The sequence below is a fragment of the Nycticebus coucang genome, chromosome 20 (genome assembly GCF_027406575.1).
Source record: "Nycticebus coucang isolate mNycCou1 chromosome 20, mNycCou1.pri, whole genome shotgun sequence".
In the NCBI taxonomy this organism is placed as follows: Eukaryota; Metazoa; Chordata; class Mammalia; order Primates; family Lorisidae; genus Nycticebus; species Nycticebus coucang.
Genome location: NC_069799.1, coordinates 42,178,092 through 42,250,180, shown reverse-complemented (window position 1 = coordinate 42,250,180; position 72,089 = coordinate 42,178,092). Strand labels below are relative to the sequence as shown.

At 41.0% G+C, this 72,089-nt stretch overlaps 2 pseudogenes across 1 annotated transcript; both read left to right on the top strand.

The window, feature by feature from the left end:
* The first annotated feature begins 33,510 nt into the window (after positions 1 to 33,510).
* On the top strand, positions 33,511 to 35,926 carry LOC128573014 (heat shock protein HSP 90-beta-like; annotated as a pseudogene). Its single transcript, XR_008376296.1, has one exon. The product of XR_008376296.1 is annotated as a heat shock protein HSP 90-beta-like (transcript).
* Positions 35,927 to 68,427: 32,501 nt separating this feature from the next.
* LOC128572616 (uncharacterized) overlaps positions 68,428 to 72,089 on the top strand; it is a 19,928-nt pseudogene continuing 16,266 nt past the window's right edge.

Genomic DNA, 72,089 nt, shown 5'->3' with positions numbered 1-72,089 from the left:
GCCCCTGGTTCAGCTGAAGCCACAGGCCGAGCTGTGTGGGGACCTGCTCAAAGCACAGAAACCCAGGAAGTTCCATCCTCTCTCTCTTTTCCTCTCTCTCTCTCTTTGTCTCCCCTCAGAGTCACAGCTTTGAGGTTCTCAGAAGCCTCGGTAATGGTGACAATACATGGTGGGTAAAAATGGACCTGACCCTACCGAAATCCCAAGGCCCCACGATCCCTGAAGTCTGATTAGGTGGTTCATTGCAAGACTAACATCAAGCGATGGAACATAGGAACAAATGTCACAAATAGCACTTGAAATTGATTTGAGGGTCACAGCAACCTGAACTTCTGACCCTGACTTTTAACCTCCTCACATCTTGCTTTCCATCTCTGCTGTTATGATGATTTTGCACACCCTGAGCAGAAAAGACGGCTCCACTTTGTGCGTACCCAGGCAGAATACTACAGCGGGACCGTTGCTGGGCAACCGCTGCTAGAACAATTTGTTTGGGGAGCATTTGAGAATGATTACACTTGCAGGGTTGGGTTGTTTTTTTTTTCTCCCCCCCCCCCACTTTCCTATGGTACCTATTCCTGGATGTTGTAAATATTCATTTGGGTTTTGCATATATGACGGGGAAAATGCTATTTAAATGAATTTGGGAGGGTAATTTGCTCGGGTGCATCACTACCCTCCTTGACGTTTTTTTTGCAGGCAGCCTGCTGCAGGCGGAGAGACAGAGAGTGCTTTTGTGACCGTTGTTGACTTCCATGACAATGCTATGCTGGCTTGTTTCAGTTACATAGAACAATAGGAGCTAGAAAAGATGCAGTTTAGCAAAGGCATTGAGTAAATTGTTGGTAAATGAAGACGATACAAAAGCTTGAGCTAAGTCTCTGGGCACATTACCTTGCTAATGTGGCTGTCCCTTCCCCGCCCCCACCTCCCCCCGACTCCCCCACCCCACCCCCACCCCCCGGCCTGCTCCAACCTCACACTCAGAGACGAACATTTCCTGTTCCTCCTGTTAAGTGGTACCAACATACAGAAATACAGCTCTTGGCTAAACTCTGGAGAGCTGACTTTGAAAGGTAAAGGGAAGAAACATTTCCTTTCAAAAGGAATCTGGCAGCCTTGAAAGATTTGCAGCACACCCATTTCACATGAGTCAGGGTACAGTAAGAATTACAAAGACTTAGAGAGAAAATCACTGGTGTCGATATGGCCCTCACCCCTGGAAGATTAATATATTCCCACACCCACACACCCCACCCCACCCCCGAGAATGTGTTTATTTCACAATTCACAAATGGTAAAGAGACCTTTTCTGAATTTTTTCTTTGGGACTTGGAGAGCCAGTATTAGAATTGCAATTCTTCCAAATGTTTTCCCATATGCCTTAAATGCCCCATTAAAGCTCGTCTTCTCAATCCACACGTGTTTTCTGTGTCTTAGTAACCCCCTTCCTGCCTCACTCCAGAGAACTTTTTCTTGAGACTGCTGTGTCCTCTCTTGGTCATGACTGGGTTAGGAGCCTCGGCACCATAGGGCCAAATACAGGGCTCTATCACCACCCAAACAGAGCAGTTGTTCACAGGGACAAAATCAGTTAGGGACTCAATTCCTTCACCCTCAGGGAGATGACTGTGGATATAAAATGTGCCTCTGGGCCATCTGACAATATGGGCCCCAAAGCTTCTGAGCTTTCTGTCCAAACTGCATTTGAACAGCTATTTCATCTAATGGATTCTCATCCCTGATTCATAATCCCAGGTCCCCTGGCTAATTTTACGGGCTCTTTTTGCACACAAGGCTACCTTTAGCATAGGATTCAATAAAACTCCTAGTACCAGGTTTTACTCAGGGATGTGAGTTAACTGTATTTTGCTGTGTACAATGCACACGTTTTTTGCCCAAATTTTTGAGGGAAAATAAGGATGTGCATTGCTACATATACATGGGTACAACTAATTCAGGAGCACATTATACACAGCAAAATGCAGCAGTTATGCAGTTTCCTTTTGGGGAGAGACCACTTAAATATCCAGGATTAAAACTGGGGGAGAAGGCTTGGCACCCACAGCACAGTGGTTATGGCACTAGCCACATACACCAAAGGTGGCAGGTTCGAACCCAGTCTGGGCCAGCTAAACAACAATGATAACTACAAAAAAAAAATAGGTGGGCATTGCGGCAGGTGCCTGTAGTCCCAGCTATTTGGGAAACTGAGGCAAGAGAATCTCTTAAGCCCAAGAGTTGGAGGTTGCTGTGAGCTGTGACACCAGGGAACTTTACCAAGGGCGACGTAAAAAAAAAAAAAAACGGGGGAGAAGGTAAAGTAGGGAGGGTGGAAGTAGGCAGAGGAAGGAAGTCAGAGGTGAACTTATTCTTTGCATTTCATTATGGGAGCTGGGGCTGGATTGGAGCAACAGGCTGCTCGGAAGTTGAACAACACTCATGCCTCTCACATTTTCTTCAAACCACTCTCTATTATTGAGAGCCAGTTACGTGTAAGATGTTCTCATTGGGTTTGCATAGCTAGACAGGATAAAATGCAGACTCTTACCTTAAGATTGCAGCATACAACACTTCTCTTGGGTTGAAAGAGAGAAAGTTGGTGCCAAGGGATTATACTCGCATGCACCCAAATGGTGCACCAGAAACACCCCAGCTTCCATGAGGAAGAAAGTCACTTCAACACACAAAAACTATCTGGATCCACGGAAAACACTCAGCCCCATTAGGTTTTTTTTTTTTTTTTTTTGAAAAATGCCCTGTGTCTTTTGATTCAAAGTTTACATCCAGGAATAACCCCTTTCTTTTGCTACACCTCTAGGCAAGGAACATATGTCAGAAATGCCACAGCCATATTTAGACACTGTCTGCTGTTCAGCTTCACTGAGCCTGCCACCAAGTTACCTTTTACGTGGCAATTACTCATGAAATCTGAACACCCCAGCAAATTAGTGTTAGGCTGTTTTCATTTCCCAATTAACTGCCCACCTGCTATTATATTCGAGTTAGTCATAGTAAGCCGTTTCCCCTTCAGCCTTTAAGGAGAAGAAGAAAAAAAAAAAGTACCCAACTTCTTTATGCAGAAAATAATTAATGTGTGAAAGGGTCTACGAAAGGCAACAACAATGAAACGTGCAACTGTGAGTATATTCAAAGACGAGCTAGACAAGGAGGAAAAAAAAAATTCCATGATACCAACATTAGACAGACAGGTGGATGGGCTTGGATAGACCATATGGCCTCCTTCTGTCTTGAAATGTACTGTGAGATTCTATTTTGCAAAACCCCCTTTAAGAACCAAGTCGATTTCTAAACAGTTAAATTATGGCAAAGCAAATGCTTAGGATGCCTTCTCTGGGTCCATTATTTCAATACCAATTTGGGGTCCATTATTTCAATTCCAATTTTGTATTTCCGGGGATATTTGTTCAAGACCCAACTCACACTTTCGTCATACAAGAAAATGAGACGGCAGAGGGTGAGAAGAAAGACAGGGAAGAAGAATTTCGTCTTGTTCTCTTTCCTCAAGAGACACGGATCTGTACTCTGCAAACTTGTCAAAAGAGGAGAATGCCGGTGCCCCACCACAGAATGTGGAAGCAACCTCTGGGATGGGAATCCAATGTACTGAGCTGAACGACAGACGTGAAATGCACCAGATAATGAAAAACAGTGTCATTTCTGGAAAACATTAAAGAATATTTTCTTTCCCCTCAGGAAGGCAGAGCATATGATTCCCATTCTCACTTCGTGACAGGAACGCTGCGTGCTCTGTATGAGGAGGACTGCCGCCTGAAATTCTCTGAGACCATGCGCGGCAGGGACCTACGAACAAGCTTCTTCAAGCCCAGTTTAACTGACACCATGGGTGACAAGATAACACAGTTTTGACAGCAACTCCACACTAAAAGAGTTTCTCTTCGAATTTTCAAAAAGCAATTCTTGCTTTTAGCTTGGGAGAGATAAGAAATCCACAGACTTTCTGAGCAACTTTTTTTTTTAAGTATTTTTTCTGTTTTATTGTCAAATTTTTATTTGTTTATTTATAGACACAGGATATAGACACAATCACAGCTCAATAATAGCTCACTGTAATTTTGAACTCCTGGGCTCAAGCGATCCTCCCACCTGAGCTTCCACGGTATCTGGGACTACGGACATGCACCTCTATACCAGCCAATTTTTAATTTTTTCTTTTTTTTTTGAGACAGTCTCCCTGTGTCACCCTTGGTAGAATGCTGGGCATCACAGTTCACAGCAACTTCAAACTCTTGGGCTTAATGATTCTCCTGCCTCAGCCTTCCAAGTAGCTGGGACTACAGGTGCTTGCCACAAGGCCTGGCTATTTTTTGTTGCAGTTGTGGTCATTGTTGTTTAGCTGGCCCAGGCTGGGCTCAAACCCATCACCCTTGGTGTATGTGGCTGGAGCTGCAACCACTGTGCTACAGGTGCCAACCCTAATTTTTTAATTTTTCTCGTCACCCTACTGCCTTAACCTCCCTGGGTGCTGGAATTATAAGAGCACGGTGCTCTGCACCTGCCCCTAAGGGCAACTTTAAAACACAGCCCACGTTCTGTGACACCACATCAGCATGGGAACAACAATAGGGACACTCAGATTGTGACAAAATGATATCCCCTGTCTCTACTCTTCTCTGTCCACTCATAAATGCAGAATGGTCAGTCCGTATGTCCCTTTCTGGAGAAAATCAAAGGTTATTTCTGTGGTGCTTGAGCTCTCTAAGTTGCTATGTGGTATGTGCCATTGTCCCGTTTCATTTTTTTGCCAAAATGTCATTGGTAGCTACAGGCACAAAAGCTACCAGGCAATGGTGATGCCTGCCAGTGGGACTGTTCCCTCCATCAGTACCTAAGACACTGCTGCCATCCTGATGCTTCTGAGATGGAACAAAAGGCTGCAATGGTCCATGGACACCTTCCTCCAAGAGCTTCAGTGCATACTTAGGCTGAGCCCTTGCACCTGCCTGTCATTCAACCAGATGCCTACCAGAGTCCCTGCAGGAGCTCTCGGGGTCTGGTCACCTGCAGGGCCCATCTGGGATTCCATGTCACAGCTGTAAGAATCAAATAAAAGAGTACTTCTACATTCCCTTGAATTTCACTTTTATGTCAGCCAATATTAAACATCCAGTGAGAACGATTACAAGGTGTTTAGATGATCATATTGCAAGCAGAAAAAGAATTCAGGAATCCATAAAGTGGGATTATTAGACTCTTTCCTGTGTTTTCATCATGTTATAGATGAGATTATAGGAGAGTTGGGAGGTAACTCATTCCTCCTGAGCTTGGGAAAAATTACATTGCCCTCAAAAGAGAGAAAAGCGAGTAAAGTAATAATAAAAATAGAAAAAACAAAGAGACAATCAGATCGTCTTTTTGATCTTTTGTCTAATCTTCCTCTTAAAGCTAATTTGGACTACAGCTACCAAACAGCATGACAACGAGTTGGCTAGAAAAAATTAGGCCATTTTAACCAATCATTTTAGCTGTAATAAGGCCAAACAATTGGGTTGACCCACTTTTTTTCCCCCATACTAAAGTGACTGATTCATAGATTTGCTTGGTTGGTTGGCATTTGAGAAACACACACTAACAGTAGACTCCAGAAGGAAGTCATCCCCAGTCGATTTAAAAATATTGTCTTTTCTTTTTTAATGCACCATATACAATAAAAATAATTTTGTAGATACCATTATATGTTTTCCCAGTTTATTTGATCATGAATTCCATATGACCCAAGAAATAGGAATGATGTTTATAACCTTTCAATGAAAATGATATTCTTCTAAGCTTATAAAGCTGAAATGAGTTAAAAATCTGGGTGAAATACAATGCTTTTGAACTATTTTCCATTATGAAAATGCAAACAGTAGAAACCTTATTTTGTTTTATGGCTTAGAGTTACTGAAGCTACCCAAGATGATTGTAGTCGATACTTGTTAGAACACCAACATAAGAAAGCCATCTTTCAGACCCTGAATATTGAAAATAGGTGCTGTGCCCCATCCCTAAAAAAATAAAAATAAAAATAAAACTCTAAATATTATGCAGTAGGATGCATCTTAAGACTGGAATCTGCCCGTTTCGGAGAGAAATAAGCACCTTCTATGAAGTATTTATAGACTCTTCAACATTTCTATGTATCACTTTACAAAGCAAATACGATCAACTAATATACTCCCAGAAAAAATTTCAGTCTATTGCTTTCTTAGTTTCTTGTAAATTCTAAGCCATTAAAGATATAATTAAAACACTTCCATGGGAAAAAAAAAAAAAGCCCAAACTGAGGCAGCTTCAATTCACAGCAGCCTGTTTCCTCAAAACCTATAATTACTCTGTTTAGCTCAGTACATTAAATAACAATCACCAGTTATTTGGGGACCATACTGTTTGGTGTATGTACAAAGCAGCACCTGTGTTAAACAATACCCAGCTTTATGGAGTGGCAGCTCTTCCTACATCCCCCCAAAATGACAAATCCGCACGTCACCACCCTGACGATGTCTCAGGATGGGAGGATTCCAACGGTTGCAACACAGAAAACTCACACATTTTTATAAACTGTCTTGAGAGGTAACAATAATTTTAATTCTCTTGATCTTCTAGCTCATGGGTCTAAAATATAGACTCACTTTTGGAAGACAGGGAGAGCTGAAAATAGAGTGTGGCAAATCCCAAAAGATTGGGAATTCCTATAATAATTTATTCATCAAAAAGTAATAGCTTTGTTTGGGGACCCTACCCCCAAATAGTGGCTTCTCAAATTTTCCATTTTTAATCATTTACCCGATAGTTGGGCTACAGTGGATCAGGGAACCCCACTTTGACTGTCTTTGCCTGATGTCTAATGAAGAGCAAAGGTTTTGAGGCTGGAATTCAAAGTGAGAAATTTCTGTGTGCCTCCTGATAAGGCAAGGGGTAGGGAAAGAAGAAAAAATATATATACCAAAAATACAAGGATTCACATCCATCCACTTCCCTTAAAACTTGTAGTCCCCAACCCCAGGCCACAGATCAATACCAGTGAGTGGCTTGTTATGAATCAGGCTGCACAGCTAGGGAGGGGCAGGGAAGGGAGGGAAGCTTCGTCTGTGTTTACAGCCGCTCCCCAGAGCTTGCATCATCTCCTAAGTGCCACCTCCTGATAGCAGCCCCTGTTCACCTGAACAGCCATCTCGTGCAGGGCACAGCTGATCAGGCCCTGACAAGGCCAGATGAGCTTACATGTAGACATCAGGAGATTGTTTATTTACTTCCAAGACCTACTGTCATAGATAAGTTGGGAAATTGGACTTTATGGTACTCATCAAGGACCCAGGGAAGCTATAAATTGAGTCTAACTAAAAATCCTTAAAAGATATAGCCATCTTGAAAGCAAGACATACTTTGTTCTTATAACCTATAAGGGAGGGGGATTTGTTTAATGTATACTATGCTGATTAATAACACTGCTGATGTATGCTTTTACTAGGAAGGTATAAAAATAACAAAAAGAAACAAGAGAACAGAACAGCTCTTGGAGCAGATATCTTTGCTATTCTCTGGAATTGCTGGCCTTTCTGTAAATAAAAGTGGAACTCTCATCCGCTTCTCTGTTGATTGGCTTGGGTGACAGGCAGAGTCCTTGGTCTGACAACAACAGCATTAGATTCTTGTAGGAGCACAAACCCTACTGTAAACTGGGCGTGTGAGGGATCTAGGTCATGTGTTTCTTATGAGAACATAATGCCTGATGATCTCAGGTAAAGTTGATGCTATAAGCAGCCACATCGGGTGTCACTGTCTCTCCCATCACTCCCAGATGAGACCGTCTAGTTGCTGGAAAACAAGCTCAGAAATCCCACTGATTCTGGATAATGGTGAGTTGTATAATTATTTCATTGTGTATTATAATGTGGCAATAATAGAAATAAAGAAATAATAATAATAGAAATAATACTTACTAGAATCATCCCCAAACCTTTTCCACCCCCCACCTCCAGTCTGAAAAAAAATTGTCCTCCATTAGACCAGTCCCTGGTACCAAAAAGGTTGGGGGACTACTGCCTTAAAACATTCAAAGTATCAACCAGAGCGTTCTCTTCTTGCTAGCAACTGTGATAGACACTTGAGATGAAAAGCCTTCAAATATGCATTACAACCGCGGGGCTGGCACGTATCCATGATTGGTTGAGTCTTTCCATTTCTCAGCTACTCTCTGATGCCTAAGTGTGAAAAAGTCAGTATGCCTGCGTTGAATTTTTAGATCACTTTACGTCAAGGCACATTTGTTTGTTTTCAAAATCAACAACAAATGCAACACTAAATACTGTTGGCTGTTGGGTTGAGCAGCCTTGCCTACTACCGTCTTGCGCTGTATCACAGTTCGGTCCCTTGTGCTCAGGCAGGATGCACAGTAATGCACAGTAATGATGCACATAGATTTATCATCCAATGTCTGGATGCACAGTAGATGCACAGTAATGATGCACATAGATTTATCATTAGATGAAGTGAATTCAGCGATAGGACATACCTGCCTGCTGTTGACTCCTTTTCTCCATGGAAAGAAGCACCCATGTTCGTACATGCGAAGTGTCTGTACACACATAGGTCTGAAACAGTGAGAGAGTCACAAAGGAGGCTGAGACAGAGGCAGTACACCCAGTTTCTTCTTGAGTGGCCAGATGGTGTTGGAACCCAAGGTTTAGTTGTGATTTTGAAGGGAGGTTGCAGTTTGTACTGTCCACAACTGGAAACGATTCTAACCCCATGTGCACAGCGACCATGTGGGAGAAGGCTCACTGGGTTAAGTAGCAGAGATTTTTGTTTCCAATTAGTTCCACAAATCCCATAGATACAGCCCAGACAAGAAACAAAACAAAACAAAAAACAAACTAGAAATATGCAAATGTGTAAAAATAAGTCCATAACTTAATGAACATAAAATCCTTCATACTGGGCAGCGTCTGTGGCTCAGTGAGTAGGGGCGCCGGCCCCATATACAGAGGGTAGTGGGTTCAAACCCAGCCCTGGCTGAACTGCAACCAAAAAATAGCTGGGCGTTGTGGCCGGCGCCTGTAGTCCCAGCTGCTCTGGAGGCTGAGGCAAGAGAATCGCTTAAGCCCAGGAGTTGGAGGTTGCTGTGAGCTGTATGATGCCATGGCACTCTACCAAGGGCCATAAAGTGAAACTCTGTCTCTACAAAAAAAAAAAAAAAAAAATCCTTCATACTTTCTGAGAAGGATGCCTTCCTATCCTAGCAGCGTAGGAAGCAGCAGCTGTTGTCACACTGAGTAAGAGAGAGCGGGTCTTCCACTTGGGACCCTTGACAGCACCACCCTGCAAGGCAACTTCTCTTCCTGCTCTGTTGCCCTGGGGAGGAGGGCAGGCTGAGAAGCTTCAGCAAATTGATTTAGCTTTTTAAAGGCTTTCATTTATTCACTTCCTTATTCATTCAACTAGATATCTCATTCCCTTCTTCCCTTCCTTCATTCTTTTCTCCCTTTCTCCCTCCCTCCCTCCCGCTATGCTTCTTTCTATCTCTTTCTTTTCTTTTTTCCCTTCCCTTCCCTTCCCTTCTTTTCCCTCCCTTCCCTTTCCTTTTGACAAGAGTATCACTTTGTTGTCCAGCCTGGACTGCAGAGGGGGTGATTGTAGCTCACTTTAACCTCCAATTCCTGGGCTCAAGTGATCCTCCTGCCTCAGCCTCCTGAGTAGCTGTGACTACGGGTGTGCGCCTCCATATTTGGTTGATTTTTCTAAAGCCTTTTATAGAGTTAGAGTCTCACCATGCTGCCCAGGGTGGATATGAACTCCACAACTTCTTCATCAGCCTCCCGAAGTGTTGAGACTACAGGCATGAGCCTACCACACCTGGTCAGTTCTTTCTTCCCATACATGATTATAGATGCCTCCTAGCACCACCAATGTAAGGGAGGAAATACTTAAGAAACTCCAAAATCAAGCTGTGAGCAGAAATGATTTCTTCTGGAGCCACTAGAGGGAAAATCTCTTCCATGCCTTTCTTCCAGCTTCTCATGGCTGCCAGTAATCTGTAGCATCCTTCAGTTTATAGCTCTAATGTCTGACTCTGGAGTCGTCTGGCTTCTTGCCTCTGAGAGAGCATCTCTGTGTCTCTTCTGCTTTCCTTACAAGGACACCAGCCATCTTGGAGTAACGGCCCTCCCTACTAAAGTATGGTCTAATCTTAACTAGTTACATCTTCAAAGACCCTGCTTCCAAATAAGGAATTAGGACTTGAACATATCTTTTTGGAGGACATAATTCAATCCACAACAGGTGGCGAAGCAGATTGCCGTCAAAGATCTCTGTACACTTAAATAAGGTATAGGCACATCTCAGTTTATTGTGGTTTGCCTTACTGCACCTTTCAGATAATGTATAATTTACAAATTAAATGTTTGCAGCAACAGTGCATAAAGCAAGTCTGTCAGTTCCATTTTTCCAACAGGGTGTTCTCACTTTATATCTTGGGTAACATGTTGAAAATTCTTGCACTATTTCAAACTTTGTCATTATTATTATATCTGTTATGGTGATCTGTCTTCTCTTATGTTACTATTGTAATTGTTTGGGGGCACCACAAGCTCCACCCAGGTAAGGCAACAATTGATTAATGTTGTGTATTTCTCACTGTTTCACAACTGTCTGTAACCTTGTCTCTCTCCCTCTTCTTTTTGAGGAGAACAAGACTCCCTAGTCTTTGAGACACAACAATATTGACATTTGGCCAATTAATAACCCTACAATGGCCTCTAAGTGTTCGGATGAAAGAGTCACACATCTCTCATTTTATATCAAAAGTGCTAGAAATGATTAAACTTAGAAAGGAAGGACTGGCAAAAGGTGACATAGGACAAAAATTAAGCCTCTTGAAATAGTTCACCAAGCTATGAATACAAAGGAAAACTTCTTGAAAAAAAATTCAAAGGGCTACTCCATTCAGGAACACATGAATGATAAGAAGGGGAAATAGCCTAATTGCTGATAGGGAGAAAGTTTGAGTGGTCTGGATAGAAGATCAAATCAGTCACAACATGGCCTTAAACCAAAGTCTAATCCAGAACAAGTTCTTAACTCTTTTCAATTCTGTAAAGACTGAGAGATGAGGAAGCTACAGAAGAAAAGTTAGAAGTTAGCAGAGATTTGTTTATGAGCTTTTAAGAAGGAAGCTGTCTGTATAACATAAAACTACAAGGTGCTGATGGAGAAGCAGCAGAAAAATTTCCAAATCTCACTGAGATAACTGATGAAAGTAGCTGCAGTAACATCATATTTTCAACACAGATGAAACAGTCTTCTCCTGGGAGGTGCCATGTAGGACTTTCATAGTTAGAGAGGAAAAGTTAATGCCTGGCTTCAAAGTTTCAATGGGCAGGCTGACTTTCTTGTTATGGGCAAGTGCAGATGATGACTTTAAGTTGAAGCCAATGCTTATGTACCATTCTGAAAATCAAGGGCTCTTAAAAATTATGTTAAGCCTACTCTGCATGTGCTCTAGAAATAGAACTACAGAGCCTGGATGGCAGCACATCTTTTTTACAGGATGGTTTACTGAATTTTTTAAGCCCACTGTTGAGACCTACTGCTCAGAAAAAAAGAGGCTTTTTCAAAATATTACCGTTCTTTGACAATGAACCTGCTTACCCAAGACCTCTGATGGAGATGTACAAGGAGATGAATGTTTTTTTCATGGTTGCTAACACAACATCCATTCTGTAACCCATGGATCAAGGAGTCAGTTTGACTTTTCAGCATATTATTTAAGAAATAGCTGTCATAGACAGTGATTCCTCTGACAGATCTGGAAAAAATACATTTAAAACCTCCTGAAAAGGATCACCATTCTAGATCCCATAAAGAACATTTGTAATTCATGGAAGGAGGTCAAAATATCAACAATAAGAGGAGTCTGGAAGAAGCTGATTTCAAAAGTCATGGATGACTTTGAGGGGTTCAAGACTTCAGAGGAGGAAGTAACTGTGGATGTGGTGGAAATAGCAAGAGAACTAGAATTAAAAGTGGAGCCTGAAAATGTCCTTGAATTGCTGCAATCTCATAATTAAGCTTGAATTAAGGAAAAGTTGCTTCTTATGGAATGAGCTAAACAAGCACGATGTGATCTCTTGGTGAAGATGTTGTGAACATAGTTGAAATGAAAATGAAGAATTTAGGATATTCTATAATATAATTAGTTAATAAAGCAGCAGTCAAATTTAAGAGGACTGACTTCAATTTTGGAAGAATTTCTACTGTGGGTAAAATGTTATCAACAAGTATCACATGTTATATAGAAATCTTTCATGAAAGGAAGAGTCCATCAATGTGGTCAACTTCATTGTTGTCTTATTTTAAGAAATCCATCCCAGCTCTACTCCTGCTGGTATACTCTGCAGACATTCCATTCAGAGCCAACTGCAGTGGTCTGGACCTCACCAGCTTGTGCAGAAAGTTTGGACATTCTCAACTCTCCTTTCACCAGAAGTCCAAGACATGTCAAACTTACCATCAGCTACATGTTTATAATATAGTACCTTAAAAGAAATAGAAAAATAATAGAAATATTTTCAACCAATAAGGGGAGAAATCTGACCCAATAAATAATTCCAGGGTCCTAAAAAACAGTTGGGAGAAATCCTCACAGTTCAGAGGACTCTGACTTGGGAAGAGGTGGGGTTGTGATTCTCAAGGGTACCTTGGGATGTAGGAAGATTTGGCAGTGAGACAGGGGCTGATCCTAGAGGGGAATCTCTCCCTTTGGACTTGAAGGAACAGTTACCCTGGCAGGTCCCAGTCTGGAGGTGGCCTTGGCTCTCACAGAAGGAAAAAGGAGAGAGATTGTCCCACGAGGGCACTGGGAAAATTGGAGCTCCCACTGCAGAGTTCTGGACTTGCAGCTGCTAGAGACATCAGGGTGCTGGAAGTAGGTCTCTGGCAGGTCTGAGGCAGACAGGTCAGAACAGCAAATGTTTTATTCTCAAAGACTCCTGTCTCCTGTGTTCTTCTTGGGGACTGCATTCTATTATAGTCAGCATACGCTTTTCATCAATTTGTGTGGATGGAAACTGCCTAAGAAAGACATTTTTAAATGTCAGGAAATTACCCAAGAAGGGAAAAATTCTAGAACTTGGCACTGGCTGTCCTTGCAGCATCCCTGCTGGGGTCCAACTAGTGTGGATGGGGGTTGAGCCCAACATCGTTATTTGAACCAAACAGGGCCAAATAGTGACACTGAAGATGGGGACACCTTCCTTTCTCCATGAATGATTCCCAGTAGATTTCCTTGTTGCTTACCTGGCTTTTCCCCATCCACTGGAGATTTTATTCTGTGATTCTATTTATCTCTTGTCATAAAGCTCATCGATTTTTTTCTAATTGTGCTAAATTTGACTCAGATAATGGAATTCTACATGTAGCTGACTGGTGACTGAAGTAAGATGGCAATTTTCATGTGTTAAAAAGAACTTGGATCGACAGTTAACATGACCCGCTGTGAACATTTTGCTTCCCCAGAGTGGGTAAGTAAGTATGTTTGGCTTGTGTTGTCAAGTCTCTAAGTTTGCAATGACCTGCAGGGAGCACATTGTCCAGAGTAGAGCGTCTTGACAGCTCATGTTCAGTATGAACACTTTTTCCGTGGGTCAATCACATCAAAAAAGAAAAATGAATCTTAATTTTTTCCCCCTAAGCCAACAGGGACCACTCCTGGGTTCTATTGATAAGATGTGGACAGATCCTGTCCATGCGGGCTCACGTTGACCAGGCAGGGAGCTGACGTACACGTTCACCAGCGAGCCCACTGTGATCTCAGAGCTGAGGACTTTATCCCCAGCCAAAGAGGAAGCAGGCAGAATGCAAAGCATGCCTGTCACAGCACTAGCAAGAGGCAGAAGATGCTGACCCTACTCTTTGAACTTTTAAAATGCCCAACAGGAGGGCAAAACCAGCAAAAAGGTAATAATAATCATAAGCATAATCTCAAGCTAAAATCGGAACAATTTCAGCCTGATGCAAGGCAGAAAGTCTGTTATCAAGGATGTAACCCGCCCTGAACGGAGGGCTGAGGGGGAACTGCTCGCCCACGTAACAATTACGCACTTACTGTGCGCTTCGCTCTAGGGAATTCTGCTTTTACCTTCTGAAAACACATTAAGTTATAGATGAATAAATATATAATTCATAAAGAATAAATACTATAATAAAATGATAAAGTAATATGAGAAGTAAATTAGGGGTGATAAATAAATAAATCTTGTAAGTAAGAAATAAATAATAGTCCTCCGGATTTTTAACATTACGAATAAAGTTTAAGTTCTCCTAGAGCACACCCTCACCCGCTGTACCTAATCTCCGTTTTAAAAAGTCCCCAACACAGGTGGCGCCTGTGGCTCAGTGAGTAGGGTGCCGGCCCCATACTGAGGGTGGCGGGTTCAAACCCAGCCCCAGCCAAACTGCAACAAAAAATAGCCAGGCGTTGTGGCGGGCGCCTGTGGTCCCAGCTACTCGGGAGGCTGAAAGTGCACAACACACTAATCAATTTGCTCTGTGCTTTTTATGACTTTTTCTTATACATACCCACACTTGCACATACATACACACACACACACGCATGCACCCACGCACAATACCTATACATACACGCACCCAATCTCATGCACCTGGTGGTATTCTATTTATATATGATAGATGCTACCATATTATAATAGATTCTATACGTACCATTTTCCGTTTGAAAAATATACATATTGGTGGTCTTCCCGTGTTGGTATACATTCATGTATGTTTTACAAAGTATTGTATAATATAAATCTAAATAGTTTATTCAGGGCCGGGCGTGGTGGCTTACATCTGCAATACTAGCACTTTGGGAGGCCAAGGCAGAAGGATCACATGAGGTCAGGAGTTCAAGACCAGACTAAGCAAAAGCAAAACCAGTCTCATTCTGCAAAATATAGAAAAATTAGCTGAACACGGTGGGGGTGGTGTGTACCTGTAGTCCCAGCTACTTAGTATGTTGAGGCAGGAGGATTGCTTGAACTCAGGAATTTGTGGTTGCACTCAGTGATGACGACACCACCACACTCTAGCCTGGGTGGCAGAGTGAAACCCTGTCTCAAAAAATAAAACAAATGAGGGCAGTGCGTGTAGCTCAAAGGAGTAGGGCGCCGGCCCCATATACTGGAGGTGGCAGGTTCAAACCCGACCCCAGCCAAAATCTGTAATAAATAAAATGAATAGTTCATTCAGCTCTTCCTTTATGGCAGATACTTAAGCTGTTTTAAATATTTGCTATTACAGATAATGCTGAAAGTAGTGACTAATACCTGCAGTGTCTTGGACAATGCTTCTCCTCCCATACTTGCTGGATAGTGTCACCGGGCTCTTTAAGAACAATGGAGACAACCTCACCTGTCCTGGGTGACTTTGTTGTTCATTTATTGAAGGGCCAAAGAGAAAAGATTTCTCATGGTCCATAGCCATCTCCTTGATTCAATGATAATGCGTAAGCGGTTTTACAGAAAGATTATCTGGAAGGAGCATTTTTTTTTTCTTGCAGTTTTGGCTGGAGCTGGGTTTGAACCCACCACCCCTGGTATATGGGGCTAGAGCCCTACTCCTTGAGCCACAGGCACCACCCAGGAGCATCCTTTTTATAACTATTATCACTTTAGTTCTGATACACATACCCACTGGAGGGAATAAAACTGCAAATATCCTTCATTTGTAGGATAGTCAAGGGCCTGCTTCATTTGTAGGATAGTCGAATTAGTTGGTGGAGACACCTCTTTCCAGGTTATTTTTCCTGGTACAGATCCAAATGCCATGAGATGCATTTGATATTTTAAGGCCCTTTCCTGTGAATTCACAATCACAGTGTGGGCTAGGCCAAGGACTATACTCTGCAGAGAGAGAGAGAGAGAGAGAAAGGAGACACCAGCTGTCCCCTCAGGGAGTCCATGGCCAAAATCCGTGACCTTCCTTCCAATAAACCACAGAGGGGCACGCCGTGACCGGGTGGGGCCCTTCTTGCTGCACGTCCCATTGCAAGTTTTGAGTGTGGTCATGGTTATTAGATGCCTGAATTTTTTTTACCAGGTACATGACCAACCACTTCACCCACAAACACAGCCTTTTCCTGGTCAGTGGCTCAGGATTTCTGTGTATACCTGGATGGTGCACGAGATACCATTTCAGTGCTGCCCAAGACTGACCGACAGCTGCTGGGGCAGGGGCTCCCTCCCCACCGGACAGAACGTAATAATTGAAAACAGAGAGGCTACATTGACTTGTGTGACCCAGAGGAAAGCAGATGTCTGCACAAAGTGACCAGTGACCCAAGGTCACTGCCCTCCTTTAAACTCTAAACTGGCCTTAAGTAACATAACCATTTTTTGTAACTTTGAAAGTCAAAAGAAAACCACCTCCCCGTGACTGTAAAGATAAATCACAGGCACCAATTTTATAAATGAGCATGTTACCCAAATTGGTACTTAGGTACGGATTCAATTAAATTCACAGGTGCTAAAATCTGGGCGTGCTGTAGACAGAGAAATTTATCTGTAGATGTTCACATTTTGCCAAAAATAGAATAGAGCATCTTCTATGGATACTGTGTTTTTACCTTCTTATTTTTTCGACTAATTGCTTTATCTAGTAGGCATTTGTTATCCTTCCCCCGCCCCACGATCCCCCACCCAGATAAGAAGGACATTTGAGGGGTGAGTAGTTCACTGGAATATTCAGGGGGCAGCTGGTGAACAGCATAAGAGAGACACAGTTGTCTGTATGAAGTTGACATATCCAGCCAGCATCTCAATAGTCACCATTGTTTCTTCTACCCACTAGGAGCTCTTTGTGCTGGATGGGCCTTCCTCCAGGGTCCATAATGAACTCTGGGCAGGTGGAGGTAAAATAAGCCCTGGATGGAACTCATCACTGCCAAACTCACAGAGGCTTCTATCTGCCAACTGGGACGATACCCATCGTAAATTGAAACTGCCATTATGGTGGCCCACCCTTGCCAGAGGGGACTGGCTACAAATCAGCAGCTCCTGGCACAGATGACTTTGAAAAACTGACCTACTGTCCAAAGCTGGATTGTAAAAAATTGCTCATAATCTTTGACCTAGTAATTCTTCCACTAGACACTATTCTAAGAATATGACCTATTTATTAATATCCATCTGCCCACAAACACCTACATGAAATAAAAGGAAATAATTATAATCAGATTGGTTGACGACATAGGAAGAATAGGGAAACCTTACTGAAAATCTGCCAGCCAGAGTGAAAGAATAAATTTCAGTTAAATTTAATAATAATAATAGAAAGGGATTGCTCATGCGGAGTCACTTATAATAAATAAAAATTCTAAATGGCCTACAGTGGAGTAATATTAGTTTTTAACATATGGTAATTAGTTTAGTAATTATTTTTAAAATATAGTAATCCATTCAATCCTCAAAAATCATGTTTGGGATGGGTAGTTAATATTATTGTAAATGCTGAAGACCAAAAAAAATGTTAAGTGGAAAGAGGTGATTGTTTAATTGTATATCTAATATGATACTGATTGTGGTCACTTTAGTAGACAGATGTGTCTTTATATCATTTGCCCCCAAAATACTTATAGGTGCTACAGTATTGTGACTGATTCTCTTAAAATATTCTTCTCTGCATTCCTCTGTATTTTCTACTTCCACAATGAACATATGTGGCAGTTAAAAAATAAATATGTATTGTTAAAATTTTTCTTACAGGTGAAGATAATCTTTCCTCATTTGGCACTTACTCCCCTTGTGTTATTATTACTTTTTTTCTTTGCAGTTTTTGGTCGGGGCTGGGTTTGAACCCGCCACCTCCGGCCTATGGGGCCAGCGCCCTCTCCTTTGAGCCACAGCTGCCACCCGGCCCCTTATGTTATTTTAAAAGGTAGAAATCTCCATTGTCTCAAACTAGCCTAAGCCCTTTATGACTCCATCTAAAGATGCTTCTAGATCTATGAAATTTAAAATTTCAATCTACTAATTCCCTAATACTATTTCCAAAACATTTAGTAGTTTCAGACATTCCTGTTCCCTAGAAAGATGGCAAATACAGGCAGTTTCCCCAAAATTCAGATACTAAGTGTAGAAATCTTGACGGGTAACAGTTTTTAAATGTTTTATTTATGTCCACTTACTTGTATTCCTCATAAAAACACCTGCAAAGCCAGCAAGAGGAACATTTTAAAGCATGAGAAGTTGCTTTAATGTAACACAAAATTTGGGAAAATTCCTCTGCAGATTTCTGCAAATGTACCCATGACACTACCAATTATATTTGCAGCTATTAGCTCCTGCTCGGTTCAATAAATTAATGAATACATTAAAACTGCCTCTTTTCAGGTATGCCAATAATTTAATGAATACATAAAATCCAGGCCAAAAAAGAAAATGTTTAAAAAACATTCTTGCAATTTCTGAAAGGAAAAACAAAGTTTCCAAATATATTACCCAGATAGTCTCTGGTTGATCCTTCCTCCTCCTCCTTCTCCACTTTCTCCTCCCCCATTATATTTACTCCTTACATCTCAATGTTAAGTACAGTACTGGACCTAGGAAACAGCTCCCTGGTCAGGAATAAAACTGGCCTCAATACAGTTAGGAAGGACAACACTTTCCTTCACAGACCTACATCTTTGCTTTCTTTTCTTCTCATTGGTACCTCTGGCCCTGATTCTTTCAGGCTTCTAAGTGTCTTTACACCTCTTTCTCTCAAACCCTATCAAAACTCTGCTTTCAAAAATAAACAAAAACAAGCCAGCCAGTGCAACAGTTCACATCTAAAATCCTGACATTTTGGGAGACCAAGGCAGGAGGAGGGCTCGAGGCCAGGAGTTTGAGACCAGCCAGGGAAACACAGTGCAAACTCCATCTCTGCCAAAAATTAAAAATAAACAAAGAAACACACAAACAAAACCAAAGCAAGAGAAACAGTTTCATTTTAAGTACAGTAGAGAAGAGACACTTAAGTTCAAGAATCAAGCATCAGCTCAAGTCACAATTGCCAAGATGTGGAAGCAACCCAAGTGCCCATCAACCCATGAATGGATTAACAAACTGTGTCATATGTGTACCATGGAGTACAATCCAGCCATAAGAAAAGATGGAGACTGTACATCTTTGGTGTTTACCTGGACAGAGTCGAAACACATCCTTCTTAGTAAAGTATCTCGAGAATGGAAAAAAAATAATTCAATGTACTCAATACTAATATGAAACCAGTATTTAAACAACTACATGCCCACAGGAAAGTTAAACACAAGTATAGTCTAGCCACGGGGAGGGGAGAGGAAGGAGAGGCGAGAGGGAAGGATGGAGGGCAATTGGTGGGATCTCACCTACTGTGCACAATGCGAGGGTGTTCAGCATGCCCCCTGGGTGAAGGGTTCAAGTACAACTTGAACTTTACCTTAGAAACAAAAACAATACAACTTAAACATTTATACCCTCATATTAATCTGAAAATTAAGACAAAAAAAAAAAAAGAATCAACCAATGAGCAGGAAACAGTTCCGGGGGGAGGAGGGTAGGGAATCTGGAATGAAGAGCAGGCTGCCCTAAAACCTCATTGTGTGGGGGCACCCTGGGGTGACCTAAGGCAAGCCTGGCCCCAGCAGCATGGTGAGACTGCAGATACTTAGGTTTCTGTGCCAGAGAGCCCTGATTTAAGTCTCTAGGGACCTTTGAACAGTTCAACGATTTGAGCCTTAGTTTCCTCATCCGTAAAATGGGAAGAATAAGTAGGCTCCTGTCACCAAAGGCCCCAGCCTGGTGCCTGACACATTAACACATGCTCAAAATGGCTAGTATCATCAAGCTAATTAGGGTTATGTTTACCTTTTCAGTAACAAAAGAAATAAGGAAGAATTTTCCCTGTTTTGCTTCCCTAATAGAGAAAGTGAATTCCAAGCCTAAGGCCAGTATTTTGAAGGTTATGAGAAAAATAAATACCTTTGTGTCTACAAATAATCCTTTTTTTTTTGCTCCAAGAAAGCTATTCTCTATTAATCCAATGAAAAGCATGCATATCCATCACTCCTTAAGGGAAGGGCCTGAACTGCCCAAATACCCAAACATTGACACAAAATTAAAATAACCAGCTTATGCCTATTTTTATTTTTTTCCTTTGTTCGATATCTGCCTCTGCTAACTAACCTTAGGTTTTTAGCCACAATCTAATTTCCCATTACCATTTTTTAAAATTCTCCCACGATGTAGCCTTGTCCTCTTCTGAAGATTGACAACTTAGTCTTTGTAATAACAAGGTCACGTGTCTTTGTATTTCTGCTCCTCTTAGTTCTGGATGCTTTTCTCAATAGCATCCTAACCCTCAGTGCCTTACTCCATGGCCTAAATTGTCATTGTTTATGTTCTATGACTCAAACCAGGTTTTGGCCCTCTGAGAATCTTCCATAACCAGAAGGAACTTGGTCCTCAAGAAGAAAGGAAGGAGAGATAAAAGAAGTGATGAAAAGAAAAGAAAAGTGAAGCATGGATATTTGCAATCTAATGTTGTTCCTAGTTGTCAACAGAAAGGACACTAAACTCTGTCAAATAATTTAAAGAGGTTTATTCTAAGCCAACTTTGAGGACCATGGCCTGGAGCCACGCCCAAGTGGACTGGACGTGGTTGGGTTAAAGTTTGGTTTTATGCTTTCAGGGAGACAGAAATTACACATAAAGTTGGAAGGCAATATATGGAGAGTGTATATTGGGTTGGCCCTAAAAGGTAGGACTTTTCATATGGAAGGGAAGTTACAGGTTATAGGTGGGTTCAAAGACTCTTGATTTGTAATTGGTTAAAGAAATGAAGCTTTGTCAAAAGGCTTGGAATGCTTTGAATTAAAATAAGGAATCTGTTAATCAGAGACCTCAAGGTGATCAAAACAGGCTCATTACAGCCAAAAAAAAAATGACATTCTGATCACTCGAGAATGATCCAAGGGTTTTAGAGCCCAGAACAAAGACCAAATATATTTAACACTAAGCCACTCTTTGGAAGCAAAGAAAAGAGGAATATTTCCTGAGAGGACTGGTCTTTTATACAAGCAGAGGGGGTCTCAGCATAAACACTACCTCCCAGAGGTACTGAGGCATCACTGAGGCATGTGGGCATACCTCCACCTCTAGCAAGCTCTTATCCTACCGGCCTCTTCCTCTAGAGTTGATGCAGCTTTTACAGTGACTCAGGACATTCACGATGGCTGGAGGCCTTAGCATAAAGCACTTTGTCATTTTTATTGCCTCTCTTTGAAGAAATATTTGCACAACTTTTTTTATTTTATTAATAGATCTATTTTCCCCGTAGCAAGAAAGGATTATTTGCAGACATTAAAGTATTTCTTTTTCCTGTAACCTTCAAAGGACTGGCCTCAGGTTTGGAATTCACTTTCCCTATCAGGAAAGTGGGATAGAGAAAATTCCTCCAGCGTGACCAATGGAGATTAACACCCCAGTCTGCGAGTTGCTTTTAGCCTTGCTGGTCACGTTAACATTTTTGTCTTGCCAGAGCAAAAAGGGCACATGCCGACCTTCTGCCTGTAACCCTGTCTCATTACCATGCTTCTCTTCAGAAGGAGACCAATGATGCCCACATGCCTGAAGGAGCCGGGGAAATGGCAGAAGATACTGTTATGTAGCTGAAAAAAAATCTCCTGAGTTAATGCAACAAAAAAATTAATAGTAATCATAGCTATAAGGCAAATCCAAAGGAATCAAATGCCAAGCTTGTTACTTTTAAATTGGACTTTTAAATCTGCTATTGCTATCAGAGGAGTTTCAGTGCAATTGTGTCCTTAAATTTGGCAGGGAAGTCATTAATCATGTGATGTTAAATTTATACAGATTGTTGAATAAACAAGCGGCAGTAAAACCATGTGACGGCGAACCAAAGGAAAAAAGAGAAAGATGAGAGAAAGGAGAGAGATGTGAAGGAGAAATGGCCAATCTTTGCAGGCCGCTCAAAATACGAATCCAGGAATTGTGGTTATTTCAAGCCTCAGCTTTTGGATTCTTGCCTGCCTAAAAGGCAAGTAGTTTTAAGAGCCTAAAAAAATCTTGCCAGGCACAAAGATAGAAACTTACTGTAGTATCAAGCAGCTTTTAATAGATGTAAACTTATGGCAGATATGAGTGTTGCATAACTTCAGGCTTACGGTCGTCATTTGATGAGCTGCCAGGTTTCCCTTGTCATCACCGGACACTCGCAAGCACAGACCAGATGCGGAACAGCATTCAGAGGAGATGATGCTCCAGCTTTCATGGGGCTTCATGAGCATGACTTTACAATTTTCAATCCATGTGGTTCCCAGGTGAGATGGTTTCCCTCCTGCCTCCAACCAGATTTAGACACGTTGAGCTCTGCTTTTTCTTGAACAGTAGAGCTAGAGAAAGCCAGCGACCCAGATACAGCCAACCAGATCAAGAGAGCCCCAGAAATAGAAATCTATCAGAGAAGAACCTTCCTTTTAGAACATGGCTGGTGTACATATCTTTTATTATCTGGCCATCTACCATCATGACACTGTCATCTGTGTAAACCTTCAACACAAAAACCTTGATCTCAGCCATCTTAGTAGTAGACTTGCTTTGCCTAAAGATTCTATCATTCCTAATTGTATATAAAATCAGCACATTGTACCCCATAAAGGCATCAATGTATACATGATCTATGTATTTATGACTTAATAAAAAACAAAAAGATTCTGTCATTCAAATGTTCCCACCTTAGTCAATTATCCACCAAATTTATGAATGAATGTCTAAGCACTCAGGACAAGACACTGTAAAAAATATTCTGGGGAACACAGAAATGAATGAGATGTGGTGTCCACCATCAAGGACCCAAATTTAATGTGTGTTTTCCAGTAGGAATTCCTAAATAACCTCTCCCTCCAGTCAAAGACCACCTGTATTACTTTCTTTGGAAATCTGAGCCTCTTACAGTCATTTCAATTCACCTGAATATTAAGCAATTCCCAATTTCCTTGAAAAACTAGTACCTTCTATAGCCACTTACCACTCACAAGATGTGTTTCTCCCCTCCAGATCTCCAGGCTGTGTCCCCAGCCTGTGCACATCACCTCGGGACTGATGGCCTCTTCACACACACCCCAACCTGGGGGTCCACCAATCATTCATTGGGCAAAATTTCCAATATCATTATATCACCCTTCTGAAAAATTCACTCGAGCTCTTTGCTGCAAATGAAATCAAATCAAGATTCCTCTATGGACACTCAGATCAAGACCCCCATCAAAGGAATAACCAATAAAATTAAGAGATGTGGCATAACTAAGATAATTTAGCCAGTGGTGTTCCCAGCCAGGTTCTGAATGTGTTAAGTGAAGATCACATTTGAACTGGCCTCACCTGCAGTATTTGGGGCTGCATTAATTTTTGTGAGTGGCAGCCCACCTTTGTGCATATAAATTGGGTAATTATACTAGTAAATTGGAATTTTGCATTTAGAATCAGCACCTCCAGTAAATAACAGAAGGACAGAGAAAGGAGGCCAATTGAAACTTTGGCCCTTAATATTTGAAAGCAGTACTTTCTAGACAGCTTGCAGACTGGGATGTGATGAGTCCTAACAGGAAAGGAAAGCAGGCCAGGGAGTTGGGGAGGGGAAGAGTACCTAGCCATTTTGTGCGTACATTATTTTCTATTTAAAGATAATAACGTGGTGGCGAAAAGTTGAAACACGAAAATTATATATTTGGTCATCTCCTCTCAACTTCCAGCAGAGTAACGATTGTCACAAAATTACCACACTTGTGTTGGACAAAATTTGTGAGAAGCTGACAGCCCAAAAGCTCACATCTGCCCTGAGACCTCAAGAGAACTTGTCCTAGAGCAAAGCATGTTCTCTGTTGCTTCTGGGAAGAACATGAATGGCAAACAGACTTTGTGGAGGATTTTCTTTGCCCATCAGTTACGACTTGTAAAATGCTGTCTACTGAGGTGTAGACATATTCATATGTTGACCTGGAGTAAATCACTTAACCTCCTTAGACATCGCTGCTGCTGTGTAGGAACTGATTTGGTGGGAAATGAAACTAACATTGCGAGAATGCCTGCAATGTACTGGGCAATTGACCTATGTTATCTTGTTCCGTCAGAACAGCACTATGCTTTAGATATTATTGTCCCCATTTTACAGATTTGGAAACTAAGAGAAATTAAATAACCTATTCCAACTCCCTTAGCTGATGAGTAGTACAGCCAGTGTTAGGTCTGGTAGAAGATAAGCAGATGGCAAGGAAGTGGCTAAGGGTGGAGAGAGGGAACTGATGGTAGCTGGCAACCAGACTGCAGCTGGGAACTCTTTACAGTTTATAACAAGTTTACAATGCACAGTAAAAAGTTCCTAATGTCCTATAACTGATCTAGAGTGTTACCATCTAATTAAACCTGTGATGTAATCTATTACATAAGCTCAATTTGTCAATCATCCCAAAGGCAAAAAACAACAACCCATCCTGGGCGGTGCCTGTGGCTCAGTGAGTAGGGCGCCGGCCCCATATGCCGAGGGTGGCGGGTTCAAACCCAGCCCCGGCCAAACTGCAACAAAAAAATAGCCGGGTGTTGTGGCAGGCGCCTGTAGTCCCAGCTGCTCGGGAGGCTGAGGCAAGAGAATTGCGGAAGCCCAAGAGTTAGAGGTTGCTGTGAGCCGTGTGACACCACAGCACTCTACCTGAGGGCGGTACAATGAGACTCTGTCTCTTCAAAAAAAAAAAAACCATCTTGCCAAGAGAAAGGCGGGACAAATAGTGAGCTTATAAAAGGTGGTGTGTGCCCAGACTTTGGCGCCTTCCTCCACTTCTGGAGACTGATCCGTCCCTCTTTCTGGGACGTAGTCTCACTTGCTTCATTCTGCGTAGCTTCCTTCTGCATTTTCACTTTGTAGACCTTCTTTCTTTTTCCTGCAATAAACTGTGTGTGTGGGAAAGTGTTGTGTTTGTGGTCACTCTGTCTTTGGCTCAATGGGGTACCAGTACAAATTCTTGACACTGGGAGCCAAGGGGACGGGGGAACATCCAGATGGACCTGTACCTGGAACTTATAACCAGTTGGTCTAGGTAGGTGATTCTTAATTAGAAACAGAGCAGATGGAAGGTGGCCTAGTAGGTCTTCAAACTACTCCCCCAGGCCTGATTTTCGGGGGGAGTGTTGTAGAACAGCACAGCCACTGTTGTTATTAGGAACAATAATGTTCCTAATAACTGATGTTAACACACAGTCTAAGACTGGAAGCCCTGGTCTGACTTCAAAGTTCTGGCAGTATTTCACCTTGTCTCCCAGCCATCTTTAAGGTCTCTTCCAAGCAAGAGAACATTTCAAAATTTGTCATCAATAGCTAAGAGGCTTAAGTCTATCCAGGACCTTTGGACTTGGTATACGCAACGTTTGATCTCTAAGGCTGTTTTCAAAGCCAACCTAGTGTTTGAACCAGTCATAGAGATGTCACGGGGGACTTGAGACATAGTAGAAAGGACTTCCTTGAACAAGTCCCCTACTGATCCTGACACTGCGCCTCTCCGCATTATTTTCCCTTCTATATTAAGGCAACATGGATATTTGCTAAAATGTGAATTAAATCTGGGAGCTTAACAGGTTCAACCATTAGTGTCCTTCAAGACTCTGATACTTGTGCTGTTTTACAAACACACACACACACTGCAGTCCATGGCTACTAGATTTAGTTTACCAGACTATTTCTAGGAGAAGTGCAGAGGGACAGGCTAGAAAGCAAATAGATTTTGATGGGAAGATGAGATCAGGACATAGCCCCTGGGCACTTCTACAGGGTGGGGGCCTTTAGAACAGGCCAGAATGAGAGGAGAGGAGGCTAGAAGGGGTATGGAGGTCCCGACAGGAGAAAGCAAACACTCTCCTTCTCAGCTGATTCTAACCTGCTTCCGTGGTTAGAATCCATTCTCTACATAGCATGTTCTCTGCAAAGACAGAAAGAAATGTGGTCACTGCAGCACCTGTGTGGGTGCTGTGCTGGGACAGGGGGACACAGTCACACTTCTGGTGGCTTGTGACTCAACAGCTCAAGAAAGTTTACTTGGAGCCTCTCCCAGCTCTCCAGAGGCGGCTCCCACTTGAGTCGGGCTGAGCATGTTTATGTAAACATCAAAGTTCCAACTTAGCCACGGTTTATCAGTGAGACACTCGTTAATAACATTAAAGAGGAAAATCTGGCTCTGACGAGGGGACCTTTGACCAACTATTTATTGGAATTGTCAATGTTACAGATTATACAAACGAGCAGCTGTTTGCAGCCTTTGAAATTCTATTTTATTTCAATAGCAAAACTTATGTTCTGCACAACATACGCTTCTGAGGAAGACAAAGGGAGAAAGAGAAAAAGACCAAAAGACATGCCATAAATGTAAATGGGCAGTCAAGTGAGCCACTTACAATGATGACAAAGCAGCCAACTCAACCACGGACTTTCTGCGCAATGGCACTCAATTCAAATCCTCCCAACAACGGTGGGGATTGGGTACTAATATCATATCATCTTCATCTGGATGAAGAAACTCCAGTGCAGAAAGACTAAATCTGTTGTCCAAGGACCCATACTGAATCAGAGGTAGAAGTGAATCAAAACCAGGCAGCTGGCTGCCCATCCTCACCGCCATGGCATCTGGGCTCAGTGGTCTCTGCCATATCCCCACCATTCCATGGGAGAACATCTATTCCATCAGGAGCAGAGGCAGAGACATAAAATTAGAAGCCATTGCAAATGGGCTCACATCTATGTGATTACCTTCCCATAAAAGGTGTGTTGAAATCTTCTGGCAGATTGGATTTTTTAGCTTTTCTTCCACTGGTTTGGCGTTTTATAGCAAGTGCTCTGAAATTGTAGTTTGATGGCAGTTCCATTTTTTCCCAAATAGCCTAAATAAATAACAAGAAGGGACACAAAAAATACAGACCAAAAAAATTATTTTGTTTATTTATTTTTAAACCAATGACTGGTAGTAAGGGTTTTCTCTGAGAACTGAATTTTTATACACTAGAACCTCCATAGTTGACCATCTCCTTACACTGACCCTCTCCTTAAGTTGACGTAATTTTCATAGACTGGACATGCACCACATGTATGTATCAGTCCCATAAGTCTAGTTCCTTATGTTGACCAGTTTGTTACAGTCCCTTGCATGGTCAACTAATGGATGTTCTACTGTATATACAAGATTTCTGTTAGCTCTGGCATATTCTTGCAATAGCCAACGAGAAAGCTCCTTCTCCCCAGAGATCAAGTGAAGCCTGAAATACTAGCTCTCTTGGAGAGGTTTTTTATGAAGGATCCATTTTCCTATAAAAATGAGTTTACCGTCATCTTCAAGAAGTAGTATTCCAATTCCTTAACACCCATGATGGGCTTTCAGAGTTGGGTCAGGTGGGCAGCCTCTCAATATAGGTCTCAACACACGGTATTCATATAGAATTGTGGATAGGGCACAAGCCAGGGAAAGGGAAAAGCTGTTCAAAGGGAAAGGAAGCTGTTCAAAGGAAAAGGCCTGAACAGCATCTGCAAATTTAAAGTAATAAAAATACTATCTTTCTTTATGATCGTGTGATACAGTTCTCTAAAGAGGTTCTGGGAGAATGATCTTATCTTTGCATATATGTGTATTAAAGTTTATGCTCAAAAATGACTGTAACATTTAGTTATTGTGCTACTGCTAAATTGAATCCAGTTTTGATGATATCCATTACCAGGCAGAGTGGCCTTTCCATAAACCATTAACACTGCCCCAGGCTCTGTAGTCTAAAAGGCATCATTTGTTCTTCCAAGTACGGACCCTGTGCCATTTTTTTGCTCTTTAACTTCCACATCCACATGTCTGTCTGGTGATGGGCTCTGTCAGTTCCTTCCCATGGCCTCACATGGATGTGTCCATCCTCTGGCAAGATTTTTTCTGATAGGATCTCAAATGCCCTTCAAGACAGCACATGAAATGAGATTCTGGGGTGTTCCACTTGTCTCCCCTCTCTCTTATCTCTCTACGTGAGCTTTTCAACAATTGCGGGGGAGGGGGGAAGAGCCTGTGTGTGTGCGCATGTGAGCATTTGTATGTGAAAACTGACTCAAGTGTCACCCAGTGACCTTGTATTCCCCAGCCCCCCACTGCCTCAGGGTATGTTTCCTATTAAGGATTTATTTTCCTCTAAGTAGTGATCTTTCTGGCCCCAGAAAAAGGTTCTATTCCCATCTAAAGGCTCTTAGAAGCTCTCTGAGATTGGATGGAGCAGGTGGTCTCTGAATACAGGTTTCAGCACACACCATTCATACAGAACATAAGATCAGGGCAGAGAAATCCAGTTTTTGAGATAGGTGAGGATAAGTTGACATTCTTTTTTTTTTTTTTTAATTAGTTGTTTTATTTATTTATTATTATTATTATTTTTTTTTTTTTGTAGAGACAGAGTCTCACTGTACCGCCCTCGGGTAGAGTGCCGTGGCGTCACATGGCTCACAGCAACCTCTAAGTCTTGGGCTTCCGCGATTCTCTTGCCTCAGCCTCCCAAGCAGCTGGGACTACAGGCGCCCACCACAACGCCCGTCTATTTTTGGTTGCAGTTTGGCCGGGGCCGGGTTTGAACCCGCCACCCTCGGCATATGGGGCCGGCGCCCTACTCACCGAGCCACAGGCGCCACCTAAGTTGACATTCTGCTCCTTCTTGGGTAATTCACTTAACCTGTGCCTTCACCCTCTGAGATAATATTGAGAAAGAGCTCCATCTCCCTTCCTACCTCATTAGAGCATGCTGTGGGCAATTATAAGATGAGTCTGAAGCCCCTCCTAGGGTGCTTTCCTTAGAAATGTAAGAATTATTGGTATTATCATGACTGGATGCTTCCCAATGGCTCTGGGTGAGATCGGGCATTCTCTGGCTGACATGTAAATAATCACTCATCCAATTTTTACAGCTGTATCAAGACACAGCTTGTTGATAAACAACAATCCAGAAGTCACATACAAGCTGGCCTCAAGTGAGACGTGGACCCCAGCCCTATTTTGAGTTAACAGAGTTTTGCTGAGATATGGCACTGAGTGCAATCCTCTTACAAACTTTCTCACCCAGGGTTCAGTCTTGATCACATGTGATAGAGGTAACAGAGTAAGAAGGTTACACTGAGCTGCTGGAAGTTAGAAGAGAAAAGGCGAGCCCATGTGCTGGATCAAGGGACCAAACAAATCTGAAAGTCATTCACTCCCCCTGGGCAGTAATCTATCCAACTGTCTCTCTGGCATTCTCGCCAGGAGGCCTCCACAGCTGCTTCAAGTTAACACAATAAAGCCTGAGCTCCCCCTTCTTTCCACTAAGCACCCCACTTCCCCCTACCGCCACCGCCACCACCACCACCGGGGATGCACTCCGTTTAAGGCAATTATTGACAATTTCACTTTCTTCAGCAAATTGTCTCAATTTGGTTGTTTCATTCTTCCTGCCACAGCCAAGCTCCTGCCTGTTGACTCTGATACGTCTTTCACAGAATCTCATTTTCATCCTTGTCACTGGAGTCCAAATGCCAACATACTGATTACTCTTGCTGTGACAAATACAGTTTCTCTTCAGCAGTCCCTTCAGGTCTTGGTCTCCTGAGAGGGAGCAGGGAAGGAGAAAAGAAGAAAAAAATCCTCCCCCTCTTTCCCAGTCCTTTCATAATATTGCATGCTAAGATCGCCACCATCCCCTTTCAATCCCTTCACGACTCATCCTAGACATTTTTCATGTTAGTTCTGAAATGGCATCTTTGCCTAAGTTTCTACTTCACCTGTTCCCTGCCTGTCTACGGGTCACAGGCAGCCTCAGGTCAGCAGGGGCTGAGGCTTCCTCCCCACCCCCAGAGGCTGTTGCCAAGCTTAATTTTAGCACTCCGCAAATTACAGTAAGTCCTGCTAATCAGATCCAAGCATTCACCCAGCATGCTGGCCAAACTTGGGATGAATCTTCATGGCGTAGCAAACAACCCCGAAAATTTCTTATGAGTCAGCTAAGGAGCATTCAGCCATGCAGAAATCACCAGACAAGTTCACACATTCAGACCTAATGGCTCTGGGCAGCATTCATTTAACATGAAAGGGGTGTTCCTTCTCTCATTGCCACATAGGGCCAGGCCAAAAGACAGAATTCTGCAGAAATGCATATTCAGGGACAGGGGAGAGGAGGGCAGAGTTGTAAAATCCCTTGTGGAGACTGTCACATTGAGGACATCCTAGAGCACACCCATTTGGGCAAATGTGGCCTTTGTATTAGTAAATTTGATGTCAGTTGGATAACAACACTGAAGCCCGGCTTCTCTAACGCTCAGAATGCCTGGCTGGTCCTGACACCTGCTGCAACATGAATTAATGAAGTTTTCCATACTCTTGTGCCTTTCTGTTTTGAATATGCCCGTTAAGCCTTTTAGCAAGGAAATGATTCCTGATCTCTATCATTTCTTTATTGGCCTACTTTATATTAGAGAATGGTTGAGAAGACCTCCTTTGTCACTCCTCAGTGGCATCCGGGAGAAGGGTGTACAGTCAATTCCTATCTGCTTTCTCAGAGCACCTCCGGTATCCCAAGAATTTAAATGTTAGAGATGTTGACAGGAGGGCTGACATTTCCCATCTGAAGTCTGGAAGGAGATCAGTCCTCTGAAATAGACAGGCTGATCTTGAAATAAAGCTCATTGGAATATGATGAAGAAAAACGTGCAGAGGCCAAGTATTTATCAAGTAACAGAGGTCACCGAGAGGCCCAGGAAGGGCAGTTAAAACATCAGACAAGTTGGGTTTTGCTCTTTTTCTCTCATTCCCATTCTTCCTATGAAAATGTGGAGAAAGCAGATCATTTCCTCTTATTACTCCCAGCCTACCCCCTACATACCTTCTTGTACATTAATTTTATTGCAGAAATATTCTAATGCTTCAAATCAGCATTCAATGAAAGGAATAAGCATGTTGAAATATACAAGACTGTAAAGTGCAAAAAGCAAGGACCTCCGAGTTTCCAGCTCTTTATACAATGCTTGGCACATAGCAGGTGCTCACTAAGTATTTGTCTAATAAATGGGATAACAAAGAAATGGACGAAATCTACTTCACAAGCTTGGGTGAAGAATCAAATGAGTTGACCGTTTCTGGCACAGAGAAGGTGTTCAATACTTTCTCCATCCTTTTGCTTCACAAAAATCTCTCTCTGTTTCAGGCTTCTGATCTATTTTCACAGCTAGCAGGTCAAGAATTCTCACTTCATCACCCACCAGTCCTCCAAATATCCAGGTAAGCAAGGAAGGCCAAAAATACTCATGAGAAGAGTACTCATGAGTACTCTTCTCATGAGTATTTTTGGCCTTCTTGCCTTAGCTCAAGAACCTGTTCCCCTGGATATTCTTAGTAAATACTTCCCAGTAGAAAGGATGTCTTCAAAAGAAGTCACCCTCCCTGAATGGAGAGTGGTCAAAGTTAAGCCTTGGTCAGTGGCCCTGACCTTGGCTGTCCTTGGCAGCTCGCACCACCTGCCTCATGTTCCAGAAAGGAGTTTTGAGCAGTGGCTCGGTTTTGGTTAACTTGGTCAGCAACAAAAGGTAAACATAAGAGGGATACTAAATAATTGCAAATTTCACTACACTTTTTATTTATTTATTATTATTATTATTATTATTTGCAGTTTTTGGACAGGGCTGGGTTTGAACCCACCACCTCCGGCATATGGGGCCAGTACCCCACTCCTTTGAGCCACAGGCACTGCTCTACACTTTTTATTTTAAGTGTAAAACAGCATTTTTTTTTTTTTGAGACAGAGTCTTATTTTGTTGCCCGTGGTAGAGCACCTTGTCATCATAGCTCACAGCAACCTCAAACTCTTAGACTCAAGCTATTCTCTTGCCTCAACCTCCCGAGTACCTGGGACTATAGGCACCTACCACAATGCCTGGCTATTTTTAGAGACACAGTCTCACTCTTGCTCAGGCTGGTCTCAAACTCATGAGCTCAAGAAAACAGCATCTTCTTGAGATACTTTGAGCATAATTCTTCCCAAAGACATAGCAACAAACTTCAGGTCTCTTGAGTTCTTTTCATCCCTGGAAATTTTTAAACAGCTTTTAAAAATGCTCACATATTGACTTAAAAGAAAAGAAAAGGAGACACATGTTTAAAAGGGTCTACTTTATTTCTCCAGTGGAAATCTTTCTCATTTAGTAGAACACAAATTTTTATCTGTCATGCATAAATACAGTCTGGCCAAAGGAAACCATGATTGAACAAACTTTTCACATGGAACACTTCAGAAGGATTCTGACCAATCACTCATCATTCTCTTTAAATAAAATGGCAAAAACAAATGTGAGTTTTATGATACTTAAGTAAATATTTAGCAGCTCATTAAAAAGTAAATATGAAGATCATAATTTTCTAAGTAGCTTTGGATCAGTATTTCCACTAAAGAATTTAAAAGGACGAAACTATTATGAAACTATTGTGTAATTTTTTTCAGTTAATGTTTCATTGATGGATTTATGTATAATCCATACTTATATATTTACATGCATGTACATAATTCGTTATATAGACATACATGTGTACATAATTGAAACCTTATCAAATTCAAATATCATTATAAACTATGCATAATATTCCTCCATAACAGCTTATTCTGACACCAAGTGTTGTAGTACAATTTAGTTCTGGCACTAACTACCCTGAGTGAAGTGCAAATCCACAAGTTCAAGGTCATAGTTCATAAGACTGCCCTTCAACTGCCAGCCACTTGGGTCCCCACTTGGGTCCATCTGCCTAGAAATTCAGGGGGTTTCTATGACCCCTTCGTGTTTTATGATCAGTACAACAACTCACAGAATTCAGAGAAGTGCTGTAGTTATGGTCAGTCTTATTATAAAGGATGTAAGTCAGAATGAGCCAACGGAGGAGACATGGGACAAAGTTTAAGAGCCTCCATATCTTCTTTCCGCAAAATCAGGGGTATCACTTTCATGTCACATTGATGTATTCACCAACCAGGAAACGCTATGCATTTCAGTGGTGTCCAGAGTTTTTACTGGGGTTTCATTGCACTGGCATGACTGATAACACAATCTCCAGTTCTCCTTTCTTGCTGAAGTTCAGGCTGCCCCAAAGCCCCAACCCTTTAATTACAGGGTTTGTCTTTGTAGTAACCAACCCAGACCCTGAGCCCTCTCACTGGCATAAACTCAGGCATCAGAATAACAAAGGTACTCGTATCAGTAAAGTCCAAGGATTTGTGTCAGGAATCAAAACAAAGACCAGAAAAATTTTTTATTATGCAATAGAGCCAATGGCACAAAACTACATGCAGTCAGATAAGGCAAGTCTACACGTGGCCAGCCTGTCTTGCTCCAGGCACATGATTTTTCTTATGGTCTGGCTTAAAAAGAGGGGTTCAGCTCTTGAGTCATCCCTGCGTAGCTGTGGTGCTGCGTGCGAGTCTGATAGCCCCGACCCACCTGATTACTAGTACTTATACCTCTATTTCTTCAAGATGCCTGAAGAAGTGCACCATGGAGAGGAGGAGGTGGAGACTTTTGCCTTTCAGGCAGAAATTGCCCAGCTTATGTCGCTCATCATCAATACTTTTATTCCAACAAGGAAATATTCCTTCGAGAGTTGATCTCTAATGCTTCTGATGCCTTGGACAAGATTCGTTACGAGAGCCTGACAGATCCTTCCAAGTTAGACAGTGGTAAAGAGTTAAAAATTGACATCATCCCTAACCCTCAGGAACAAACTCTGACCTTGGTGGACACAGGCATTGGTATGACCAAGGCTGATCTCATAAATAATTTGGGAACCATTGCCAAGTCTGGTACTAAAGCATTTATGGAGGCTCTTCAGGCTGGTGCAGATATCTCCATGATTGGGCTTTTATTCTGCCTACCTGGTGGCAGAGAAAGTGGTTGTGATCACAAAACACAACGATGATGAACAGTATGCCGGGGAATCTTCTGCTGGGGGTTCCTTCACTGTGCATGCTAATCATGGTGAGCCCATTGGCAGGGGCACCAAAGTGATCCTCCACCTTAAAGAAGACCAGACAGAGTATTTAGAAGAGAGGCGGGTCAAAGAAGTAGTGAAGAAGCACTCCCAGTTCATAGGCTATCCCATCACCCTTTATTTGGAGAAGGAACGAGAGAAGGAAATCAGCGACGATGAGGCAGAAGAAGAGAAAGGTGAGAAAGAATAAGATAAAGATAATGAAGAGAAACCCAAGATCGAAGATGTGGGCTCAGATGAGGAGGATGACAGCAGTAAGGATAAGAAAAAGAAAACCAAGAAGATTAAGGAAAAATACATTGATCGGGAAGAATTAAACAAAACCAAGCCCATTTGGACCAGAAACCCTGATGACATCACCCAGGAGGAGTATGGAGAATTCTACAAGAGCCTCACCAATGACTGGGAAGACCACTTGGCAGTCAAGCACTTTTCTGTAGAAGGTCAGTTGGAATTCAGGGCATTGCTTTTCATCCCTTGTTGGGTCCCTTTGACCTCTTTGAGAACAAAAAGAAAAAGAACAACATTAAACTATATGTCCGTTGTGTGTTCATCATGGACAGCTGTGATGAGTTGATACCAGAGTATCTCAACTTCATCCGTGGTGTGGTTGACTCTGAGGATCTGACCCTGAACATCTCCCGAGAAATGCTTCAGCAGAGCAAAATTTTTAAAGTGATTCGTAAAAACATTGTTAAGAAGTGCCTTGAGCTCTTTTCTGAGTTGGCAGAAGACAAGGAGAACTATAAAAAATTCTATGAGGCATTCTCTAAAAATTTGAAGCTTGGAATACATGAGGACTGCACTAAGCGGCGACCCCTGTCTGAGCTGCTGCGCTATCATACCTCCCAGTCTGGAGATGAGATGACTTCTCTGTCAGAGTATGTCTCTCGCATGAAGGAAACACAGAAGTCCATCTATTACATCACTGGTGAGAGCAAAGAGCAGGTGGCCAACTCTGCATTTGTGGAGCGAGTGCGGAAGCGGGGCTTTGAGGTGGTATATATGACTGAGCCCATTGATGAGTACTGCGTGCAGCAGCTCAAGGAGTTTGATGGGAAGACCCTGGTCTCAGTTACCAAGGAGGGCCTAGAGCTACCCGAGGATGAGGAAAAGAAGAAGAAAATGGAAGAGAGCAAGGCAAAGTTTGAGAACCTCTGCAAGCTCATGAAAGAAATCTTGGATAAGAAAGTCGAGAAGGTGACAATCTCCAATAGGCTTGTGTCTTCACCCTGCTGCATCGTGACCAGTACCTATGGCTGGACAGCCAACATGGAGCGGATCATGAAAGCCCAGGTGCTTCGGGACAACTCCACAATGGGCTCTATGATGGCCAAAAAACACCTGGAGATAAACCCTGACCACCCCATTGTGGAGATGCTGCGGCAGAAGGCTGAGGCGGACAAAAATGACAAGGCTGTCAAGGACCTGGTGGTGCTGCTGTTTGAAACTGCACTGCTCTCCTCTGGCTTCTCCCTTGAGGATCCCCAGACCCACTCCAACCGCATCTATGGCATGATCAAGCTAGGCCTAGGCATTGATGACGATGAAGTGACAGCAGAGGAACCCAGTCCTGCTGTTCCCGATGAAATCCCACCCCTTGAAGGTGATGAGGATGCATCTCGCATTGAAGTAGATTAGGAGTTTATACTTAGAAACCTTTTGCCTCTGTATAGTGTTACCCATGATCCCCACAGCCTTTGAGTGGCCATGTCCCACTTGGCTTCCTCTGCTGATGTCTAGTTTTTTCTTTGATTGACTGTCCTTGGGTGTAAGGGAGGAAACTGGGGTCTCAAGCCCTATTCCCGCCCGAGTTTGACCAAGTGGATGTTGTGTATTGTTTTTTTATTTTGGAATTAAAGTATGCAGAATAAAGAAGATGCAGTTTTATACAGTTCTGCTCTCCCTTGTAAAGTGGATATAATGCTGCCTTTACTTAGCTTCTCTACCCCCTCCCCAGCTCTTACCTGGCAGATTTTTCTGTATGTATTTTTATATGTATGTTGTATTAAGGTTCATTGGAATGTAGCAAATGGCACTTCAGTTTACCCATGTAATAGCCTTTCATTCCTTTTCAGTCAACCTAAACACAGGAACAAGTCCATTGCGGCAATTAATTTAATAAAATAAAATTATAAGAGCAAAAAAAAAAAAAAAAGAGGGGTTCAATTTTAGAGTTAAAAGGATGAGATGGCATATTTATCTTCCAGGCTGTCCTTTACCATCATTGATACCCTTAGCTGTATCTGTAAAATTTGTATTATCTAATTAAGACTCCCCCCCAGAAAAACTGCATGTGAGGAGAAACCTGGCCCCTGTCACCACAACTGTGCACTCCTGATTAACATCACCTATGATGGTACAGTGAACATTGTGTGTCTCCTTCTATGAAGCGCTAAGAAGGGTACAATGTTACTACTGTGGTATTACTAGCAAAAAAAATCATAACTTGAACCTATTCTTGATGAAACATCACATAAATACACATTGAGGTATATTTTACAAAGTGGCCTGTACTCTTCAGAAATGGCAGTCATAAAACACAGACTAAGGGATCAAGAAACTAAAGAGACATGGTAACTAAATGGGATTCATTACCCAAGGATGGATCAGGGACAGAGGAAAAAGTCTTCGGTCAATTGATGTAACATGCAGTATGGACTATGGATTGAATAATATTTATGCCAGTGGTATGCTTCCTAGTTTTGATAATTGTATTTACACAGAGATGTACAAATGTAAGAGAATTTCCTTATTTTTAGAAAATACATTCTTAGGTATTTAGGGTTACTGTGGTATGTCTTTATCTCATTAACTATCCTTTGAAAGAGGTAGAAGGATAGAATAGTGGCAGATGATAAAGCAAATTGGGTAAAAATGTAAGCAGGAAGTGATATTCTTGAAAAAGTGTCTACAAAAGTGCTTTGAACCATATTTACAACTTTTCATGAAGTTTAAAATTACATAAAAATAAAAAGCCAAAACAAAGCTATGTATGCAAAGGAAATACGTAATGTTGCAAGAAAACTCATTACCCATTTATAAGAAAGACAGACAGACATGCTGTGATTTCAGTCTTCTACCCCTTGATCTAACATGAATATGTTGATAAAAGGATATTATCATTTGTTATTTTCATTCCAAAGGTTTTATTTGTTTGTTTGTTTATCTTCATAGACAGGGACTTGTTCTGTCATCCAGGCTGGAGTACAGTGGCACAGAGCTCACTGCATCTTCTAACACTTGGGCTAAAGCTATTCTCCTGCCTCAGACCCATGAGTAGCTGACTCTACAGGCACATGCCACTGCTTAATTATTTTTGTAAAGATGGGGTCTCTCTATGTTGCCCAGGCTGGTCTGGAATTCCTGGCCTCAAGCAATCCTCCCGCCTTGGCCTCCCAAAGTATTGGTGTTTACAGATGTAAGCTACTGCACCCAGCTGTTAGGAGTTTTTTTTTTTTGAAATATTTTTCTCAACTTTTGAATCTCTCAACTTTTTTTCACCTGACATGTATAGAGTTGTTTGCTTTGCACTGCAAGAAACAGCATTGAGCAAAGTAAATTTCTGACTGGAGGAGATTATAGTTTGATAGGGAAGATAGATAGACCTTGTTTAACTATTTATTCATGATAAAAATAGGAAAACTAAAAGTGATACAAGGTGTTTTAAGAGCACATAAGTTTGAAGTCCTGCCAAGCTTTGAGATGAGGGAAAGTGGTGAGAGAAGAAGGTAAATACCATCACAAGACATCTGTTATTCCCAGCCCCACAGGCCAGGAGAACTCTGGACACCCCGGACTCAACCTATCACTGCACTTTGCTCTAAAGAAAAGTTCCACATCATTTTCTCCATATTTCTTTTAGAATCGGATGCTGATAACTTGAAGTTTAAAGGAAGTTTTATAATCATTCCTTTTTCTCTTTTTCCTTCAGCGATCTTCTTTCCTCTCTGCGCCCCACCCCCCGGTGTCTCAGCAGAGGTGAATTCATGCCTCATTACTCAATAATATCCAACAGGCAGAAATTGGAATTTATCTTCCACCTCTGATGAGCCTGGGAAACCCAATCCAGGTCTCAGCTTGGCCAGAATCACGAGCAAAGGTAAATGAATCCTGGTGCAGGTAAGAATGAAATTTGGTTAATGACCTTTTGATGAAACTGACAGAAGGCAATGCTAGACTGGTTTGGTTGAGGAAATGTTCACGCACCATCTGCTGCCTTTCCTGTAGACCAAAACAGAAACTCCAAAAAGGAACTAAAAAGTTAGAGACAGTCAGAAAAATTGTTGATATGTATATCTTAATGCCACAAAGCTCTGAGCCATAGAAAATGTTGCACTAGTTATGCCAAGTTGGGTAGAAGACTCTAAAAGAATTATTGTAATTTATGGTTTACAGATCCATACTAGTCCTCACCTTTTTTCTTTTTCTTTTTTTTTTTAATTAATTTTTTTTTTTAATTTTTTTTATTGTTGCGATTTGGCCAGGGTTGGGTTTGAACTCACCTCCCTCAGTATATGGGACCAGCACCCTACTCACTGAGCCACAGGCACTACCCTCTTTTTTTTTTTTTTATTTCAGATTAATACGAAGGTGTAAATGACTAGGTTACGTGGTTTGTGTCTATTAGGTAGAGTTCTAGTTGAGCCCTTCACCCGGGGTGTACTGTATACCTTACATTGTGCACATTAGGGGAGAGCTTACCAGCCCCTTTCCTTCCTCCCTTCTCTCCTTCCCCTTTTATCCTCTCCCCCACTTAAATTTAATTGTGTCTTTCTCTTGTGAGAGTGTGTAGTTGTTTATCTATTTGTTTCATATTAGTATTGTATACATTGGATACTTGCTTTTCCATTATAAAAGATTTTACATCTTTTCCAATATAAAAGATGTAAAATCTACACCTTTTTATGGCTAAACAGTATTCCATGATATACATATACCACAGTTCATTAATCCATTCATGGGTTGATGGGCACTTGGGTTGATTCCACTTCTTGGTGATTATGAATTGAGCTACGATAAACATTCTAGTGCAAATGTCCTAATGGCAAAATGATTTTTGTTTTTCTTCTGGGTAGATGCCTACTAATGGGATTGTGGGATCAAATGGGAGGTTTACTTTGAGCTCTTTGAAGATTCTCCATACTTCTTTCCACAGAGGCTGTATTATTTAATTTGCAGTCACATTAGCAGTGTAAAAGTGTTCTCGCCGGGATAAAAACGCTTAACAATATCTCTCTCCTTTCTTTTAGAAACTGTAGGGAAGCAATAAATGTCTATTATACATCATCAGTTCTAAAAACGTAAGGATCCACATATTTTTCAATAGTAAATGTGACTACTAGATATCATGGCTTTTGTGTGTGATCTTCCCACACCCATGGAGCTCACTCTGATCAACTGATAGAAACTACTTCAAAAAGATGAGAGAAGTAGACCCTTTCCTTTGTCAAGATGTAGGAATCCAGCTTCTTGCGGTTGGTACTATCATGACACAAAAGGAACAATTTTGGTTTCACTATACTAAAGAAGGATTTATGTCTGGAAATCATTCTTCTCTCCCTTGGGCAAGAACATTCAGCATTATTAAGAAAAATGCTGTGACTGACTATTTCTTGGCCAGAATTCCTTTCAATGCTATTGGTCTAGCCCAATGGACTCGGGGGGGAAAAAAAGTTTGGTTTAATTTTATACATACATATGGGAATATATGTGTGTAGAATACATATGTATATTCATACAGAGAGATAGTTTTATAATTTAAATCATGCATTTTTGGCTTTACATCCATATTTTGCTATCATATGCTTTGAGAAATTAAAAATGACAATTTCTCATCATGAATGTTTGCAAAGTAGCCATTTAGTTCTGGGCACCTGGAGATGGTGTACTTAATGTGTGTAACTGCCAGGGAAAAACCTCCAAAGTTCTCATCAGCAGTATGACTGTGTTTAGTTGTAGTTAAGATGACCACGAAATTTGAAGTGAGATATTTATCACATTGTTTTCAAGGTAAGGCAAATTCAATTACAGTGTAGTCAGACATTTGTTCAAGAGCTTAAGCTGGCTAGTGGCAGGCCAAAATATGTCCTATTTCCAGCAGGGGCTTCAAAGGAGATGCGTGCCCTGCTGACGTCACTGGCTGGTGAACCTTGTTTGTAATGAAAACAGCCAAATTGAAAATGGAATTGAAGGAAGTTACGTACACTACACCAGTGTAGAGGCCCTGCAATCAAATGAAAGAAATTAAGCAAAAAATAAAGTCTTTGGGGAACCACCTAAATACAGTAGAACCTCCATAGTTGGCCGCCTCCCTACGTTGAACAGCTCCTTAAGTTGACCTAATTTTCATAGACCGGACATGCACCATAGGTCCGCATCCATACAGTAGGCCTAGTGCCTTATGTTGACCAGTTTGTTACAGTCCCTTGGGTGGTCAGCTTACACAGATTTCACTGTACATCAATGAAACTAATCAAGAACTCCTCATACTTCTAGGATTACGTACGTCCTCATCTAAGGACCACCTGTGTCATCCTCAGCTCCCTGTTTCTCTCGCCTTGAAATTCAGGGTTCAGGTACCAATGCCTTTCAGCCCAGCCTGGCACCCAGGCCCAGCCCCCATCCCACTTACAGTTTGATGAATCTTCCTCATTATTCTAGGCATCATTCATTGTTTAGATTCTCTTTCACCTCTGATTTAAGTGAACTCACTACCTCCTTTTTTATTTTTTTCCTCTGCTCTTAATACTTGACCTTTTCAAGATGTGTATCAAAAGACTTATCACCTCTAATACGTGAACCTTCTTAGTCTACTCCCACACAAGTGTTGACTTTCTTTCCTTGCCTTTTTTGCTTTGCTTCAGCTATAATTATTTACATATCAGTGTTGTCTTTCTCTGGTACCTATTTTTCACTTGCCTTCTCCTCATCCTGCTATGACCTTTCATTCCATAATGACATTGAACTATAGCCAAATACATTAAAAACCATGACACATTTGGAATACTTGTACAAAAAGCAACGTGCAGAAGAAAATCACCCTCACACTTTGCAAGATCTTTTTCCACTTCCATTGTTTGCTCTTCTAAATGGGCTGCTTAAGACAGGCATCTCGGTTCCTACCATTTAACCTGAATTGATTAGTCTATTGCCAGTCCAAAACCACAAAGTAAGTTAGACACAGAACAGAGAGAGATGAATGTTAGAAGTCTACAAAATAAAAAAAGAAAAACAGATTTATGATTTCTTTGTTTTTAACTAATATTTGTGAAAAATATAAGTGTCACTATAAGAACCTTAGACGAATAGTAAAAAAAAAAAAAAAAAAAGGCTTCTCTAATTAGGTATATTGGTAGTGGCTCTTAGTGTTCAAATAACCCTTTGGGTTCCAACTTTGACGGCGTTAGAGTTGGAGAGCAAAATGGGGAAAAACTTTCTTATTCTCGCTCAGGCTGAAAGCATTAAGAATACATTTTTGTTAGTGGAACTTGATGTAAGTCACTGCCAAAGGGAGAAACTTTCTGGAAGTTTGTCATGGTAAATCAATGTGTTTGTCATGGGTTAAAGAATGGCAGAGATACATGAAAACCTCATGCTGATCTCTTGGTTACAAATGAGTTGCAGATGTTAAAATGTGTTTCCCAGTAAAAAGTACAACAAAGTGCCAGGCTGCCTGGCAAGGAGGGGCTAAGCACCTGCCTAAAAACATTGAGGGTCAAAATAAAGCGGCGATAACCTAGATGTTTCCAAAACTTCCTTCCTAAAAGTTTACAGTAGCCTCTTTTGTATTCTTCACTCATACACAGTACAAATTCAGAAAATGGACAAATAGATGGCATATAGTTGTCACTTTTTTCTCAGCCCATATGACAGGTCCCTGTTTTTGCAACTTTTGTGTCCTTATGATTTATAAGGACCTGGTTCTAATTCTCTCATTTCTATACTGATTACAGAACACTCCTTCAGAGTGCCTTCTAGGGGCTTGGCGCATGCAACTCCAAATGACTAGCAGCTGCCTGCTTGCTCTTCAAGTTCATCCCAGAGATCCAGATAAATGATCCTCACGTGACAAATGATATTGAAATAGACCTCGGGTTCTCTTCCCGGTTCAAGATAGAGATCAACCCTTACGTTGGATTATTTCTCAAAAACTAACCAAGTGAATTCCTAGGAGGCCTCTGGCCAGAGAGGGAAGAGCTATAGGTCATAGGTTGGGAAAAGCAAGTATATTTCTCAGGTCAAGAAGCAAATCCCGAATTACCTTCAAGGATAATCAGACCTCACTGAGACCCAAATTTCATATTTAAGGCAGCCTAATGAATGGATTAATCAAAAGATTTGCTGACTCCAGGAGTGCATGCAGGAAAGAAAGGAGATTTTAAAAGCCATAAGAATTACTCAGACATCCCAAACTTCTTACTTTCCTGAAAATGTTGTAAAGACATCACTGGAACACGGCTCAAGATGAAGTGCAGCTAGGCTATGAGAATATATAATTTTGACTCAAAGACCAAAATGAGGAATCCCTTTAAAAGTAAAACTTAGGATAATATCAGTGTCAGTAAACTAACCAGAGAAATAGACTATATTTAGGCATTACTGTTAAAAGTAATATTTCCCCTCCCCTCAAAAAAAATAGTAGGTGGACGGCACTTGTGGCTCAAAGGGGTAGGGTGCTGGCCCCATATTCCGGAGGTGGTGGGTTCAAACCTAGCCCCAGCCAAAAACTGAAAAAAAAAAATTAATTAATTAAAAAAATATATGTAGTAGGAAGTGTTCTTTTTTATTCATACACATATATTTTATTTCTATGTTGGGGGATTTTAATTTGTAGTGTTAATTAGTATAGGGACTTTGGAGTTTAGGTTTATGTTTATACTTGGAAAATCTGTTTTGGTTAAATGTGAGTTAACTGCATTTAAACCTATTTAAAAGGTATAATTAAAATAGTTAGAATGTTAAGGCCAAACATTTTTAGAGTCTATCGCTTTAGCAGTTTAATTATATGCAAAAAAAAGGGGAAAAAACCAATAAAGCCCACTTAAATGAACACCTGCTCAAAGAATAGCCTTCTAGAAAAGATTATATCTGAAATTAAACAAATAAAAGTTAAAAAACACTGATAAAATGATAGTATATTATTCTTGGTCTACCTGTAATGAAATAATGAATATTTATACAATATAATGATGAAACAAAATAAAGAGACCCACAAGATCATTATTAACTTCTAGTCATTCTTATTAAAGTGATTTCAGGTCAAAATAAACAGATACATAAACCATTAAAATAAAGATACTATACACACTCATAAAGATATAAATAAATGTATTCCTATGTTCACAGGGTACACAGTACATAATAAAAGTGCAAATGCAGAAATCAAACCAACAACTGGAAATTTTCTAGGGGTTTGTCTTATTCATATTCTTCTCAGTAAAGTGTCTCAAGCATGGAAGAAAAAATATCCAATGTATTCACCCCTACTATGAAACTAACTTAGGACCTTTACATGAAGCTATAACCAAGTTTCAACCTAAGAACAGGGGGAAGGGGGAAAGCGTGGGGAGGGAGGCGGGATGTGGGTAGACGGAGGGGGATTGAAAGGATCACACATGTGGTGCATCTTACAAAGGTACATGTGAGCCTTGGCAAATGTGGAATGTAACTGTCTTGACAAAGTAACTAGGATGATGCCAGGAGGGCTATGTCAACTAATGAGATAAAAATGTGTCAAATATTCTATGAAACCAGTGTATGATGCCCCATGATCATATTGATGTACACAGCTATGATTTAATAAAAAAAAAAAAAAAGAAAAAAAAACAAATAATTTCATTTGCTACATTTGTTAAGTTCAATTAAAGGGTAAGCTATGGTTTTTTTGTATGTCATTCCTATGGAATGTTGTAAATGCCGTTTATAAATTCAAAAATTCAGAAAAGATATGGCTTATCTGGAATACTAATTAGATGAAGTTCCTCAAATCTCATTCTTTAATTGCCATGCAAAACATTTTTGCTTTAAGATTACCTACCCCACGGCAGCGCCTGTGGCTCAGTTGGTAAGGCACCAGCCCCATATACTGAGGGTGGCAGGTTCAAACCTGGCCCTGGCCGAACTGCAACCAAAAAATAGCTGGGCGTTGTGGCGGGCGCCTGTAGTCCCAGCTACTCGGGAGGCTGAGGCAAGAGAATCACTTAAGCCCAGGAGGTTGCTGTGAGCTGTGTGAGGCCACGGCACTCTACCGAGGGCCATAAAGTGAGACTCTGTCTCTACAAAAAAAAAAAAAAAAGATTACCTACCCTATTTTACATATTTTTTTTGTGTAACAGAAGGCTATAAATTACATTTATTATACTATGATAAGGTAAGATTTTACTTTCTCCTTAAGTGTAATGATTAGACCATACTTCAGACATTTCTCACACCCAAATTCTTTGGTCAGATTCCATGCATGACTATTGGTACTTACTTCATTACCGACATTCTTTGCTGATAAAACATGTAAACAAAATCACTGTTTCATGGCATTTGACTCTCTCTTCTGTTTTTAATTATTAGTAGAAGACTCCAGATTGGCATTTTATAATTAGATCATCCATCTACAGCACATGAAAAATATGAAAGCACCATGGCTAACATTTTCAGAGGTCCCATCAACTACCATCTTTCTACAAAGAATATCATTGAGAAATGTGCTTTTGAAACATGTTTACCATCTTAAAGAGTTGGCATGACTCCCAAGCTGGTTTAAAGAGTTCATATCACCTTTAAAGAGTTCATATCCCAATCTTAACAGAAGAGGAAGTTTTGATAAGGTTTTTTTTTTTTTTAATATTAGAGGAATAAGGAACAAAACAGAACTCTCCTGTGATTAGCACAATGGAAACACATGACCCCTTTATTTTCATTTCATTTTATTACGAAGACTTTGTGTGCTTTAATTCTCTAGAAAACCACGAGAGTGATAAGAATTTCAATCAGTTTTTATAAATGCTGAAATTTAAAAGGAGAGTTTGGCCGGAGAGGAGGGTTGGCTGTCCATTGAACTGCAACCCTAGAAACTTGAGCTGAACTAGTGGCCACGTTTGTGCAGGAACAAACACCTCGAAAGCCATAGGCAGTGGCTTCTTATATAATCCATGCAACTCCTTGCTGTCTGGAAAAGAAGCTTGCCACTGCAAAGTAGAAGGAAATGAGAGAGGAAACTCATGATTAGCAAACAGAAATTTATTTTTGGCTCCCAGTCTCCAATCCTAGTTCCATGATGCAGCTTCTTCTCAGTTACAAAGGACTAACTCCAGCTAAGGTGTAACGTTCAAGAATTAACCACAAGGAATGAATGAATAGCAGCAATATGAATATGCACTGAACAGCTATCGTGTGTCAAGGACCTCGCATACGATCCTTCTTAAACTTCATAATAACCCTATCAAAAGGAATTATTCTTGAATGCTCTGAAGTAAGGTTTAGAGAAGGGAGGAATTTGCTCAGGGTTACGCAAGTTTCTGGCTAATCTGGGATTGGAGATTAGGCAAATTTGATGCCAAATCCAATGCTTATTCCACTTCACCACTCTGCTTAGTGATGAACTTTCAGATGACACCACAGAAGATGGAGGATACTTTTTTTTAATAAAGGGGTCCTCTTGATACACCTCTAATCTCCCAACATAAATGAAGCCTCCTTGTGTGGTTAACTCCAAGACAAATTTCTATTTTCTTTTTTGTAGAGATAGAGTTTCACTCTATCACCCCCGCTAGAGTGCCATGGTGTCACACAGCTCACAGCAACCTCCAACTCCCGGGCTTAGGCGATTCTCTTGCCTCAGCCTCCTGAGTAGCTAGGACGACAGGCACTCGCCACATGCCCAGCTATTTTTTGTTGCAGTTTGGTCGAGGCTGAGTTTGAACCTGCCACCCTTGGTATATGGGGCCAGTGCCCTATCCACTGAGCCACAGGCACCACCGAAGACAAATTTCTTATAAGTGTTGCTCAACCTGTTTCCATATTTTTTGACCAAACCCAAGTATAGTCTATCAAACCATATGCGACTCAGGTGATATCCTTAGGTAAAAATGTTATAAACTACCACTAGATTAGGGTGGTAGTTTATGTGGCTCAAGTGGCCCTAAAATGGGGATTTATTTCATGTTTAGGATTAATTTGGCAATGCAGGGAATTGCCGCACTGCAATTCCACCAGCCTGGATTGCCATGATCAGAGAGGCCATTTATGGTTTTTCCCTACAAAATATAGCATATGAGAGACTTCCCAATGGATATGACCTTCCATTCCATTTTCTGGTTCTTTGATATTGAATGAATTGATAAGCTCTTGTTTCTCTGTCGACTCCGTCCAGTGTATCCCACCATCACCTTCATTGTCAGTAGAGCCCTTGCTGACTGTAATGCTTCCTGGAGTTGTTCCTGTGCATGTATTAATTCTTTTAAGAAATATTTAGCACATTTCTACTAAGTAGTAGACATCATTTTAGGCATCAGGGACAAAAATAATGATGAAGACGAGCTGGTCCTGCCCTGCAGGGTCTTATCTCTGATTCCTGATGGTTGGATGAGGCAGTTCTGACACAGAGCGTGTTATCCACTACCCGGCATCATCCGTTTCCATGTGCCATTGTAGGCCTGGATGTGGGTTTGGATTCTCTGTCAGCTGATAGAGGGTTAGTGGCTATTTCCAAAGCTGCAAAGTGCTACAGGAAGTAATGCTAATAGTTTCTCGGCTGTAGGAAAGTACACCGTCTCTTGAAGGGTACAGTTTCTTCTAAACATCTGGGCTTAGATCATTAAAGAACTTTCCTAATCTTGACAAATTGCCCCTTAATCCTGGGTATTCTTTACATGGATTTGATAACATTTTTTTTTCTTGTCTGACAGTAAAGGGTCTTCTGATGCAGAATGGCTTTCATTCTCCTGGTGGAGGATTTTCTCTGGAAAATGAAGAAAGGTGATCTGGTTGGTTTCCTTTGATGCTTTTGAACAAGATAAATGATTATCGTGGATCTGCTGACTCCCATGTGTGCGAGATATTCTTTTGTAGTAAGTCATTTCTTTCTACTGTGGTCTTCCACTAAATGATGTTTTATCTTACAGCTCCATCTCCGGTCTGAAATCCCTGGTTAATGAGGTGAATAAACCCATGCCTCTTGAACTCTGTGATCCTCTTGGCTTCTTCAACATGGAAATTAATTCTTGGGTAAGATCTACAGGACGACAATCTGCATTAATTCTGATCACATCTGATATCTCACCTTGACCATTCACTAATCTAGTTATTCTGATTTTTTACTCATCTCCATTCAGAGGAGAAATGATATAGTGGATATAAAAGGATTTGAGTAGGTGAGTGATTTTGAAATGTCTTCTTTCTTTTTTTATTCATAGCAGTGGAATTCCTTCTTCCACTAATATTAGAAATTAATATTTAAAACAGATAATGCGATTATTCTTTCTGAATGGAGGACAGAGCCTTCTTTCCTTTTCTTTCTGCTTTCTTTTCCCAGGTTTACATCCCTCCCTTGTTGTGTGGGACACTCAGAAATAGAGTTTGAAAATGAAAAAAATTAGATTTTCTACTCCTACAAATGCTTCAAGCTCTAAAATGGTCAGCATGATTCCTAGGTCAGCCACAGCCTTATTACAATCATGTCTCTCCAATACTAATATTTTATTAAGATATTTAGAATCTAAATATTTTTTAAGATATTTTAAGATTTTTTTTAATATATTTAGAATCTAAATTTTTTAAAGATGTTTAGAATCTAAATGTTGATAAGATTATTATTACCATTCTCTTGACAGTATTACTTTTTCTTTTACTATATGGTGTAGGGGTCCTTGTCCCTAACATTCCCCAAAAGATTGTACCTTTCATAGAACCATGGATAGACTTAGGAATAATATACAGGGTGGCCATAAAGTTGGTGTCTAATTTTAAAAAAAAATTGCACAGTTGAAGTGCTTATAAAGTCTCTGGGAGCAGAAAGTTTATCTTTCTTCCCTATCTTTGTGGTCTTAATGGCACACAGCTGGTGCTCAGCAAATGTTCATTGAATAGAATTCATTAATTTACATTGATTTACTAAATGTTCGTTGTATTTAGTTGTTTTTCTAATTTGTGTCACTTTGTGCTTCAGTATTTTTATCTGCAAAACTGTACCCACCCCACTGGGGTATCAGAGAGATTAAATGTAATGGACACAGAATATTCAGTAGGAAGTAGATATTTAGTAAATATTTCCCAATAAGCCAAGATAGAATGTTGCCTTTTCATTTTTTCTTTTTTTTGCAAAGGCTAAGCATTTGAATCTACCAAATTCACCATTTGCTTTATTAATATTTTGACAAGGTAGGGTTGTTTGGTTTCCTTCACCTAAAAACCAAAACAATCAGAATATAGAAGAAATTTGCCTTTTACATAACTCATAATGTTACGGAGGGTTTCTGTTGAGACAACTTTCATTTGTTGAGTTTTGCAGAGATTATAAAATATTTTACAATGGGAATAACTTTTCTTTGATTTAATTCACCCATAATTCAGAAGCAGCTGCAGACCATCTTTTTCTTATGCTCCAAAAAAAAAAAAAAAAAAAAAGTTCTTTTTTCTTGGCCTCAAAAGAAGCAAGGAAAATTTTTACCCCAAAGGAATAATGTTTTGGAAAGTTCCAACAGAATGAAACCTGGGGTTACAATAGAAATTTCTTGCAAACCTAAGTACAGCTTACTCTAGAGTGAACAGCATAATGCATCTTTTTTTTTTTAATGTGTGATATAGTTTATCTTGTATCTCTTATAATTGCAGAAGTCAAATGTGACATTAGTGTTAAAATATAAAGTTTAACAGTGGTTTTCTCACAATTGTCTTGAGGCTTTTTGCTTATCAGCTTGTGTTTACTGAATGTGAATCCTGAAGTTTATCTACGATCTACTTTTAAGGGCCTTTCCCTTTTCAGTGAGATGTTGGGAGTTTAAATTAACTGTATTTATTTTTATTTATTTATTAATTTATTTTTGTTAAATCATAGCTGTGTACATTAATGTGATCATGGGGCACCATACCCTGGTGTCATAGACCGTTTGACACATTTTCATCACACTGGTTAACATAGCCTTCCTGGCATTTTCTTAGTTATTATGCAAAGACATTTACATTCCACATTTACTAAGTTTCACATATACCCTTGTAAGATGCACCGCAGGTGTAATCCCACCAATCCCCCTCTCTCTACCAGCTCCCCTCCCCTCCCTTTTCCCCTTCCCCCTATTCCTAGGTTGTAACTGGGTTATAGCTTTCATGTGAAAGCCATAAATTAGTTTCATAGTAGGGCTGAGTACATTGGATACATTTTCTTCCGTTCTTGGGATACTTTACTAAGAAGAATATGTTCCAGCTCCATCCATATAAACATGATGCATCTTGTGGTACCCAACTTCATTCATTCTGTACTTGTAACAGACAACAAACAGGACACAAACAAAAAGAACATTGACACCTTTTAAACTGAACAGCTGGTGAAAGAATATCGACAAAGGGTATTTGTCAGCAAAAAATAAAAGTAGGACCTATATGTATCTAGTTCTTCTCACTATCCCTTTACAAGGTATTCATTTAAGAGGAATTTGCTATTCTCTCGTGTAGTTTACTTGTCAGATGGTACAATTATAGTTATTTTGCAGAGTCAATTTTCTGTTACCTAATCACATAGACTTGTGTCTAATGCAAAAGAAAATTGCCTGGGTGGAATAACTTTCAGGTGTTGGTTTGACTCTGGGGATTTTATGTTTGCTTTTTGGTCCTGAAGTTTTATTTTTCTTCAAATCTGTCCCAGAAGTTTTAATCCCAACATCCCCCAGGAAAAGCACTGTACATGGTGATTAAGAAAGAAGGCGCTGGAAGGGAGTAACTGGTGCTGGATCCCAGCCCTGACACTTATCATTTACATATTTGTGGGTAGGAACCATGTCGTGAAAGTGACCTGTTGATGGTACAAAGCTGAGTTTCTTGTTAACCATGCGGAAAGAGTTTACCACAGTGAACCACCATGGAGTTCTGGAGTCTTACAGGGGAATAAAGCAAGATTAGAACATACTCAGAATTTGAAATCTGACTTCAGGTGAGCTTTTCAAAGCAGTGGCTTGGCTTGGATTGAGGAAGGATTACAACACAACCATCTAGAATTTGTAGAAAGATGGAGGTGAAACTCTTAAAGCCAAACAAAGGATTTTAGTATACAAACTGTTGAAGAGGGCTTTTGTTGTTGTTCTTGTTGTCGTTGTTGTTGATTGAGACAGATTCTCTCTCTGTCATCTAGGCTAGAGTGCAGTGGTATCACCACAGCTCATTGCAACCTCAAACTCCTGGGCTCAAGCCATCTTTCTGCTTCAGCCTCCTGAGTAGCTGTTCTATCAGCGTGCCACCACACTCAGCAATTTTTCTAATTTTGTAAAGACAGGGTCTCTCTCTGTTGCCCAGGCTTTCCTCAAACTCCTGAGCTCAAATGATCCTCCCTCCTGGGCCTCCTAAAGTGCTAAGATTATAGGTATGAGGCACTGCACCCACGCCTCACTGAAGAATTAATGGCTCATTTGAAGAATTAATGGGTTCCATACTGAGCAATCCACCCATTTGCCTTGCAAGAGCCTCTCTGGAAAAGCAAAGTATGCTAATGAAGGCAGAAGAGAGAAGTCACAGGAAAGGATACAGGTGTTGTTCCCAGTTCACACCATCCAGGCTGAGCGTGGAGGCAAAGGCCGCATTAAGCCTGGGTCTTCCCCTGTGAAAGGTTTTTGTAAGAAGTGAATGAATCAACAAATGAAGAGGCTACCAAGTAAGCCTCGTAAGTGCATACCAAGGAGTAGCACCATTCTTATTTTAACAATGAAATGGAGCCAGTGGTGATAAAATAACCCAGCTAGGTATATGTATCCAAAATCATACAGCTAAGTGATCAGTTCATCAGTGAGACTTGGCATGGCTGGCAAGTCAAACCCTTCTACATACCTGTCACCACCCTCACCTGCACCTTGGTCTCTCCTTTGCTGTTATCCAATGGAGAGGATTGAGAACCATCTATCCTGCTACACAGACTTTGGGCACTGATGACCAAAACTACCCACCTGTGCATCAGATTACTGACTTTGCTAGTCTACTATCTTCTTTTTCTTTTTTTTGAGACAGAGTCTCTCTTTGTTGCCCTGGCTAGAGTGCCATGGCATCATAGCTCACAATAATCTCAAGCTCCTAGATTCGAGGGATCCTTCTGCCTCAGCTTCCCAAGTAGCTGGGACTACAGGTGCCTACCACAACCCCCCAGCTAGCTTTTCTATTTTTAGTAGAGATGGGGGTCTCACTCTTGCTCAGGCTGGTCTCAAACTCCTGAGTTCAAGCAATCTACCCACCTCAGCCTCCTAAAGCACCATGATTATAGAGTGATTCATAGACCCAGGAACTGTTTTCTTTAGTATAATTTCACTATTCCTGAAGACTCTAGCCCCGGCAAATAACTTGATCATCATTAGTTCAATTTTCAAAAACATCCATCAACTCTTCAGTAGGAAACAGCAATATGCCTTTTATGCCCCCAAACCCTTATAACTCTTTATTAAAAATGATGGGATCATCATCTCTACTCAGTCCTAACCTGGCTTCTGCTTTGAACCACCCACCTTAAGCCAAACGTCAAACCTCAGTAAGACCCAACCTTGGCTGTCTCTTGCCAAGCTCCCTTCTTGGTGTTCTCCTTTGCCACAATAAGCAAAAAACTCAGTTTTGTCTTTTCAACAGTTGTGTTGGCAATTTGGAGGGAACAGGCATTTGGCAGGCTACAAAATGATATTGCACGGTACTGTCATTTTTTAAATCCAGTACACAACATTTGGAGGTTTGGGGGTATTTTATTCAGGATCAATTTATAAAGTCTAAGGAAATAATTCCATACTCTCAAGAGGTTAAGTCACATGCCTCCAGCCCCACCCCCAACCACGCCTCTCCCTGGATTCAAGTTCAAGAATCATTCCCTTCCCCTCATTTGTCCTCAGTTTTGTGTTTTGACGGCTCCATTATTTTTATTTACTTGGACCTTTTTGCCCCTTAATAACGGATAGTCTTCCATTGATCATTCCTCAAATATTTTAATGCTTAGTCTGGAAGTGAGCTGATTCAAGATGAATACAGCATGGCCTTCGCCATTAAGGAGTTCTCAATCTCTCACTTGAAGAAGAATAAATGCTTCCACACTATTATAAGCTTCCCCCAAACAGGCACATGCCTTTATACGGCTCTGAGTCACGGAACCAGGTATATGGCATGAGCTCAAAGAGGGGCTGTTGATCAAAATTGTCCTCCCCGCTTCCCTCTCCTTTTCATACACACGCAGAGCAGCGGCAGCTTGGAAGATACCGTGTTTCCAAGGACACGGTGGAGCTGAATCTGCTTGACATTTAAACAATTTAGTTAAATTCAATCTAAAATCGAGTCAGTCCAGATGTATTTAATTGGGAGACAATGCCTAAGCCTTCTAACAATATGGCTTTGGGAAACAGGTCTTGCAGACTGCTTTTCCTCCTTCAGTCTTCCAAAACAGAGGAAGGATAAGATGGGGGGAGTCATTCACATGAGCGTGGCATACAGGAGGCTTAGGTTTTCCTGCTCCAAAACAGATCTCACTGGGGATCTTGGGAATTTCAGCAGGAGTGGAAGGGACTGCCCATTAGATTCATTTGCAAAAGATTTCCTGTCATTGCTCATTCTGCCTGAGAGTCACAGTTTTGACTCCCTGGTAGCGTGGCAGGATGGAGTGGCTCTCCTCATTAGAATCTCAAATGTCCTAGGGAAAGAAAAGAACTATTGTGTCTGGCACACGTTGGCACTATCTGGTCTCTGTTCATTTCTGCCTATTTCTCTCTCTTTCTTTTCTTTTCCTTTTCTCCCCCTCCCCCCTTCTTTTGTCTCCTTGGTATTATTCCAGTCTTAATAGACTCCCTTCTGATGTTTTCCCAAACAAAGCATCCTTTGCGTCAACTGTCAAACACTTGCGTTGGACTTTGCCCATCTCCTCTTTGTGTTTTCTGGACAAATTTAAAGAGCTTGTTTGAATTTTATCTAGATGTCTTCATTATCTCTAAAACAGCAATTAAGACACCAACCAGAACTCTCTTGTGCTCTCTTGGAAACAAACCCATCATACTCAGCCTTCCCTATAATTGAATTATTGAAGCTTGATGTCATTTTGGTTTCCATGCAGTACAACCCCTGAAGAGCAATTTCATCCTTTCTTAGGCCTCATAACCAGTCCTAGAGCCAATTCTCTAAGGTACCTGAGATCGAATCTTACAAGGCCATAATTTCATTTTCTTTATCTGTATTATATCACTTCTTGCCACATAACTGCCCTTAATGTTGTTTGTATTGTCTTTATTATATCTGTGGATAAAGTTAATAAAACTTTTGCCCTTTAAAATACCTGGAAGATCTAAAAACCATTTTCGTAAAATAATTTTGCTGGTATTGGCTTGCCTCTTCCAAATGGTACTACAATCGTACTATTCCAAAGTATAGTGTTAATGTCTTCCTGTTTTCCTTATTAATCAGTTTAATTTTTTTGATCAATTTTAATTGCCATGTATAGATCTTCCTGCTAAATCTAGGGCTGTCCACATGTTTTCTGTACTACCCTTTTGTGACAGTTGAAAAATCAGCCTTTGTTTTCTTCTAGATATCCAATTTTCATTACAATGGCAAAATAATAATTATTTTAATTGTACCCTTCCTCTGGTGGAAACACCAATCAGAGCCTCTGGAACTAGCCTGACCTTTTGGGCTGCTGAAATAACAGCCTTATTATTATAGGGAAGAACAGAGTCTGGAATCTCATTTTAACTCAATCTAAAAGGCAGAAAAAATGTTCTTCAAATGACAGTGCCTGGTCACTATTTCCAGGAAACCGGGAAATACGGTTCATGAAGGTGTGCACCTCACCTTTTGCTGAACACTCGTGAACTCCTGGGAAGAGGACAGGGCAGAATCTCCTCATTATGCGCAGGCCTTCCCTTATCTGCCACCTGATTAGTATTCAGGGGAGCAGATGAAACAGCCAGTTGAACGATGGTAAATTATTTAATGAACTCTGCTACAGCCACAAGTGTTTTATGAATTCAACTCAGCCAGCGTGTTGTGATCCGAGTTTGTGAGGGATGAGCTCCATCCAGTCTTCAAACTAATTGTTTAATCATAGAATTAATATCTTACAGGGCTTTTAGTGCCTTACAAATCAAAACACAGGACTCCCTCTCTATTTGGGATCTAAGGAGGAGTTCTACCCCTTCCCACCAATTTGCTCAACCTCCAATAATGTTCAGATAATCACAAATTAATTTCTGGCAGAAATCTATTTCAAATATTTTCAAGAATTGTCTCCTGACTACAAGGAGTTTTTCTGTGATTTCTAGTAGAACAGTAATACTCCAGCTGAATGGAAACCTTTTTTATTCTGTAAGGAGAGGTTTTTCACCACTCTTTGAAAGCCAGTGTCAAGCACTAACTCTCAAAATACCACCAACACCAGGTTGCTAAGACAAGGCTATGTTGCTCCCATGGTGAGAAAGAATACCATTGCCACAGAGTTTAGGTAGCATCTTGGAGTTGGAGGGGAAAGTTTGGATTTTATTGAGATTCTGGAATTTGGTTTGTTAGGGGGGGAAAACTTCTATTCTCTCATGTCCTGTCCATGGGGCCTACAAATTAAACTAACAAAAACCAGACTAGCAAGGGAGAAAATAGACTTTTATTCACCAGTGTATGCAGGCGTTCACAAAAAGGTGTAACTAAGAAAGTGGACTTTCTGAGTTGAAGAATTGGGGGCTTATTAGCCATTTTAATACTAGACCAGGAAGGAAGAAAGATCACTTATGAAGTAACAAATGACTTTTAGGAAGCATAAATGGGCCTTTAAGAAAAAAGATACAATAGTTTTATGACAACGTGTATTTACGTGGTTTCTTATCCTGTTGCTGATTTCCAGTGTCCAGTCACAAGGGGCAATCTCCCCTGGTTGTGAACATCCAAGGAAGGGGATTTATGGCAGGTGAATTATTTGGGGGGGGAAGCTCTGCTTTTAGACAGATAAGGGAAATTCAGAAAAACTTTTTAGGGTCTCTGCCAAAAATGCAAGGGATGGTGGCTGATCCTTTGCTGTAGAAGCTCTCAGTAAATAGCATTTGCTTTCCAAAAAAAGAGAGAGAGAGAAGACTCTTTGTAGTGGTACACTCTGTGTCCCTTTGGGTTTGAGAAGGGTCTTTGAATGGAGGGATGGTTAATTAGGATTGAATAAGGATTGGGATGTAATAGTTTAGGATTAGTGGGAAAAACAAAAAAGTGAAGGGGTCAAACAGTCTTGATACAAAACAGTCTCTACTTTCTATTGAAGAGTTTATATTTCCTATAAATCGTTCCTGTAGTGAACAAGTAATTCACTTGCTTGGGCAAAAGTCTCCTGTAGTACGAAAGTTATGCTAATGAATACAGCAGAATATTAAACTCAGGTTAAGGTGGACCACATACTGCATGGGGCTGGGTGGAACTCCTGCTCTGACTTTGGTTTATACACCACTTACCCTATGTGTCTGTCTGCCTTTAGCAAGAACCTTTTAATCAGTATTCATTGCTGAATTATTATCAAAATTTCATTTTCACTTTAAAAAGGTTGACCTTTTGTCCCTTAATTCTGACTTTGAAATGTTCTGACATCCAAATCACTTGAGTCCATGTCTCAATCTTAATAATTTTATTGAGACCTGATACGTACGATATAAAAACATCACAGTCATTTCTGTCCCATAGAAAGATGAAAACCAATATCCAACACTCCAGGCTATATGCCATAGAGGATAAAATAATCTAATAAAGAATCTATTTCCGTACACAGTGTACACCTACCTGACCTTCCAGAAGCTTCATCCCCGTCCTGCCCTCACTCTACATTTCTGTGGACCAGCCAGCTCTTTCCCCAGATAATTTCAGAACAGCTTCAGCCAGGACAGGCTTTTCCCCTACAAAGAGTGTAAAGGTGTCTTGCCACTGTCGTGTGCGCTACAGAGAAGGTCAACCCATTCAATCCTCCAGACTTACTGATGTTGATGATTAAAAGAACGACTGCCTGAGCATTGAACGAAGCCACAGAGGACCAGAGAGGACATTGAGGACCCCCACAGATATCCAGACTCTGTCATTTTTAGTCATCTCCATGGCCCGTCACATAGTAGGTACTGCAGAAGGATTTTTAACAATTTCCCCTTCCTAGACATCTTTCTAAAGCCACAGACCATCTCCCTTTCCAGTTCATGAAAATTCTAGCCTATCCATAGCCACATCCCCGCAGGGGAGCTCTGATGACGTTCAGTCCTTTGGAAACCATGATGACAAACAAGCTGAACGTGGCTGATTCACAGGGACCCAGGCCAAGTTCTGAAGGAAGGAAGCTTGATTCTAGCAACCTGCACTGGTCTTTGTTTTTCTCTTCCTTCTCCTCCCAGGTCCTAGCAGTCTTGAGCAGGCCCTGGTTTGTTCCAGATCCTCTGACAGGGAGCCTGACTCAAGTCCGCCGACTCAGGTCCGCCATCTCAGCACCATTTGACTTCCTTCAAAAGCAGCATTAACTTGTCTCCCCATCTTTGACGACTCGGAAATTTGCTCTAGGATAACAGTGATTAATCAGTTAGCAGGTTACTCCTCCGAGAGTATACAGTCATAAAAAACAGATGAGATGTCTTCCTCAGAAAGAAAAGAAGCCTGGGTTCTCTCAGAGACCTGGGCTGGAGCTAATGTAGTGTGAGCAAAACTGCTGTGCACAGTGGGGTACCCTGCCAACTCTATTAGCAGGAGAATTCGTAGGACCGATCTTTAACTGTTTTTAGGAATTTGCAGGATTAAGTATTTTTTTGTTACTTTTGCAAGGCCACTCCTTTCACCCTGCACAACATAAATGGGAGGGCTATCCCCTAAAATTGTTCAGAGACTCTGTCCCAAGGAACCTTGGGGTGGTCCTTCAAACCGCACGCTATCAATACCTCCATCTAGGGCCAGCATTGGATTCAGCAGAGAAAGAGCACTTGCTTTGCTTTTCTGGAGTGATGTGAGATCCAACTCACTAATCTCCATTTCCTTTGTCACTGAGATTTAGCTGGCTGGCTTTGAAGGTTCAGAATCAAAATCCTCTGTGTGCAGTGCTAATGAGGGAAAAGAAATTTTTAATCTCGTCTCATGCCATTTATCGTATATTATCAATAATATATGTTATGTCAGTTTAAAACCATTGTGTCTTGAGCAGTGTGAATTATGGGTATGAGGTTTTCTAGTTCAGAAAGGCTTTATCAAGGCCGAGTGTGATGGCGCACGCCTGTAATCCTCACACCCTGGGAGGCTGAGGTAGGAGAATCGCTTAGGGAGATGCTCTGGGTCTTGAGCTCAGGAGTTTGAGACCAGCCTAAGCAAGAGCCAGACCTCTGTCTCTACTAAAAATAGAAAAATTAGCAGGGCATAGTGGCAGGCACCTATAATCTCAGCTACTTGGAAAGCTGAGGCAGGAGGATCACTTGAGCCCAGGAGTTTGAGATTGCTGTGAGGTAAGCGGATGTCAGGTCACTCCAGCAGTAGAATGAGAGCTCGTATTTGCAAATGTGTCAAGTTTCTATGAGGACTCAGTAGCAAGTAAGAGTAAACGAAACTGACTTGCTACGGGATAGACACCCAGGTTCATATCTTTAACTGTCATTCATTAACTGTGTGATGTTAGACAAATTATTTCATCTCTCTGAGCTTCCGTTTTATCATTTGGAGAATGCAATTGATTAGTAATCATTGTCTCATAGGAAAAATGCTATGAAAAAATAATGTATATGAAGAGCTAGTCTGGGAACACACAAGATAGATGGTAGCTATTACCATTATAACCATCCTGAATATTTATTTTACTTTATTTATTTATTTGAGACAGAGCCTCAAGCTGTCGCCCTGGGTAGAGTGCTGTGGCATTACAGCTCACAGCAACCTCCAACTCCTGGACTTAAGCAATTCTCTTGCTTCAGCCTCCCAAGTAGCTGGGACTACAGGTGCCCGTCACAACACCCAGCTGTTTTTTTGGTTGTAGTTGTCATTGTTGTTTGGCAGGCCCAGGCTGGATTCGAACCTGCTAGCTCAGACGTATGTGTCTGGGACCTTTGCTGCTTGAGCCACAGGCACAGAGCCATATTTATTTATTTATTAAGATAGAGTCACACTCTATCACCCTGGCAAAGTGCCACGGTATGATAGCTCAAAGCAACCTCAAACTCTGGGGCCTGAGCAATCCTCTTGCCTCAGCCTCCCAAGTAGCTGGGACTACAGGCATGTACCACCTCGTCAGATTAGTCTCTTTCTTTCTTTCTTTTTTTCTTTCTTTCTTTCTTTCCTTTTCTTTCTTTCTTTCTACAGAGTCTGACTTTTTCACCCTGGATAGAGTGCCATGGTATCATAGCTCACAGCAACCTCAAACTCTCGAGCACAAGCAATCCTCTTGCCTCAGCCTCCTGAGTAGCTGGGACTATAGGTGCTACCACAATGCCTGCCTTGTTTTTCTATTTTTAGTAGAGAGGGGGTCTCACTCTTGCTCTGGCCAACCTCAAACTCCTTAGCTCAAGCAATCCTCCCCCCTCAACCTCCCAAAGTGCTAGGATTACAGGCATGAGCCACTGTGCCTGGCCATCCTGTACATTTTAAACCATAAGTTACCCCCAACTTTTTGCCCATTCTAAAAGAAATCGGAGATCCCGAATGTGTGTGTGTGTAGTATTCTGGATTGAAATGCAAGGGACATTTGCCCTTGCCCATTTTTAGAGAACAATCTCTAGGGGCTTAGCCCACTACTGAACCAGCCAAAAGAGACAAGTCAGAATTTCTGTGCCTCTGGGAAGACCTCACAATCTCTGGAATGCAAGAGGGAAAATTTCCCTGAAAAAAGTAATTACTGAGAAACCTATAATAATAGAGAAAAATCACTGTGCCAAAAACCCAACAGGGCACAGCTATGTCCATATTCAAGGCTGCTGTGTGCAGAATCTAGTTCTGGATCATTTTCTAAATCCTTAGTAAAAGGATTTTCTAATCCTTTTCTAAAAGGAAAAGATACTAAGCCAGCTCAGGCACTGTCTATTTGACTCCAAACGCCTACCCATATTCAAAGAGAGCCAAAAATCTGGGTGTTTTGGCATCATATAGATAAAATACCCATTTTTAAATTGAATATTTTACATTTTATTTAGGCATTTGACAGCATGTATTTATTTATTTATGTGTGCCCTACCTACTTCCCCAAAGGGTTCAAGATGGCAATGTCATAGAGAAAGCCTTAGGTTATAATTTGCTTTAAAAAAAAAACAAAAAACGATGTAGCAAAATGCCTTCCAAAAAGCCAGCGTTTAAGGAGGAGGAGTTATGATCTTGTGTAAACATTAATTTAAGTAGTAAACTAAAATAACAAACAATATATTAGCCCTAAAATCAAATCTGCAATTGTATCTTAAAGTACCAGCGTGAAAACATAATCATTTCAACTAGATGAGAGAGCTCTTTATTATAACAAAATTAATCTGCAAAATCCATTTGCATTTAGCTACGTGTTTGCCACCAACACAATTTCAGAAGTGAGCTTCCTGAGACTGAAGTTATTAGCATACCACTCTGGTCAAACTTGCCCAGAACAAAAATTCAGCTGGTCTTTAAGTGAGAAAAGAAAGAACACATTTTATATCACACCAAAACCAAGGATTTATTTCTTTGTGCCATTCATATCATCCGACCATGAAATGCATCATTCAGTTTATACCATCAAGACCGGAAATCACCAAATTATAAATAGCAGCCAGAACAGTAACAGTGCATCGCCTCTGAGCAAGTGTTTTAGGCCAGATACTCTAAACACATGAAATATAATGGCACAGAACGAGGTTCTTGCCCCTAGTTCGGTTTGGGTATTTACTATCATTAGCTCTCTAGCACTGTTATTATATTTTAATAATAATAATGGCTATTTTACAACTTACACAAACATTGAATTCCAGTCTATAGTCTAAGACTAGAGCCTAGAGTGTGTTTTCTTGGGCTATAACATACGTCTTCTGAGTATGCATTTATACACAAGAGCAAACTAACTGTGATTCTATCAGATTCTTTCCAAACTCATGTATTTGCTGCCTTTATCAAACACTTCTCCCCAAATATGGGGCACAACTGGTCGTCACCACAAAAAGCCTGTGAGGAAGGTGTTCGTGAGCTTGCCTTACAGTGAGGGAAACTGAGGTTCAAAGGCACAGTCCACAAGTGGGAGAGACAGAGGTCCATCTGCTTGGCCCCAAAGACCAGGCCCATTATCACTGTGTTCTCCCACCCTTTCTAAACATTTTATCTCATCTTTAATTTGTGTTATTTTTTTCATATGGCTTCTATCTCTGAAGACCAAGAGTATGTAATTAAGCAGAGCTCACTGTCATATTTTATCTTCATTGTTTATCTTGTGAATAAAATTAAAACACGCCAATCACGAGGCTGCTGTTCAGATGGTCTGGTATCCAGTCCCTCCTGGAGGTGATGAACATACTTGATGGAGATACCCAAGCACCTGGGGAGAGTGACCTGCTGATTGACGGCTGCCACACCGGCTTACGTTCACGTTTTGTTCATAGGCCAAGCCACATGTGGCTTCCCAGAGAGACTGAAACTTAACACCAAGAACAAAAACACGCCTTACACTGTCTTCTCCCAACAGATGCTGGAACGTGCGGCACAGCCCTGAGCTTTGATTTAGTGAGTGGATGTTATTATATAGTAAATGTCCAATAAATATAAGCTGAGTCTAGTGTGATTACATCAAGATGGTGAAAATACGGTGTGTAGACAGCATCTCCCTCCTGAACCAGTTCGGTGCCTCGTGAAAGGGTAAGAAGAAGACAACGGAAGCTGCATCAGATCAAGGTTGCCTGAATTTAACCTCTGCTATGCCACAGATGTCCATTCTCATGTTCAAACCCAATCTTTTTTTTTGAATTAGATCATGACTGTACATTACTGCATTTATGGGATACAATATGCTGATTTTGTATACAATTTGGAATGTTTACATCAAACTGGTTAACATAGTGTTCACCTTACTTATTTAATTGTTGTGTTTAGACATTTATATTTGACATGTACCCTTGCAACATGCACAGTAGGTGAGGGCCCACCGATTACCCTCCCACCACCCATCCTCCCCTGGCTCTCCTCTTCTCTCCTTCTTTCTGGGCTATAATTGTGTTATAGGTATATATCCAGATGACCAAAATCACTTTACAAAGAAGACATTTGCACAAGAATGTTTATTGGAGCCCAATTCATAATCGCAAAGTCATGGAAGCAGCCCAAGTGCCCATCAACCCATAAATGGATTAACAAATTGTGGTATATGTATACCATGGAATACTATGCAGCCATAAAAAGGGGTGGAGACTATCTCTTTTATGTTTACATGGATGGAGCTGAATCATATTCTTCTTAGTAAAGTATCTCAAGCATGGGGAAAAAAAATACCTAATGTAGTCAATACTATTATGAAATCAGTATATAATCACCCACACTTTCATATGAAAAGTATAACACAAACCCAATCTTTTTAATTTTTTTAAATTGGTTCAGGTTCATTGAGGGTGCAAAGAATTAGGTTATACTGTTCGCGTTTGTTAGGTAAAGTCCCTCTTATAATTGTGTCCTGCCCCCAAGAGGTGTGTCCTACACCATAACCCCCCATGCCCACTTCTCACGCTCTCATCCCCCCTCCCCACCTTGAATTGATTTGAGTTCTTCTCTTACGTGGTTATGTATTAGATCATCTACTGGCTTTGTGTTAGAATTGAGTACGCTGGATTCTTATTTCCCCATTCTTGTGATACTTTACTAAGACCAATCTTCTTAATAATCACATAGAGCTGCTTCAGTGCTAAACCACGTCCTAATCATCCTGTTATCTCTCTAAATTCTTCCATCATTATATAATCAACCATTCAGCAAAATTTTAAGGATTTTCTAAAGCTGGGCAAGGTGGTAGGGAGGAAGGATAGAAAGGAAAAATTACTGTGTCCTGCTTTCAGAGGTCACACCATCTGGTGGAAGAAAGGATTAGAACGTCAATGGGGGAAAGTGAGAAGGTGCCTTCCTAAGAGGGTTGGGTGCCCGGTGCCCACCACACTGTGCTGGGTCAGCCCCACTCTCTGCATCCTTCCTTCCCTATCCAATGAGCTGTTAGTAAAGCCAAGTGGACTGGGGGCTCCATACACTTACAGCATTGTGCTTCTCATCTGCCCCTCACGTTCAGTAGTGGTTCAGCCCCCTAGTGACAGAAAAGAGAGGCCACCAGACAGAAACACCTAAATTCCTTGTATCCTGAAAATACATCTGTCACAGAGTTTACTCTTCTTTCCTCCTTCTTCTGGTTCCTTCTTTCAAAAGCTAATCCCTTCAAGAAGCTTCAGGATAGCAGTCTCTCCCACCTCTTCAGTCTAATTAATAATCCTCCTTCCAGTCCTCTGGATCCCTGCAGCCTCCTATGGGCTCAATGATAATGTTTGGTTAGATTCATCCCTTTCAAGAGATTTCTCTTGAATAACTTTTAAAACTGTCACTCCTCATCTCCAAAGGAACAATCACCCAAGTCATCAAAACCAAACCAAATTGCGTAACTTCTCTCTTCACATCTGTCAGTGACTCCCTGTGGCTTTTAGATGGCATGTAAGGCTTTTCACCGTTTGACTTCTCCCTTATCACTGCTTCCCTTTTCAAAAACTAAGTTCCTCCAACTGTAAAACCACTTATGGTTACATAAATAGACCGTGCATCCCCACATTGTCAAGGCTTTGTTGAGTTCTTCTTACAAATTAAGCTAAACTTTTCTCCCTTCTCTACTCTCATGTTCCCCTGGTTGCCAAATTTTGGTAAGCTCGTATCTTAAATAGTTATCCATTTATTTTCAGACAGAGTCTCACTCTGTCACCTAGGCTAGAGTACAGTAGTGTCATGACAGCTCACCGTAACCTCAAACACCTGGAACAAGTGATCCTCCTGCTTCAGCCTCCCAAGTAGTTAGGATTGTAGGCATGTGCCACCAAGCCCAGCTAATTTATCTGGTTTTTTGTTTATTTTTTGTGGAGTCAAGTGTCTCACTTTTGCTCAGGCTGGTCTTGAACTCCTGGCCTCAAGGGATCCTCCCACCTTGGCCTCCTAAAGTATTAGGATTACAGGTGTGAGCCAGGGCACCCAACGTACATGGTTCTTTAATATGACGCTTCTTATCTAGCAGCAGCAGAATGCATTCTTCTCAAATATACATGGAAAATCTCCAGGATTGATCAATGTTAGGCCACTGCTATGGGTCGTATATGTCTCCCCAAAAGCATGAGTTGGAAACTTAACCCCAAATGCAACAGTGTTGGGAGGTGGGGCCTAATGGGAAGTGATTAGGCTGTGAGAGCAGAATGAATGGATTAGTGCCCTTCTCGTGGGAGTGGGTTCATTATAAAAAGGGGAGTTCAGCATCTTCTTAGTCTCTCTCTCACCTGTCTCACCCTTCTGTGAGACAGAAAAAGGCCTGTGACATAGAAAAAAGCCTCACCAGACTTGACCCCTTGATCTTGGACTTCCCAGCATCCAAAATTGTGAGCCAATCAATTTCTGGTCATTCTAAATTACCCAGTCTCTGGTATTCCATTATAGCAGTGAAAAATGGTCTAAGATAGTCACAAAAGAAGGTTTAACTAATTTAAGAAGATTAAAAATCACATCAAATATCTTTTCTGACCATAATGGCATGAAACTGGAAATCAATCCCAGGAAGAAAACTGGAACATTCACAAATACATAGACATTAAACAACATGCTCCTGAATGGCCAGGGGGTCCAAGAAGAAATCAAAAAGGAAATTTTAAAAAATATCATGAGAGAAACAAAAATGGAAACACAACAACATACAGCAGACAACAACAACAGCAGAGTTTATGGGATGCAGCAAAAGTAGCCGTAACGGGGAAGTCTATAGCTATAAATACCTACATTAAAAAAAGAAATACCTCAAATAAATAACCTAACATTACACTTCAAGGAGCTACAAAAAAAAAAGAACAAAGTAAGCCAAAGTTAGCAGGAGGAAGGAAATAACAAAGATCAGAGCAGAGATAAATGAAATAGAGACAAGAAAAACAATAGTTGACACCAACAAAATTAAGAGCCGGATTTTTTTAAAAAAATAAACAAAATTGGGCAGTGCCTCTGGCTCAAGAAGTAGGGCGCTGGCCCCATATACCGGAGGTGGCGGTTCAAACCTGGCCCGGGCCAAAAACTGCAAAAAAATAAACAAAATTGACAAACCCTTAGCTAGACCAAAAGAAACAGACATAACATTCAAATTAATAAAAGCAAAAATGAAAGAGAAAACATTACAACTGATAGTATAGTAGGACCGTAGGAGACTACCATGAACAGTCATATGCTAACAAATTGGATAACGTCAAAGAAATGGATAAATTCCTAGAAACATATGACCTACCAAGACTGAATTGCTCCATATAAACAGAAAATCGGAACAAATAATTAACAAGTAAAGAGTTTGAATTAGTAATTAAAAATTTTTTTATCAAAGAGAAGCTCAGAAGCTGATGGCTTCCCAGCTGAATTCTACCAAACACTTAAAGAAGAATTAGTATGAATCTTTCTTAAATTCTTTCTTTAAAATGAAGGGAAACAGAGAGTAGAGTGGTGGTTGCCAGGGGTTGGGGTGGGACAGGGATGGGGAGATGTTGGTCAAAAGGCTCAAAGTTCCATTTACACAGGAGGATAGGTTCTGGAGAACTGGTGATGACCCTTTACGATAATGTGATTGCATACGTGAAAATTGCTAAGAAAGAAGATCTTAGACACTCATACCACAAAACTGGGTTAAGTATATGAGGTGGTGGATATGCTTCTTTGATTCAATCATTTTATATTGTATGTATATATCAAAACGTCATGTACACCATAAATACATCCGATTTTTATATATATATTATACCTTAATAAAGCTGAAAAGAACCAGTGCTTCCCCTGTCCCATGACCCCAAACATGACACTTCTTTACTAAGCTGAGTCCTTTTTGCCCGCAACATTTCACTTTAAGAAATCCCTCCTCTTGGGCGGTGCCTGTAGCTCAGTGAGTAGGGCACCGACCCCATATACGGAGGGTGGAGGGTTCAAACCCAGCCCCAGCCAAACTGCAACAACAACAACAAAAAAAAATAGCTGGGCATTGTGGTGGGAGCCTGTGGTCCCAGCTACTCGGGAGGCTGAGGCAAGAGAACCACCTAAGACCAAGAGCTGGAGGTTGCTGTGATGTGTGACTCCACGGCATTCTACCAAAGGCAACAAAGTGGGACTCTGTCTCTAAAAATAAAAATAAAAAAAGAATTCCCTCCTCTGCAATTGGTGGGAGGAGGGAGGGCATTTGGTAGGGTCTCTCCTAATGTGCACAATGCAAGGGTATACTTCAAAAGAACTAAGAGTGAATTATAAATGTCTTACCACAAAAAAATAAGTAAGTGAGGTGATGATTATGTTGATCAGTTTCATTTACGCATTCCACATTGTATATCAAATCATCACATTGTACCCCATAAATGTATACAGTTGAGATTTAATGAAAAATTAAATTAAAAAAAAAAAAGAGTTCCCTCCTCTGGGAAATCTTCCCTGGTGCCCTCACCTGAAGACTAACTCAGGTGCCTCTTCTTGATCCCCCATTTATTTCTTGGGGAATATCTTCAGTGTGGTTTTATTACGCATTTATCAGGCTCCATGAGGGTAGTGGCTTCCTTTCTTCTCTGTAATCTCAGTGATGTCTGGAACACTCGAATTGTTCCCAAGAGGATGAACAAGGTGGAATTCAGGAGAAAGAATGGAAAAGATTGGAATGGATTGGGAGAGGAGAAGGTCCTTCCTACTTACAGCTCACTACTTACTAACCTTTGGGTCTTTAGATTCTGTTCTCACTTTAGAAGTATAAAAGGCATGTTACATTTACCCTGGGCCCCACCCAATCTCTCCCTGGCTTATATAACAGGATTTTTTTTGTTTGTTTGTTTTGTTTGTTTTTTGTGCCGCACATTTACTTTTACGATAGTTCTTATTTCAAAGCTATGAATTGGGAGAGAAAGACAAGTTATATATGATTGAGAGATACTTCACATGGTTTCATGGATTCAGGATGACGATGCTCAAAGAACTAAGTCATTTACCACTTTTACACCACCTGACTTCACTTCTCCTCCATCCTGTAGATCTTCTCTGGCTGTTGACAAAAATCTCTCTATTTAGGCAGAACTCCTGAGCCTCTGTTTCCCAAGCCACCATCCGACTCCAAATTCTCTCTCCTGTCTGTTCTTCTTTCGGGACTTTTCCACCTCAGGCTGCATCCCTACCGTTTTCATTTCATGATTCCTTTCATTCCAATTCTACCATTTTCCCTCATAGGCCCCATTAACCCTTATTCCTTTGCATTATCCCTTTTAGATTTTCCAAATATACATCTCCTTTGTAAACACAACTCAATGTGATATCAGCTATTTATTTTTAAATGCATGTGCTGTACTATTTACATTTTAATTACAATAATTATGTTTTAGAATATAGAGCTACAGTCCCCAACCTCCAGGCCATAGACTAGTACCTGCCAGTGGCCTGTTAGGAAGTGTGCCACACAGCAGGAGGTGAGAGGTGGGTGAGGGAGCAAACTTTGTCTGTATTCACAGCTGCTCCCCATCACTCACATCATGGCCTGAGCTCCAGTTTCTGTCTTCAGCTGCAGCCTTAGATGCTCATAAGAGCACAGACCATACTGTAAATTGCACATGCAAGGTGTATAGGTTGTTCTCTCCTTATCAGAGCATAATGCCTTCAAAGAACTAAAAGTTGATCACCCATTTGATCCCGCAATACCGTTACTAGGTATCTACACAGAAGAAACAAAAATCATTTTACAACAAAGACATTTGCACCAGAATGATTATTATAAATCCATTCATAATTGCCAAGTCATGGAAGCAACCCAAACACCCATCAACCCACAAATGGATTAACAAGTTGTGGTATATGTATACTGTGGAATACTACACAGCCATAAAAAAGACAGGGAGTTTACATCTTTTATGTTTACTTGGATGAAGCTGGAACACATTCTCCTTAGTAAAGTATCTTAAGAACAGTAGTAAAGTATCCAATATACTCAATACTATTATAAAACCAATATATAAACACTTATACCCACATATGAATGATAAAACACAAATGTAGTCTAGCAAGATGGAGGGGTAAGGAGGGAGAGGGGAGGGGAAGGAAGAGGGCAATTAGTAGGAGGAGGGAAGATATTTGGTGGGATCTCACCTAATATGCACAGTGCAAGGGTATATTTCAAAATAACTAAGAGCAGGCTTGATGCCTATAGCACAGTGGTTACTGTGCCAGCCATGTACACCCAGGCTGGCAGGTTCCAACCCAGGTTGGGCCAGCTAAACAACAATGAAAACTGCAACCAAAAAATAGCCAGGCATTGTGGTGGGTGCCTGTAGTCCCAGCTACTTAGGAGGCTGAGGCAAGAGAATAACTTAAGCCCAAAGAGTTTGAGGTTGCTGTGAGCTGTGACACCACAGCACTCTACCCAGGGCGACATAGTGAGACTCCGTCTCTAAAAAAACAAACAACAAAAAAAAAAAAAAAACCACTAAGTAAATTTTAAATGTCTTACCACAAAAAATAAGTGAGGTGATGGTTATGTTAATCAGTTGGATTTAAGCATTCCACATTGTATATCAAATTATCACATTGTACCCCATAATGTATACAGTTAGGATTTTAGTTAAAAATTAATTATAAAAAAAAAAGAATGAAAGAAAATAAAACTAAACAACAACAACAAAATCTAATGCCTGATGATCTGAGGTGGCAATGCAATGTACTTGAATCATCTCCAAATCATCCCCTGCACCATGCCCCTTACCTAGACTGTAAAAAAATTATCTTTCATGACACAGATATACCACTGATATAAAGAACAACATCTCAATTCAATTTACCTTTTAGGTTTTAATTCCTTCCTTTTTATCTCATTGGCAGAAGAGATTCCTGTCACAGCGTTACAGAGATGGTCAAACACAGGACACTCAACAGTTTACCAATCACATGTATGCACGTCACTGAGAAGGGGAACCAGCATGGCACACAGGAACACTTCAGGGTTGCCCTTGGAGACAGTGAACAAGCAGGCTCTGTGGGGCAAAAAGAATGGGATGACCCTGATAGAAGAGGATGAGATTGGAGCTGAAGTCCACTGCTCAGGGATAAGCAGGAACTATGTGCGGCCCCATGATAAGAAGATTCATGTATTTGAGGCCATTTGAGGCTCTCCTGGTTTTTCAGTGATGTCAAGATACACAAAACATTAGGCCTTAATTCTAGGTCTTACATCATGAGAATGACCACGTTACCTCAAGCCAACAAGAAGTTCTCTTTTATTTATACCTGACAGAATATAATTACATATAAAATATGAAAAAAGAACTGAGGCCATTGTTTATAATGAATGAGGGAGCAGGGCATGACTGTCTGTGCTACGGACTTGGATCCAAGCAATTAGGGAACACAAGGGCTCCATCTCCCGAAGTCCCACAAGGTCTCCACTATCACAACCTGTTCTTCCCAGAATGTGTGAGGTTGACAATGTGATTGGTATACTGACTGTCCCTTTCTGAAAGTGACAGGACAACAGGAAACCACAGCCTGATCACCCCAACATCCTGACTTCCAGAAATGCCACAAGAACATGATCCAAGTGGCTCCTCTGTTGGCAAGGCTAAAGCATCTCATTGGGGACAGTAAAAATAATTTTATTCTTGTACATACAGAGATAGTCCATACACATTTAGGGAGGCATTTTTGCCAAAATAGCCAAACAGAAATGGAAAGTTTGCAATAGCTTAGTCCATATTTTTCCTTGAAGTATTCTAGAATTTATTTTTCGCATACCTGGAAAACGACCAGCCATGGATACCAAGAGCAATTAACTGCCCTCCTGGCCTTTTTTCCATTTTTCTCTCATCTTGATAGGCTGATTTCACCTTTGCAACCAGAATGTACAAATGTGAGCCACAGACTACTCTATAAATAAGGAGGAGCACTTGGTTCCGCTTAAACAAACTGATGTGTGATATTCTGTATGTAACACATACTTATTTTGAATTTAGAGAATACTGACCTTTTTTTCAGGCATTGGTCTTTTCCCCTGGATTTTTCTTTGAGACTCCTGAAAAGACAATACAAGGCCTCTGCAAGCCGTGGGAACATGATAAATTATCCTGCACAAACATAAGCCATTTCCTTCCTGCCATTTTCTACCCCTTCTAAAGAATGGTAATTTTTTTTATTGTTGTTTTTGAACATGGTCTAAAGGGTTACCGTGAAGTCATATTATGGGGGCCTTACAGCTGAAAGCTTAGAGTAACCACTATTCTTGTAGGCCATATCCGGTCATTGATTTTTACATAGAACTCCCCATTGATTTCAACAGGGAGTTTTTCCCTGGGATCGATGGCAGGATATAGCCAGTGACATTAAGCATAGATAAAAGACCCCTGAGTTAACTGTCAACAGACCTAAAATTTAAATGTAAACTCATTTAAACAAAGATTGGCTTTCAAAGGTTCATCAGAAAAGAAAGCCTTTCAAAATGCCTTTCCTCCCCTTGAAGACAATGTAAATAAGATTTCTTACTTTCAAATAACTGTTTCCTTAGATGTGCCTTTTTTGTTTCCTGTTTGTTAAAATAACATTCTTATTGGTGCTTCTCGTAGAGTTTAAATTTTCTTTTTAAAGATGTGGGTTTTGCCCACAAAAAATATATAATATCTAGTGGGGAGAAAGATGGGCACACATCTAACCAGTACAAGTGGGAGAAAAAACAAGGAAAGAACAGAATAGGGAGAGAGTTTTTCAACTCCAGAGCATTAAGAAAGAAGTTTCTCACTTCCAGCTTTCAGCTTGGAAGAAACCAAGGTGCAACTTTCTTTGGTCCTCACGAATCCACGTTCATCCAGCACCATCCGCCTCCCAAAGTCCAGCAAAGTTTGACCCCACAAGATCAAAGCCACCTAAGTTTGACACCAACAAGATCAAAGTCGTGTTCCTGAGGTTCACCGGTGGTGAAGTCCGTGCCACGTCTGCCCTGGCCCCCAAGATTGGCCCCCGGGGTTTGTCTCCCAAAAAGGTTGGTGATGACATCGCCAAGGCCACCGGTGACTGGAAGGGTCTGAGGATTACGGTGAAACTGACCATCCAGAACAGACAGGCCCAGACTGAGGAGGTACTTTCTGCCTCTGCCCTCATCATCAAAGCCCTCAAGGAGCCACCGAGAGAAAGAAACAGAAAAACATTAAAGACAACAGAAATATCACTTCTGATGAGATTGTCAACATTGTCAGACAGATGTGGCACCGATCTTTAGCCAGAAAAGTCTCTGGAACCATAACAGAGATCCTGGGGACGGCCCAGTCAGTGGGCTGCAGTGTTGATGGCCGCCACTCACAGGACATCATAGATAACAACCACAGTGGTGCTGTGAAACACCCAGCTAGTTCAAAAGAACAAAGGAAAATGTTTCAATAAAAAAATCACTTGACACTCCTTTAAAAAAAAAAAAGAAAGACCTCTCTCTATACCACATAGAAGGTATCTACAGTAATGGAAGTAAAAAATTAAAAAATGTAACCATCCAAATTTTTAAATAATACATGCTACCCCACACTTAATTGTCCATATGCATATACCGAGATGTATATTTCAGGCCAAATTACCTGCCAACGGAAAGAACGAGCTATTAGTATAGTAACTTCACCCCTAGTATTCCTGGGAAGTCCCAGTTTGCACTTTATCTTCCTTAGTATAATAATTACTAAGGGTACCTGCTGACACTCTCAAAGGCGATGCCTTTGAGTTGGATTCCCCAGCTGTTGGCCATACTGATGTCAACGTGTGTTTCAGTTGTGCCAGGTTACTAAGAAATGGAGAAGGGTATGTGAAGAACCGTGATGTGAAGGTCTGGGACTCAGGCATCCAGGGCTCTAACTCCAAGGCTAGGCAGGTGGGTAGTGTTTGCTCTGCTGCAAGCCTCTCCAATAGCATCCAGAAGCTCTTCCTGGTTGTTAGAAAGTGTTCATTAAAGACAGGAAAGAGCCAGGTGTGGTGGCTCATGCCTGCAATCCCAGAACACTGGGAGGCCGAGGTGGGTGGCTTGCTTGAGTTCACAGGTTTGGGACCAGATTGAGCAAAAGTGAGACCCCCGTCTCTACCAAACATAGAAAAACTGAGGAAGAGAATAACTTGAACCCAAGTTGGAGGTTGCTGTGAGCTGTGTAGCCAAGGCACTCTACCCAGGGCAAGAGCTTGAGACTCTGTCTCAAAAAAAAAGGCTCAGTGCCTATAGCTCAAGTGGCTAAGGCACTAGCCACATACACTAGAGGTAGTGGATTCGAATCTAGCCCAGGCCTGCCAAACAACAATAACAACTACAACCAAAAAATAACCAGGCGTTGTGGTGGATGCCTGTGGTCCCAGCGACTTGGGAGGCTGAGGCAAGAGAATTGCTTAGGCCGAGGAGTTGGAGGTTGCTGTGAGCTGTGACGCCACAGTACTCTACCCAGGGCAACAGCTTGAGACTCTGTCTCAAAAAAAAAAAAATAATAATAATAAAGTCATTCATTCTTTGCAATCTGCCAGCTACTCAGTTCACAAGTACTTATTGAATAACTACGTGAGACTGGCCAAGCATGAGATACTAGGGATGAAATGATGAAAGTCAAAAAACAGCAATCCTGGCAGAGCA